Source organism: Chiloscyllium plagiosum, unplaced genomic scaffold (assembly GCF_037043375.1).
Source record: "Chiloscyllium plagiosum isolate Xiang-an unplaced genomic scaffold, Cpla_swu_hap1 HiC_scaffold_27, whole genome shotgun sequence".
In the NCBI taxonomy this organism is placed as follows: Eukaryota; Metazoa; Chordata; class Chondrichthyes; order Orectolobiformes; family Hemiscylliidae; genus Chiloscyllium; species Chiloscyllium plagiosum.
This window is the reverse complement of record NW_028270165.1, coordinates 61,197,179-61,269,267: the sequence shown is the minus strand read 5'-3', so window position 1 is coordinate 61,269,267 and position 72,089 is coordinate 61,197,179. Positions and strand designations below refer to the sequence as shown.

The 72,089-nt window shown below is 46.1% G+C and overlaps 1 long non-coding RNA gene across 1 annotated transcript; it reads left to right on the top strand.

Annotated features, from left to right (window-relative positions):
* Nucleotides 1-36,976: 36,976 nt before the first annotated feature.
* Nucleotides 36,977-45,405, top strand: LOC148144381 (uncharacterized). The gene is made up of 3 exons (XR_015751757.1): nt 36,977-37,109; nt 44,568-44,672; nt 45,343-45,405. It is a non-coding gene; the product is annotated as an uncharacterized LOC148144381 (long non-coding RNA).
* Nucleotides 45,406-72,089: the final 26,684 nt, after the last annotated feature.

The following is a 72,089-nucleotide window of genomic DNA, read 5'->3' as shown; positions in this document are numbered from 1 at the left end:
CTTCTTAGGCTCAACCATCTTCATCAATGACCGTCCTCCATCATAAGGTCAGAGGTGGAGATATTCGCCAATAATTGCACAATGTTCAGCACGATTCACAACTCCTCACAAACTGAAGCAGTTCAGTTTGAAATGCAACAAGATCTTAACAATATCCAATGGGCTCAGGAGTGGCAAGTAACATGTATGCCATGCCAATGCCAAACAATGACTCATCCCCAAAAGAGAGAATCTGACAACTGCCCCGTGATATTCAACAGTGTTACTGTCACTAAACACCCCACTATCAACATCCTTGGGGTTTACCATTGACCAGAAACTCAACTAGACTAATCACAGACACAATGACAACAAGAGCAGGCAACAGGTCAGGCATACCGTGACTCCCCAAACCCTGCCCATCTTCTACAAATCACAAGTCTGCAGTGTAATAGAATACTCTCCCACCAGCTTGGATGGGTGCAGCTTCAACAAAATTCAAAAAGCTTGATACCATCCAGGACAAATGCTTGATTGGCACCATCTCCACATACATCCACTCCCTCTGCCCCACTGTTCAGAAGCAGGAGTGTGTACGATCTACAAGACACAACACTGAAATTCACCAAAGATCCTTAGAAAATGCCTTCCAAACCAACAACCACTTCCTCTAGAACGACCAGGGCAACAGATACTTGGGAACACAACCTCTTGCAAGTACCCCTCCAAGCCACTCACCATCTTGACTTGGAAATATATTGCTGCTCCTTCAGTGTTTCTGGGTCTAAATCCTGGAATACCCTCCGTAAGGACATTATGGGTCACCGTACAGCGTGTGGACCTCAGCAGTTGAAGAAGGCAGGTCACCATCACCTTCTCAAGCGGAACTAAATGCTGGCCAGCCAGCAATGCTCATGTACCACGAGTAACTTTTAATAAATGATTGAAACGGAGGATTGGAAACTGCAAACTAAAATAAACAACCTTCAGGTGGAGCAGACGTCGGGCTTTGAGGAGATAAGCGATCCCCCACATGTCCCTCCTCTTAGTTCAAGTATCTGTAATAAGATTAACATTAGAACAACAGCAAGATTCAAAAACCCAAATGGACAGGGTCAACTCCTTTTGTTGGGATTCCAGGAATCTCTCCTCCTCTTCCCCACTTTTGATTGGTGCGGTCAATCAATTTACAATGGTGCAGTTGGATCCAAGCTGAGCGCCCAGTGACTGGGACCGCCATAGGGGTGGGAGGTAAAACCTGGAAGGGGCCATCCCAACGAGGTTGGAGACCTTTGCCAGTCCAGTTCTCGACAAGCACCAACGAACCAGGCTCTACCCGTGACGAGGCTGAAAGGGAGGGAACATCGCTGTAGGCCGCACGCTCCTGGGAGTGAAAGGCACGCATAACATTAGTTAGAGAAAGAACATAACCAATCATTGCTTCGGTCATGTGGTGGACGTGGACTGAGAAGGGAGTCGAATCGTTCCAAGGTGTACGGAGGCGGTGACCAGAGAGACACTCAGCTGGAGTCAGTCGTGTCTTGCCTGCAGATATGGATCGCATCTGGAATAAGGCCACAGGGATTAGCATAACCAGAACCAGCACAGATACAGACCCTTCGGTCCAACTCATCCATGCCGAACAGATATTCCAATCCAATCTAATTCCCCCTGGCAGCACCCAGGCCATATCCCTCCAAAACCTTCCTATTCATATACCCAACCAAATGCCTCTTAAACATTGCAATTGTACCCACCTCCACCACTTCCTCTGGCAGTTCATTCCATACATGCACAACCCTCTGCAGGTCCCTTTAAAATCTTTCCCTTCTCACCTTAAACCGATGCCTTCTAGTTTTCGACTCCCCCACCCTAGGGGGGAAAAGACCTAGGCTATTTGCCCTATCTATGCCCCTCATGATTTTATAACCCTCTCTACGGTCAACCCTCAGGCTCAGATGCTCCAGGGGTAAAATAAATGCCCCCGCCCCTCTCTGTCTGTGTAACTGGTTAAAGCTCCTTCCCATTGTCAGTTCACTGGGACACATACACTCATTCTGTGTTACCAGTTAAAGCTCAGTTCACTGTTAGTTCCTCTTTGAAGCAGGTCGAATGGATTTCTCTTTCCAGATTCAACCTCCCAATGATATTGAGTGACCCTGTCAGATCTTGTTATGGAATTTCTTCCAAGATTTCTGTCTGCAGATCATCCCCTTCTGATACCCTGTTAGCAAGTTGAAATAAATCATCACTGTCTCTACCGAGTAGAAACTCTGATTATATTGAATGTGTCTGTGTTTTTAAAGTACTAACCCAGGAACATACAAATGGTATTTTTGATTTAAAATACATAGGAGACATGAGGAAGGAGATGTCAGGACCTGGCACTCTCTGAACCCTAACAGGATGTTCCAAGTGGGAGTGCAAACATTTCAAAATGAAGTGGATGGCCATAGAGCTGTACAGCACAGAAACAATCCATCTCGTCCATGCTGACTAGATATCTGAAATTAATCTATCTTATTTACCAGTACTTGGCCGATATCCCTTTAAACCCTACCTATTCACATACCCATCCAGCTGCCTTCCTCATTCCCCGTTTTACTTGTACTGATACCTTTGGGGATCTCTGAACTTGGACAGTAAGTTCCCTTTTTTCCTCAGAACTCTGTAGGGGTCTATTATTTATTGCTTACTTCCTTCTCTATTAAAATGTTGTCCCTCCAGTTTGCGGTTTGATTCGTTGTGGCAATAGAGGAGGCCAAAGATGGTAATGTCAGAAAGGGGTGGCAAGGAGAATTGAAATGGGTGGTGACTGGGAACGCTGGTCGGCTCTGTGGACCCAGATATGATGCTCAGTGAACCATTCCCCAAGTTTGCGCTCGCTGTCCCTGATATAGAGAAGACCACAACTGGCAAACACATGGCAAATGCAGTACCACAATATGAAGTTATAGCCTTTGCTATGGGAAACAAAAAGTAGAAAGGAAGTGCATTGTTTAAATGGAGATGTAATTGGATGTGGAGGAAGTGAGAACTGCAGATGCTGGAGATCAGGGTCAAAAAGTGTGGGACTGGAAGAGCAGTAGGTTAGGCAGCATCTGAGGAGCAGGACAGTTGGCTTTTTGGGCACGAGCCCTTCATCAGGAATGATGTGTGGATGGACAAAGGAGCCCCAGCGTCCTCCTACACCAGTCACTGCCAGTTGTCAGACAGATGCAGCAGCAGCAATCAGCAAGGCAAGTGGTATATGAGCAAGATGAATTGAGTTCAGAAGTGGGGATGCCTTTCTGCAATTAGGGGGTCATTGAATATATTCAAGGCTGAGTTCATCTGATTTTTGAACAACAAAGAAATGAATGTTTGTGGGGGAAGGCAAGAACATGATTTTAAGACCAGTACAGAACAGTTCCAGAGTCATACAGCACAGAAACAGACCCTTAAGTCCAACTAGTCATAGAGATATACAGCATGGAAACAGACCCTTCGGTCCAACTTGTCCATGCCGACCAGATATCCCATCGCAATCTAGTCCCATCTGCCAGCACCTAGCCCATATCCCTCCAAACTCTTCCCATTCATATATACCCATCCAGATGCCTTTTAAATGTTGCAATTGTACCAGCCTCCACCACTTTCTTCTGCAGCTCATTCTATACATTTACTACCCTCTGTGTGAAAAGGTTGCCCCTCAGATCTCTTTTGTTTCTTTCCCCCCTCACCTTAAACCTCTGCCCTCTTGTTCTGGACCTCCCCTTCCCCCCACCGCAGGGAAAAAAATTTGCCTATTTATCCTATCCATGCCCTTCATGATTTTATAAACCTTTAAAAGGTCACCCTTTAGCCTCCAACGCTCCAGGGAAAACAGCCCTAGCCTCCCTTTAGCTCAAATCCTCCAACCCTGGCAATATCCTTGTAAATGTTTCTGAGCCCTTTCAAGTTTCACAACATCTTACTGATAGGAAGGAAACCAGAATTGTGCACAATGTTCCAAATGTGGCCTAACCAAAGTCCTGTACTGCGACAACATAACTTCCCAATTCCTATACTCAGAGGATTGGGAAAGTTTTCAAAACTGACAAAAGACAACCGGGAAAGAATGGAGGGAAAAACCAAACCTTTGAAGGTCAGCTTGGAGGCATCAAGGTCTCAGGACAGGGGGGTGGGGATGACCCCAGCTATGGGCCACATGTGAGCAAACGGTTCCAGATTGATTTACGATATCTGGTCGGTACAGATGAGTTGGACCGAAGGGTCTGTTTCTGTACTGTATACCTCTGTGACTCTGGCTTTCCACTAATGTTTGCCGTGTCAGTATATTCAATTTCTCTCTGGTGTCAGTGTTAAGACCTTGATGTCTCATTTTGCTTCCCCTTCCCAGGGATGTTAACTATTTTGTGTCTGGTTGTTCCTCAAGAAGCTGCGTGGAAAGTTCACCCTGAATTGACACACATTGTATTTGCTTCCCAAAATCAGACCTGCTCACTCTCAGCAGGATCCCAATGTTGTGAAAGATATTAACTTTCAGGTGGTGGTATCAAAATTCAGAGTGATGTCAGTCTTGATGTTTTTGCTTTTTCTGCCCCTGTCAGATCCTGAATCAGCGCCTGCAGGGGAATTAGTTAGAGCGGAGTGAGAACAGAGGGGGAGAGAGCGTGGGATGGTGCTTTCAATTTTGTGGAATAATAAAAGAAAAGAATATTCCACAGAAAGTAGAATTGCTTGTTCAGAATTTCTACCCTGCACTGACAGTGATGGCTTTTGTAATCTCTTTTTACAGCGTATTTGAAGATCTGATGGCGGAAGTTTCTCAATCAACAGATGAAGGGCTTATGCCCAAAACATTGACCCCCCTGCTCCTCGGATGCTGTCTGACATCCCTGTGCTTTTCCAGTGCCACATTTTTCGACTGACTCTCCAGCATTTGCGATCCTCATTTCGCCGTCAATGTCTGACAGTCACTCAGTCCACCAGGACCGCAACGATTTTCGACTGATTTCTCTGAGAGGGATTAAAGCTTTTTGGTTCCTGACTGAGTGAGTATGTTTTCAGCATCACTGGGACTGGACAAGAGACCCCACTGTTGCAGCGCACTGTGCGTGGAGCGTGTAGCAGCTATACGACCTGGAAAGAGGAATTTACGATAGGAAGGGGCTGGAAGTTCGATTGTGTGTGGCTGAAGCTTCATCCATGGAGAAACCTGAGGAATCCCGCCCCGTGGAGAAACCGTGGAAGTTGATACGAAAGTCGGAGGAGTATGATACGAAAGTCGGAGGAGTTGTTGACAGTGAGGAAGGATGTGGCAGGTTACAGCAGGATATAGAGAAGCTGCAGAGCTGGGCAGAAAGGTGGCAAATGGAATTCAATGTAGCTAAGTGTGAGGTGATTCACTTTGGGAAGAATAACAAAAAGATGGGGTACTGGGCTAATGGTCGGATACTTGGTAGTGTGGATGAGCAGAGGGATCTTGGTGTCCATGTACACAGATCTCTGAAAGTTGCCACCCAGGTAAATAGTGCGGTGAGGAAGGCATATGGCGTACTGGTTTTTATTGGTAGAGGAATTGAGTTCCGGAGTCCTGAGGTCATGTTGCAGATGTATAAGACTCTGGTGCGGCCGCATCTGGAGTATTGTGTGCAGTTTTGGTCGCCATACTATAGGAAGGATGTGGAGGCACTGGAACGGGTGCAGAGGAGGTTTACCAGGATGTTGCCTGGTATGGAAGGAAGATTGTATGAGGAAAGACTGAGACACTTGGGGCTGTTTTCATTCGAGAAAAGAAGGTTTAGGGGTGACTTGATTGAGGTGTACAAGATGATTAGGGGGTTAGATAGGGTTGACAGTGTGAACCTTTTCCCGCGTATGGAGTCGGGTATTACAAGGGGGCATAGCTTTAAATTAAGGGGGGGTAGATATAGGACTGAAGTTAGGGGTAGGTTCTTCACTCAGCGAGTCGTAAGTTCATGGAATGCCCTGCCAGTAGCAGTGGTGGACTCTCCCTCTTTATGGGCATTTAAGCGGGCATTGGATAGGTATATGGAGGATAGTGGGTTAGTATAGGTTAGGTGGGCTTGGATCGGCGCAACATCGAGGGCCAAAGGGCCTGTACTGCGCTGTATTCTTCTATGTTCTATGTTCTATGTTCTAAGTGTGGCGACTGTGGGAAAGGCTTCCGTTTCCCGTCTGCCCTGGAGACTCATCGGCGCAGTCACACCGGGGAGAGGCCATTCCCCTGCACCGACTGCGGGAAGGCCTTCAGACATTACTCCCACCTGCTGGCCCACCAGCGGGACCACACTGGGGAAAGGCCCTTCAGCTGCCCAGACTGTGGGAAGGGCTTCATGTTTTTCTCTGCCCTGTTGGCCCACCGGCGGGTCCACACGGGGGAGAGGCCGTTCATCTGCCCTGAGTGCGGGAAGGCCTTCAGCACTTCCTCCACACTGCTGATCCACCAGCGCATCCACACGAGGGAGAGGCCATTCACCTGCTCTCAGTGCGGGAAGGGCTTCATCTGCTCCTCCCACCTGCGGAGCCACGAGCGGGTCCACACGGGGGAGAGGCCCTTCAGCTGCCCCGAGTGCGGGAAGGCCTTCAGCACATCTTTCACCCTGTTGGCCCACCAGCGGGTCCACACGGGGGAGAGGCCCTTCAGCTGCCCCGAGTGTGGGAAGGCCTTCAGCACATCTTTCACCCTGCTGAGGCACCAGCGGATCCACACCGGGGAGAGGCCGTTCACCTGCTCTCAGTGCGGGAAGGGCTTCGCCCGCTCCTCCCACCTGCGGAAGCACCAGCGAGTTCACGTGCCATCGCAGGGGGATTGAAGGAGTGACGGTCAAGTGCCATTATCGATTGGACTATCAATCCGGTTCCGGGGACTCCCGGGTTTGAATCCCACCACGACAGATGGCAGAGGGAGTGGGTGGTGCGGGGGAGAAAGCCCCCATCTGATTCACTCTCTCCCTTGTTAGGAAAGGGAACCGCCATTGTGGGAGAGTATTCATTCAGTCGTTCCATCTGCATCCTTCACTCGGTCCGGCCTACACATGACTCCAGACCCACAGCAGTCTGGTTGACTCTACACTGCCCTCTCCCCACTGGCAAATGAGCAGGGAGAAACTTACCAGGATACAGGGTATGGGTTGAAATTGCTGAGTGAGGCAATACTTCCTCCGGATTACGGCTGTAACAAGGATCCAATTACAACCTGGTGCTGCCCAATAGTAAAGACAGTGGGGTGTGTGTGGGCTTTGATCTTGAGCTGTTTAAAAAGCAGCTATTTTGTCTATGCCTTTTTGCAGGGGGGAATCTGAAGATGTAACTAAGTTGAGTCACAATAAAGGTTACCTGAACTTACCACCGGGCTCAGACTCTCATTGAAAGCTTTGAGCTCCAAGAGATTTTTAGTTTAAAGCTGCTCCTTCATTTCAGCCTCCTGCACTGAGTTTCCAATGTCATGTATCAGATGGAGCAGTGAATGAGAAGCTAGTATCGTGAGAAATTGTAAATCTTTCAGGTACTGCGTTGTTTCATCAGCATTGTAAAGTTTACTGACAGCACCAGGAGGTGTGGGCTGTGTTCACTAGAAATGATGTGGAGGTGTCGGTATTAGTCTGGGTTGATAAAGTTAAAAAGAAATCACCCAATACCAGGTTATTGTCCAACAGGTTTATTTGGAAGCACTAGCTTTCTGAGTGCTGCTCCTTCATCGGGGAGCTGTGGAGCAGCATTGTCAGACACAGAATGTATATCAAAAGATCAGTATCATGCAACTGATGGAATATATTGAACAAGCCTAGATTGCTGTCAAGTCTTTCATCTCTTCGAATGGGTTTAGATTTTGGTTCATTAATGTGTAACTGCCAGAACATCTTTTAAGTCACATTCTTGAGATGACTTAAGGTTTTATAAAAAAGATGACATCTCAGCTCAGACAATGCATTTAAAGGTGTGAGAATTGAGTCTGAAAATGTGTTGCTGGAAAAGCACAGCAGGTCAGGCAGCATCCAAGGAGCAGGAGAATCGACATTTCGGGCATGAGCCCTTCTTCAGGAAAGGGCTGAAGAAGGGCTCATGCCCAAAACGTCGATTCTCCTGCTCTTTGGATGCTGCCTGACCTGCTGCGCTTTTCCAGCAACACCTTTTCAGCTCTGATCTCCAGCATCTCCAGTCCTCACTTTCTTCCTGAGAATTGAGTCTGACAGTTTTCCAATCGTGAGTCAGACTGGTTCTATTTCCAAATTCATAAAATATTACATGGATTGACTGCCTGGAAATTGTGTGTTTTTTTAGCAAAATTGAATACATCTGCAAATATAATTCTGCCAATACAAATTCACCCCATAGAATTGTGTGTGGGTGCATGTGAGTTTGTGCGTGAGAGTGTGTACATGCTTGGTAAAGTGTGAGTGTGATGGAGTATAAGCCTGAGAGAGTATTGGGGGGTATATGTGTGTGTGTGTGTGTCTGAGGGGGAGCATGTGTGAGAGAGGTATTAATACAAGCAAGGGGTTGCAGTTTGCTAAAACAAGAAAGGGCAGGACTTGTACTGATAATGGTAGGGCCCTGGGTCATGTTATAGAACAGACGGACATGCGGGGGGGGGGATGGTGTACAGGTACATAGTTCGTTAGAAGTTGCATCACTGGTAGACAGGGCAGTTAAGAAGGAATTTAGCAGCATAGCATTCATTGTTCACACCATTGAGTACAGGGGTTGGGACATCATGTTGAGGTTGTACAGGATGTTGGTGAGGCCACTTTCAGAGTACTGAGTACAGTTCTGGCGGCCCTGTAATAGGAAGAATACTATTAGAGAGGGTTTAATAAAGATTTACTTCGGAAGTATTCTTATCACAGAGGGTTCGGTAAAGATTTACCAGGAAGTTGCCAGGATTGGAGGTAAGCTGAATAGCAAAGGGCTCTAGCTGAGCATCGGGGAGATCAAAACTTGAGGGCATATTACTGAAGGTGAGGAGAGAGATTCAAAAGGAACCGGAGGGGCAACATTTTGAAAGAGGGTGGCTTTGTATGTGGAATGAACTTACTGACGATGTGGTAGTTGCTGGTACATTTACAACGTTTAAACAGCATTTGGATGGGTAGATGAATAGAAAGGTTTAGAGGGATATGGGCCAAATGCAGGCAAGTGGGACTGGTTTAGTTTGGAATCCTGGTCGGCATGGACGAATTGAACCGAAGTGTCTGTTTCTGTGCTGCATACGTTTACTGAAACCAGTAGAATTCTGAAAGGGGCTTGACAGGATAGATGTAGATAAAATGGATACTTTATGGGGAGGGTCATACAATCCCAACAATGTGGATGCAGGCCATTCAGCCCATCTATTCCTCTCTGGCCCTCTGAACCTTACTCCATTTTCCATGGCCAAGCCATCCTAACCTGTACATCCCTGGTCACTATGGGTAACTTTGCACGGCCAATCCTCCCTCACCTACACCCGAATCTTTAACTGACCTTCTCAAGAATGTAATTTAAATGCAGAGCTTTTCTAAGAAAAATGTCAGTCTGATTCAACATTGGGACACAGACAGAATTCACACCTATTGTCTCTACTTATAAATAGGGCAACGTCTCTTCGAAATGTAGATTCATTTAGATATAACTGCATCACTTTACATATTAAGATATCCCTTTGAATGTGCCACATCCCTTTGAAATGTAATCTCGTCCATCTACATCTCTTCATTTTAACGGTATTTCCGCAAATGTCCACGTCCCTTTAAAATGCAGATTGCCCCCTTTCGATATGACACCGTTCCGTTAGATGTTGGAATATGTGTTTAAATTGAGCCGTGAGCTTTCCCAATGTTGACAGGGCTCCTGGAAACGTGGCAGTGTCCCCCCTGCAGCAGCAGAGCGAGACAGGAGAGTTTGTTTTTGTGAATGAGCAGTTGTAGCGCGAGGTGGCTGTTGCTTGGTGACGGTGAGGCTCCCCCGGCCCCGCCCATCCCCCCGTGCAGACGTAACGTGGGGGCGAAGGCGGTTGGGAGGAGAAGTCGCTCGAGCGGGGAAGCGGCGGGAGGCGGCCGTTAGGAAAATGGCGCCGTGCGGCCCGGGGCAGACACCCATCACTGGGCACCGCCGCCTTCCTGGCGCAGCTGCTGTGACACGGCCACACCGGCCGGCTGTACAGCAGCCAGGAGCCGGTGAGCATTCTGGAGGCGGATGGGGTTAAGGGCCTGCTTGGGAACTCGTCGGCCGCCTGGGTGGTGGAGTTCTACTGGTCGTGGGACGGCCCCTGTGTCAACTATGGGGCCACCTGGAAGGTATTGGGCCCGGGAGGTGAAAGGTGAGGCAGGTTGGGGGGGACGGGGGGACGGAGGGGAAGGAATGTGGGGCCTGTCCTGTCCTGTCATAGTGACATTTTACACTCACTTTCCATCTGCTTTTACTGGCGCTTGTGCTGTTTACCCCTCACTGTGTGTTTAATCCTTGTGCTGTTTGCCCCCTCACTGTTTGTTTAATCCTTGTGCTGTTTGCCCCTCACTGTTTGTTTAATCCTTGTGCTGTTTCCCCCTCACTGTTTGTTTAATCCTTGTGCTGTTTCCCTCTCACTGTTTGTTTAATCCTTGTGCTGTTTTGCCCCTCACTGTTTGTTTAATCCTTGTGCTGTTTTGCCCCTCACTGTTTGTTTAATCCTTGTGCTGTTTTCCCCCTCGCTGTCTGTTTCATCCTTGTGCTGTTTACCCCTCGCTGTCTGTTTCATCCTTGTGCTGTTTACCCCTCGCTGTCTGTTTCATCCTTGTGCTGTTTACCCCTCGCTGTCTGTTTCATCCTTGTGCTGTTTACCCCTCGCTGTCTGTTTCATCCTTGTGCTGTTTACCCCTCGCTGTTTGTTTCATCCTTGTGCTGTTTACCCCTCGCTGTTTGTTTAATCCTTGTGCTGTTTACCCCTCGCTGTTTGTTTAATCCTTGTGCTGTTTGCCCTTTACTGTTACTTTTGCAATTGCTGGGGTTAGTGTGTAAATACTAGTGAAGGAGATTATACACCACCATGTATATGTTCCTCAGTCATTGAAGGGGCAGGACCTGTTGAGAATGGTTAGTAAAGCATGTTGTGCACTAAGCCTTGTTAACATGGATATAGTTTGTTATTTGGAAAAGTAGACTTTATTATTTAAAGTCACAGATGAACAGCACGGAAACAGACCCATTCCGTCCAACCTGTCCATGCCAACCAGATATCCTAAATTGATCTAGTCCCATTTGCCAACACTTGGCTCATATCCCTCTAAATCCTTCCTATTCATATACCCATCCAGATGTGTTTTAAGTGCTGTAATTATACCGGCTTTCACTACTTCCTCTGGCAGTTCATTCCATACGTGCACCACCCTCTGCATGGAAAAGTTGCAACTTAGATACCTTTAATATCGTTCTGCTCTCACCCTATAACTTATGCCCTCTTGTTGTGAACCTCAACCCGACACTGACGAAAAGACATTTAAAAAATAGTTGAGCAGCCAGACAAAATGCAAAAGCTATAAAATGTTGAACCACATGAGGAAAAAGAACTGTGGCTCTACTCTTTATTTCTCCCCTTGGCATTTGAACACTTAACATCTGTCAATAACACCAGCATCGCCACAGAGCATATTGTGTCTGCTCCTCGGTGTGAACAACAGCATGCATGCCCGCTGGTGTCCATGCTCCTCGCTGTTGGCAGAAAAGGCGACATCGCTTATCTCTGTTCCTAAAGGTCTTCCCTTTATTCTTAAAGCTATGCCTTCTGGTCCTAGTCTCTCCTACCAGTGGAAACATCTTCCCAATGTCATTGCACTACCCTGTCCGGTCATTTCTGCTGGTGGGTGAGACTACGCCTCAAGGTTAGATGGAGTAGCTTTCAGACAGAGATGCGGAGGAAATGCTTTTCCCCGAGGGCCATGAATCTATGGAACAGTCTAGATTAGAGTGGTACTGGAAAAGCACAGCAAGTCAGGCAGCATCCGAGGGGCAGGAAAATCAATGTTTTGGGCAAAAGGGTTTCCATCAAAATCTATGGAATACTCTGGCCAAGGAAGCAATAGAGGCAGCTTCATTAAGTATATTCAAGACACAGTTAGGTGGGTTTTTGCCTGGTAGGGGAATTAAGGGGTTCCTTGTGACTGCAGGGAGGAGGAGATGAGACGATGGACAGTTCAGCCGTGATCTTAATGATTGTGGAGCAGGCTCACTTGTGGCAACTGGAGTGAATCCAGGGAGGGAGCAGACTTTACGACCTCAGGTATGTGTCATGGTTACCCGGGTGAGGAGAGACATAAGGATAGGCTGGGACTGTTTTCCGTAGTGTGCCAGAGTCTGAGGAGTGACCATATACACTTTTATATCATCATGAGGGACATGAATAGGGTAAATAGACATGGTATTTTCCTTTGGATGGGGGAGCCCAGAACTAAACGGTAATAAGTTTAGGATCAAGAATGTGGTGTTGTAGCAAGTCAGGCAGCATCCGAGGAGCAGGAAAATCAATGTTTTGGGCAAAAGGGCTTCCATCAAAATCTATGGAATACTCTGGCCAAGGAAGCAATAGAGGCAGCTTCATTAAGTATATTCAAGACACAGTTAGGTGGGTTTTTGCCTGGTAGGGGAATTAAGGGGTTCCTTGTGACTGCAGGGATGAGGAGATGAGACGATGGACAGGTCAGCCGTGATCTTAATGATTGTGGAGCAGGCTCACTTGTGGCAACTGGAGTGAATCCAGGGAGGGAGCAGACTTTACGACCTCAGGTATGTGTCATGGTTACCCGGGTGAGGAGAGACATAAGGATAGGCTGGGACTGTTTTCCGTAGTGTGCCAGAGTCTGAGGAGTGACCATATACACTTTTATATCATCATGAGGGACATGAATAGGGTAAATAGACATGGTATTTTCCTTTGGATGGGGGAGCCCAGAACTAAACGGTAATAAGTTTAGGATCAAGAATGTGGTGTTGTAGCAAGTCAGGCAGCATCCGAGGAGCAGGAAAATCAACGTTTCGGGGAAAAGCCTTTCATCAGGAAAGTGTGTTTGTATGTGAGTTTGTGTATAAGACTGTGCATCAGTGAGTGTGTCTTTGCATGTGTGCATGCTTGATAAAGTGTGATTGTGATGGAGAATGAGCTTGCGAGAGGGTGAGTGTGTTGAGAGTATGGTGTATGTGTATGTCTGAGAGAGAGCGTGTGTATGAGAGAGGTATGGATATAAGTGAGGGTTTGCATTTTACTAAAATAAAGGAGGGCAGGACTTGTACAGGTAATATTAGGGCCTGGGTCGTGTTGTAGAACAGAGACCTGGGGGTGTTCGGGTTCATTGTTCTTGAAAGTTACATCACTGGTAGACGGGGGTGAAGAAGGTGTTTTGCACACTTGCCTTCATTGTTCACATGTTGAGTACAGGAGTTGGGATATCATGTTGGAGATGCACACAGAAAGTACTTTACTCAGAGGGTGATAGATGTCTGGAATGCATTGCCAGCAGAAGTAGGGGCAGGGACGGTAGATTCATTTAAGGTGCATCTGGGTGGAGGAAATCCAAAATGGCGGCGACCCAGCAAGTCTGAGTCTGTCGTGCTCTGCCCAAGACTCAGGCAAAGTAGGCTGCCTGCCTCCACCACACCTTCCAAATCATTTAAATAGGTTTTATTTAAATACAGCTAGTTATTTTGCACCAAACGTGAGCAGTTTAGTGCCCCGTTAAAATGACTAAAGGAAAGAATGCCCGCAGCTCGCAGCACATAGGAACCCCTCCCCAGCTGCAGCAGAGGAGTCCACAGCTGCCCCAGGGTACTTAACTATGGTAGCGAGCCTTGTTGCAGTGATTTATAAGCTTGAAGAGAAGATCGCCACCTTCATAGAAGAGTCCAGGAGCAGGTGGGAGCTGCTCTCGGTCGCGCTGCAGAAGCACGACCGAGATATTGAAAGAATCGAACATCGAGTCGGAGGGGCGGAGCTAAAGGCTGCGACCTCCGAGGCTGCTGCAGAATCAGCCGTGGGTCGGGTCTGGACTCTCGAACAGCGAGTCCGGGCCTTGGAAGATCACATTAACGACCTCAAAAATCAAGGTCGTCGAAAATATTTGTTTGCTGGGCCTTCCCGAATGGGAAGAGGAAGGCCAGTTTACGTTTCTGGAGCAGTGGCTTCCACAGTTATTGAATCTGGAGGCTGGATCAGGCCAGGTCTGGGTAGAATGGGCCCACCGGGTTGCAATACACAGGCCCAGCTTGGACCAGCGCCCCCACCCAGTCCTGTTCCGGCTGCAGTGCTTTTAAGAGAAGCAGATGCTCCTGGAAGCTTCCAGAAATCTTGGGAAAGATCCCCAAGCCATGATTTACAAAGGATCCAAGATTATGCTGATTGAGGACTTTTCCATATCTCTGGTCCAAAAGAGGAGGGCGTTTAAGGGATTTAAACATTCAGTACTCCCTGCGCTACCCAGCGACGTTACGTTTTAGCCACGAAGGTCAGTGTATGACTTCGGATCGCCGGAGAAGGCCACGGAATTTTTGGCCTCTTGGATAAATCGTAAGAGTTAACTCGTGTGGTGAATGATGTTGTTCTGCCCTCCCCCTTCTCTGGTTCACCCTTTTTTTTTCTCTTATTACTTTATTGCTTAATATTATTTCCGGGGAGTGGGGAGAGGGGGCTTATTTGTTCTCCACTCTGCGATTTTCCCCTTTTTGTGTGTGTGTGTATATATATATATATATAGGCTGGGTGGCCTAGTAGATTTAGGTGAGGAGGGGTCTCTGCTTTGTCTTATTTTTTCTGTTTCTTTTAAAGCTGGGTTGTTTTCCCCCTGTTATTTTGTATTATCATAATTAATTACTATCTGCTGAGACTGTAATTTTATAGTTTTATATGTTTTTACGTGGTATTAACATCACCAAATATATCTAAGTGTTGGTGTGGGCGGGTAGGGAGGGTACTCATTGTTAACTTTAGCTTGGGCATACACTTGAATTTTCTTCACTTTATTATGGGGTTCCTGGGTCGAGGGTGGGGCACTGGTTGGGAGAGGATATGGTGGGTTTTCGGAAAGGAAATGAGAGGGAAAATCTCCATTTAAATATGTTTTTGTTTTTTTTATTTAGAAATAGTTTTTTATTATGTTAGTGTGAGTATAATAAAGAATCTCTTTGTGAATTTTCTATGGTCTATGCTCGTGGTGTTTTGGATGGTGTTTCTCCTCCCGGGGGGTCTCGGACTTGCCTGGACGATTATGGTGAGTCATTCAATTAAATGGTGCATCTGGAATGTCAAGGGGAGTAATTCTCCAATCAAAAGGAAGAAAATATTATCAAACGTCAAAAAAGAAAGGGTTGATATAGCTCTCCTACAGGTGACCCATTTATTGGATAAAGAACACTTGAAATTACAACAGGGTGGATTTGATCAGGCCTTCTTTCCTTCCTTCAGCTCAAAAAGTAGGGGAGTAGTTCTTCTTATTTAAAAGAATCTCCCTTTCAAAATCCTAAGTCAGATAAAAGATGAATCTGGGCGATATATACTAATTAAAGCCCTTATAAATGGAGAGGAATATGGGATTTTAAAGCAGTATTGTCCCCTGGCGCATCCTTTCAAATTTATAAAGGAAGCCTTCTCCAAATTGATGGCACTCGGTGCTCGTCATACAATTATAGGGGGAGACTCTAATTGCATTATGGAGCCGGAAATAGGCAGCATACCCATGAGTACTGCGGGTGTATCCCCCAGATCTAGACAATTGGCGGATTTGAATCATGAAGTAGGATTAGTAGATGTGTGGAGGTGCCTCCACCCGCAAGGCAGAGATTTCTCTTTTTACTCTAATCCACATAAATGTCACACGAGAATTGACATGTTTTTTGCCCCCTCGAGTTTTTTAAATTCCATATCATCCTGTAAAATAGGTGATATGATAATTTCTGATCACGCTGTGGTGTATATGGAAATCAAGGCTAGGAACAATGAGGCATCCCCCTGACATTGGTGTATGGGTTCCTTCTTAACGAAGGATAGTAAATTTGCAAAATATTTTTCTCAAGAATTTAAAGCTTTCTTGGAAATTAATTCAGGTACGGCCAGTAACCCGTCAATGATGTGGGAGACTAATGAAGCTTATGCGCGAGGTCTGATCATTTCATACTTGGTGACCCAGAAAAAATTAAAGGGAAACCAACAGCGTCTACTTGAGGCTCGCTTAATAGCAGCTGAAACAGCATCCGCTGACAGACCTTCTATTGCCAAATTACAAAGGATTACGGCCCTGAGGACAGCTCTGAATACCGCCTTCTCCCTAACGGCAAAGAAGGAAATATTATTTGCGAAACAAAGATTATATGAATTTAGTGATAAACCTGGTAGATGCTTAGCATTTCTTGCAAGTAAAAAAAAGGGCCTCTCAAGCTATCACAGCTATCAGGGAAAATGCTGGTACTCTGACTCACGATCCTAAAAGGATCAACGCAATCTTCAGAAAGTTTTATTCTGATCGCAGGATTGTGAAGGTCGAGCCAGGAGGATGCAGTCCTTTTTTAAAAGCCTGGCATTTCCGGACTTAACCCCGAAACAGGTATCGGTCCTGAATGCTTCCCTAACAACCCAGGAAATACTTGATGCAATTAGGCAATTTCAGAGCGGTAAGGCACCTGGCCCAGAGGGCTTTCAGGTTGGATTTTACAAAGAGTTCACAGGAGTATTAGCTGGCCCACTTATGAACATGTAAAACTACAGAAATAGTCAGGGCTGCCTCCTGCCTTCACTGAATGAGGTGAATATCTCCCTTATTCTCAAAAAAGGAAAAGATCCAGAAGATTGTGCATGATACAGACCGATATCCTTGCTAACTGTAGATTTTAACATTCTCTCTAAAACATTAGCATTGAGGCTGGAGAGGGTACTGCCATATATCATAAAAGAGGAGCAGAATTGGTTTATTAAGGGCCATAGATCATTTAATGATATTAGAAGGGTCTTGAATGTGAATCAAGTCTGTCATCAGGAAAAAATACCAGGAATAGTAGTCTCTTTGGACGCGGAGAAGGCATTCAACAGGGTTGAATGGTCATACCTGTTCTATACATTAGAAAGGTTTGGTGTTGGAAACGTATTTGCCAAATGGGTCTCAACACTGTATAATGATCCCAAAGCAGTTGTGATCACCAATGGATGAGGCTCAGGTAGCTTCCGTGTGGGTAGGGGCTGCTGTCAAGGATGTCCTCTCTCACCGTTGCTATTCACGCTAATAATTGAGCCACTGGTGGAAGCGATACGGGCTGACTCTAATATAACGGCCCTGAGGGTTGGTACAGGTAAACATAAAATTACCCTATATGCAGATGATGATCTCCTTTTTCTTAGTAATCCTCTGATGTCCGTGCGTCCCTTAATCCAAATTATTAATACATTTAGTGCATTTTCAGGCTACAAAATTAATTTTTCAAAATCGGAGGCCACGCCTCACTAGTATGTCCCACTTATTGGACCGATCCCACTTCCCCTTTCGGTGGTCTCTGGAGGGTTTCCTATACTTAGGCATTTTTATCACCCCAGTATTTGGCCAGCTATACAAGGCCAATTTTGTGCATCTATTGGAAAGGGTAAGGCACGACCTTCACGCTGGGGAGACCTTCCAATTTCCTGGCTAGGTAGAATAGCCCTAATTAAAATGAATGTCTTGCCCCGTCTCTTATACCCTATGAGAATGCTTCCGGTGATGCTGCTGAGGCTGGCACTGTGCAAATTGTATGGTTGGCTGGGTTCGTTCATCTGGAATCCTAGACGGCCCCTCATTAAGTTAAGGAAGCTACGGCTTCCACAGGCAAGGGGGGCGGGCTGGATTTTCCAGACTTTAGGAAGTATCAGTTAATTTCTTGTTAAGCTGCATAGCCGATTGATTGCGGGTCAGACATGACCCAATCTGGATGGACATCAAGGTTTCTCAAGTACAGTGCTCTCTTATTAACCTCTTATTTTTAGATTAGATGAAAATCATTACGGACCACTGTAGAAACCCTATAGTACTAAACACAATTAAAGCTTGGAATATAATGCGGCAAAACGAGGGTAATTCACATAAAACGTCCCCCTATACGACGATAGTGGGGGCATGGGGTTTTCAACCGGGGCTTACAGATACCACATTCAAATCCTGGAGATCCAGGGGTATCCCCTGTTTAGGGGATCTGTTTGAGAAGGGGGTCCTGATGTCTTTTGAACAGCTGCATCAGAAATTTGGATTACCTAATGGAGACCTCTTTTGATACTTCGAAATACGAGATTACATACAGAAGACGACTACGTTATTAAATAGTCTCTATAAATCAGATAGAGAACGAAGAGTGTTGTGGCCAATGGGCGTACCCTCGGTCAGCACTCTTTATCATTTATTTATGAAGTGTCGGAAGATATGGACCGTCTGCTTAGAACATGGGATCAGGATTTGCGGCTGGAAATTTCTACAGAAATGTGGAATGACATCTGGGAAAATGCCAAAAAAATCTCCATTTGTAACAGAACTCAGGCCATTCAGTTAAAAATACTTCATAGAGCCCATATGGCACCGGAAAGATTGGCAACATTTCGGGCAGGAGTATCTCCAATGTGTCCCAAATGTAAAACAGAGGTGGGCACTCTTACACACCGCTTATGGACATGCCATAAGATCCACAAATACTGGACCGAAGTAGTAAACGCCCTGACAGACATCTTGGGAATGGAAATTACAATAGATCCAGTATCTCCTCTTCTGGGCTTCTCGAGCTTACCTTCTCTGGATGTGCACGGGAGGAAATTATTTTCCATTCTCTCCTTCTATGCAAGGAAAAATATCTTAGTAAACTGGGTGGCTGAGGGCCCTCTAGGACTTCAGAATTGGCACAGATTAATCATGGAATGTGTTGCCTTTGACTTCCTTATAAATATGGTGCACCAAAAAACTGAATTATTCTATAAAATATGGCAGCCCTTTTTGAATTACATCGATACAGATATTTCGGCCATTCTTTCAAGGGCTTTCATCTAGTTGAGGTAACAGTTCTGGCTGGTAAGGGGCCCTTTGGGAGCGGAATCCCACATGAATACGGGTTTTATTACAACTTGATGTGAACTCATTACGAGTGTGTACTTCACTACTTAATTACTATGTTATCCTGTTTTCTTTTGAATAATGTAAGATATTTGATCATACACTCTGGTTAGTTATAGGTTAGATCTGGTTTCCAGCATCTGCAGTTATTGTTTTTACCTTAGTTATAGGTTAGATTAGTAGCTAGATGAGTTTTGTCTTTTTCTTTTTCTTCTCTGTATCTCTTTTTGTTGGACAGGTTTTGGCTATTTATTTAAAATTTAATTGTATATTAATGTTTGTACTTGTCTTTTTTTAATTTGTAAACTTGTAAAAATGTTAAATTTTCAATAAAAATATCTATAAAAAGAAAAGGTACATCTGTACAGATGCATGAGTAGGGGGAGAGCAGAGGGATACAGATTCGGGAATTGCGTGATAGGTTTAGACAGGGGATTTGGATCGGCTTCGGCTTGAAAGCTGAAAGGTCTGTTCCTGGGTTGTAAATTTTCTTTGTTCTGTGTTGAGGTTGTACAGGATGTTGGTGAGGCCATTTTGTTTAGAGTACTGAGTACAGTTCTGGTCACCCTGTAATAGGAAGAATATTATTAGAGGGGGTTCGGTAAAGATTTACTCGGACGTTGCCAGGACTGGAGGGTTTGAGTTATCGGGAGAGGCTGGGACTTTTTCACTGGAACGGAGGAGGTTGAGGGATGATCTTATTGAGATTTGAAAAATCATGAGGGGTGAGGGTAAGGAGAAAAGCGAGGAACATGCGCGGTTATGTAGAGCCAGAGGTGGGAAGGTGAAACAAAATTGTGGCTCTACCTTTTTTTCCTCCTATTGACATTTGGCCAGTTGAATCTGGCAGTTACACGAGCATATCTACAGAGTCTACTGCACGTGCTCCTCGGTGTCAGCAAGCGCTGCGCATGTTCGTCGGTGTCTGCAAAAAACTGCACATGCTTCTATCTGTCTAAAACTGGTGCATGAATTTCTTTTGCCGTTCCCCTGCTCCTCTGATGCTGCCTGACCTGTTGTGCTTTTCCAGCACCACTCTAATCTTGACCCATGAGCTTCTGAAGCTGTTGCTGCTCCTCTCTCTCTCTCTCTCTCTGAATGAAGATTGAGATTCATCCAAGACTGTAATTTCCTTCCTCTGTCCAACAGCACACTCTTCTCTCACTGCCTTTTCTATTTCTTTTATTTTCATGCTGGGATCCAATTGTTGAATTGCAGCAACTGAGAAGAACGGGAGTGAATCCAGAAAGAGGACATACTCTGGAAAAACTGGTCCAGGTCTGTGCCTCAAACACCTGGCAAGTTCAGTACCAGAGGGTGAAGTTATAGTCTTTGCTGTGGAAACAACAAAGCAGAAATGAGATGTATTGTTTAAATGGTGATATATTGGGAAGTGGAGAAAGTGAGGACTGCAATGCTGGAAATCAGAGTCAAAATGTGTGGCGCTGGAAAAGCACAGCAGGTCAGACAGCATCCAAGGAGTAGGAAAGTTGACGTTTCGGGTAAGAGCCCTTCATCAGGAATGATGTGTGGATGGACAAAGGAGCCTCAGCGTCCTCCTACACCGGTCAATGCCAGTTGTCAGACAGGTGCAGCAAGCATTCAGCAAGGCAAGTGGTATATGAGCAAGAGGAATTGAGTTTAGAAGTGGGGATGTCTTCCTGCAGTTAGGGAGTCATTGAATATATTCAAGGCTGAGTTCATATCATTTTTGAACAACAGAGAAGTGGATGGTTATTGGGGAAGGCAAGAAAATAGTTTTAAGGCTAGTACAGAATAGTGACAGTCATACAGCATAGAAACACACCCTTCAGGTCAACTAATCCATGCTGACTATATTCACAAACTAATCCCATCTGCCTGTGTTTGGCCCATAGCCCTCCGAACCTTTCCTATTCACGTACTTATCAAAATGTATTTTAAACATTGTAACTGTACTTGCATCCACCACTTCCTCTAGATATTCATTCCACAAACAACCACACTCTTTCTTTTTCTTAAAAAAGTGCTCCTCATGTCTTTAGACTTGTTCTACTCTCACTTTAAACGTTTGCTCCCTAATCTTGAAATGACACCTGCCATTCACCTCACCTATACCCCTCATGATTTTTTAACCCTCTCTAAGGACACTTCTTAACCTCTGATGCTCCAGTGAAAAAAGTTCCAGCCTCTGCATCTCGATGTAGGGAGGTCCATATCCATTTGTGATCTGTTCAATGCTGGTGCAGGCTTAAAAGACCAAATGGCAGACTCCTGCTCCCAATTCTCAGTGTCCTGGACAGCAAGAGATAATAAGGCAAAGGAGTAGAAAGTAGGCTATTCAGCCCATCAGGTCTGTTCATACCATTCAATCGTGGCTGATCAGTTTCTGAGCGCCATTCTGCTGCTTTCTCCCTGTCACCTTCGATCCCCTCAATACTCAAGAACCTAGCTATCTCAGTCTAAATATCCTCAGTGACCTGGCCTCTGCAGTCTTCTGTGCCAATGAATTCCATAGATTCGCTACTCTCTGGCTGAAGTTTCTCCTTAGCTCCATTCTAAAAAGTCTTCCCTTTCCTCTAAAGCTGTGCCCTCAGGTCTTAGTTTCTCCTATCAAGGGGAACATCTTCCCAACATCCACTCTGTCCAGGCTGTTCAGTATTCTGTATGCTTCAATTAGATCTCCCCTGAGTATGGCCCTGTTAATCAGCATGAACCAGACCCTTCAGGATGAGGTACAGCAGGGATTAGGTTCAGCAAATTGGAAATGGAGGGAGAGTGTGTGGGATGGAGATCTTCAGCTTCTAAGGAATAAGAGAGGAAAGAGAGTTCACGATAAATTAGAATTGATTGGATGAGCTGATAGGCGAAGGAGGGGCAGATGGAGTTGAACTTGGAGAAATGTGATGTGTTGCATTTTGGTCAAGCAATGCAGGCAGGACTTAGATAGGGGGAGTGTTGCAGAAGAAAGAGATCTTGGAGTGCATGCTTATAGTTCCTTGTAAGTGGAGTCGCAGGTAGACAGGATAGTGAAAATGATGTTTGGAATGCTTTCCTCTATTGGTCAAAGTATTGAGTGAAGGAGTTGGGAGGACATATTGCAGCTGTACAGGACATTGGTTAGGCCACTTTTGGAATATTGTGTGTAATTCTGATCTCCATCCTATGGAAGGATGTTGTGAAACTTGAAAGGGTTTGGAAAAGGTTTATAAGGCTGATGTCAGAGTTGGAGGGTTTGAACGAGAGTCTGAATAGGCTGGGGCTGTTTTCCCTTCGTGTCGGAGGCTCAGGGGTGACATTATAGAAGTTTATAAGGGGCATGGATAGGGGTAAATAGCCAAGGTCTTTTCCTCCGGGTAGGGGAGTGCAAAATTAGAAGGCAGAGGTTTGAGCTCAGATGGCAAAGATTTAAAAGGGACCCGAGGGGCCACTTTTTCTCAGAGGGTTTTGCATTTATGGAACGAGCTGACAGGAAGTGGTGGAGGCTGGTACAATTACAACAATTAAGAAGCATCTGGATGGGTACATGAAGAGGAAGGTTTTTGAGGAATATGGGCCACATGCTGGCAAATGGAATACTTTGATTTTGGATACATGGTTGGCATAGACTAGTTGGGTGGAAGGATCTGTTTCTGTGGTGTATGACTCTTACTGTCTTCGGTGAAAGCAGAAGTGTGGTTGTGAAGACAGGTCTTTCAGAGCAGCTTTCAAAGATGTTTTGCCCTACTGGGACCGGAAGAAGTTACAACAAAATCTTTCATTTGTGAGACAGCAAGCAACTCCTGGATTTTGCTGGAAAGTGGGAATTCTTTGCACTGAGAGGATGAAGCCCTACCCTATCCAGTCATTTCTGCTGGTGGCTGAGACTAGGCCCCTAGCTTTGGGGGAGTAGGTTTAGGACAGAGATGAGGAGGAGGAAGTGAGGGCTGCTGGTTTTCCCAGAGAGTAGTGTATCCGCGGAATTCTCTGCTCGAGGAAGCAGGCTCCAATATGCCCCGCTCCTAATTCTTCAGCTTGACGTACCTGTGACTGTATACTTTGAAGAGTTTTCATTAACTGATGCAAATATTTCCCATTTGACCAACAATGCAGTGTCAGCTGTTTCAGTCATTGAGATGGTTTTGATTCATCTACTAAATACATCTACTCATATTAGACAATATTCATGACAATGTACGCGAGGTGATTCTATATACACAAGTTGTAAACCAGTAAAGGCTGACCAGGCAAGGAAGTGGTTAACAAACACAGGGCATCCCTTAGAGTATGCATCTTGTTTGTTTACAAATTAAATACGCTTCAGATCTTTTCCTAGCTGCTTTCCGAAAATCTGGGTGCCACAATAATGGACATCATCAACTGAAATAGGCAGCAGCAAAGAATGAACACAAACCAGTCCAGCAGGGGGCACCCATGTTTTGGTTTGAGTATTGAGGGAGTCCCCTATTTGAGGTCCCTGTGATATCAGTACTATACCCAGGCTAATGTGCATTGAAACCAGATTATGAAGTGTTAACTTTCCTGCAAACTTCTGCCTGTGTGTGTCTCTCTGTAACATTTTCTAATTTGCTTCATATCTCAGTTTGTCAGCTTTTGTTTATTCCTTCCTTCCTTCCAAGGCTAATGAGGCACTCACATTCCAGAACAGCCCAAGTTAGGGAGTTGAGCCTCATAAATCCTGGCTGTGACACGTTGCTGCTTAACCAAGTGTGCAAACTCTAAATACCTCTCAGCTGTTCCATTTGCAAATCAAACACTGTTTTCAACACAAGTTGTTTGTGTCTCTGCATGTGTCCATAACCCAGGGAAATACAACAGAGTCTTTAATGGTTGCCCAATGTGTCCTGTATGCCAAATTCATTCAAGTCTGGACATCCTGAAGTGAACAATTATACTTCAGATTTCTACTCGCCAATTAAAACTAATGTTGGGCACTCGAACAGATTGAGGGTATCTTGAAGCATGCCACGGACCTCAGTGTGGGTCCAGGGCTTATCAAATAGGGTTTCACCTCTCATAACCCTGCAGTACGCAAATTATTTATGACTAATTTTGTAAAGCACAAGTGTTCTCAGCAGTATTATGTCCAGATGCTAGGACCCTGTTTACTTCTCTCACTAGTATCTTGTGGCTGAGTAGGGAGAATTGTATCAATATTTCTATCGGCACTTTTGTCCCTGGCCAGCTTTCCTCTTTATTTTGGACACAACAAAAGCAGCAACCAGATATTTCATCTCTCAAAGGATATCGGCCGGTGACCTGGCAGGACCAGGGTATCTCCTGCCTGACTCGCCAACTGTGGGGGATGGAAATAAAGCCCCATGTCAGGAAAGAATTTGTTTATCAGAAGCAGTACAGCTGCAAGGCCAACCGTCTCCGCTGAGCCTGGGAAACACAAACTTTAACAAGCAGGCACTAAGCTGAGATTCAAAATGGTTTCCAGGCTTTAATATGTGACCAAATGGCTGACCCAAATCTAACAATTCTCCCACATCATCGAAGAGAATTAAAAAAGAAAAATGAAACAAAATTAGAAATAAATTGGCGACCGTGCTTAATGTTTGTTCATTACGAAGTAAACAAGAAATAGCAGTCTCCCAGGATTCGTATGGTGCCCTACTTGAGAAATTCTGTCCAACAAGTTTAATTGGAAGCAGTAGCTTTCGGAGTGCAGCTCCTTCAACAGGGGATTGTGGAATATAAAATTGTAAGACACAGAATTTATAGCAACAGTTTATAGTGTGATGTAACTGAAACTATATCTTGAAAAAGACCTGGATTGTTTAAGTCTCTCATCTATTTGAATGACCATGATAGTTTCAGTTCTTTCAAATGTAAATCACAAAACCTTTTAAAATAGTTAAATCCTCAAGTGAACTTTACCAATTGGTGTCACGTCAGCCCAGATAATGTATTGAAGGTGTGAGCTCCCCTGTGTGAGACTCTGTGCCACAATGGTTAAACTGATTTACAGAATCTTACATGGATTCATGCAGTTTTTGAGCAAAGTAAGACATAATTCTGCAAGTACGAATTCACCCAACAAACTTGTGCGTGTGTGTGTGTGTGGGGGATGTATATTTGCAGATACATTCTATGTGCATTTTTTTAAGGAAAAATCTGCAGGCAGTCAATACATGTAATAGTTTGTAAATTCGACTTTGGAAACAGAACCAGTCTGACTCAAGATTGGGATACAGGCAGACTCTGACCTCGCACCTTTAAGGCATTGTCTGGGCTGAGATGTGAGCTTTTGCTATAAAGCCTTGTTATCTCGAAGGTGACAACAAGAAGTTCTGGGATTTACATTGTAATGAGACCTACAACCTATTTGAAATAGTGGAAGACTTAACAATCCAGGTTTGTTCAATATACCATTTCAGTGGCAGGACGCTGGAATGTTTTGCTCTAAATTGTGTCTTAGGATCTTATCCTCCACAAACACCTGATGAAGAGGCAGAACTCCAAAAGTTACTGCTTCCAAAGAAGCTTGTTGGACTCCAGCCTGGAGTTTTGATTCTAGAATCTGGTTTCTAGTATCTGCAGTCCTTGTTTTTACCTAGTTGATTTTAACCCTACAGTGAATCCTCTTGCAAGGATGCCTGCATTGAAGAAGTTTTCTTCCTCTCTCTACAAGAATCTCAAGGAATCCCTCTCCCACTGCAACTCCCAGGTCATTTCCTCTGCCCTGAAGCTTTTCAACCATGTCCTGAAACAGACTCACTACCACAGCCACATTTGCTTCCTCATGACCTGCCTCCGTATCCAACTCATCCTACACTGATTCCGGACCACCTTTAAACCAGCAAAGTTCAGATCCGAACAGGCCACTCCACCCTCCTGTCTGACCTATCCCCTCCATCCCCACCCCCATTCACCTATTGTACTCAATGCTACTTTCTCCCCACCCCACCCTCCTCTCATTTATCTCTCCACCCTGCAGCCTGTATTCCTGATGAAGGGCTTTTGCCCGAAACGTCAATTTTCCTGCTCCTCGGATGCTGTCTGAACTGCTGTGCTTTTCCAGTATCACTCTAATCTAAAGTGGATTGGCCATGCTGAAATACCCATAGTGCCCAGGGATGTGCAGGTCGGGGTGAATTGGCTATGCAAAATTAGGCATAATGTGCAGGTAAGGTGCATTACTCAGGGTTAAATGTAGGGGATTCGGTGTAGGTGGGTGACCCTTGAGAGGTTCGGTGAGGCCGAGTGGCCTGCTTCCACACTGTGGGGATTCTCTGAAGGGAGGGGTTTTTTGGAAAGTGTTTTCTCGTCCGCGTCTGCTGCAGGCGCAGCGCATGCGCGGTGCGTCGTCTCGCGGTTGGCCATGCCCCGCCCCCTCAACCGTCACTTTTTACGGCCCGCCCCTAGTTCCTTTGTGACGTCACAAGGCGGAAGTGGCTCTGTCAGTTTCAAAGTGAATCTCCCGCCCTCTGGGCAACTCTTCATCCTGGGAGGGAGACAGAGATGGGAGGAGGGGAAATTGTTCACTTGTAGCATTGGAGTGAATGCAGGGAGAGAGCAGACTCTGCAAACTCAGGTATGTGTCGTAGTTAGCCAGGTGAGGAGGAACTGAAGGATAGAGATTGGGAAGGGGGAGGGCTGGATATCTTTTCTGTTTTTATTTTTAAAATGCACCCGATTCCGACCATTAACTGCCACAGGTACAAGTACAGCACATGCAATATTCCTCATTGCAGCTTCAAGCCGGTTTTGCATCCTCTGTTCTTCCTCCACTTTGGCTCCAGCACATTCAGCTTCTTTCCCTCATTCACATTCCTCCGCCCCCGCCCTGATGTTCCAAGCTGATCCTCAAAAGTTCGGTTTGTCCCTCCATTCTTTCCCGGTGGCGTCCATTACTCTTGTCTATTTCTGCCTTATCCGGCCTTGTGCGTGAACAAAGTGTTAGCGTATATCCTCTTTCACTGCCAGCTACAGTTTGCGAAAGCAACTTTTCCTCCCATTTTTCGCCGACACTGAGCCTTCTGATCTCCTTGATTGTGTTTTTTTTTGTTTTTGCAGAAGCAGGAAACAGATGCTTATAACCGTTTGTACGAGCATATCTAGCTTAACCTACACCCCCTCCCCTCACAGCATCTTATCTGTTTGTCTGTAACATCTACCATTGTTTGCAGGCACATTTCATGTATGCACATTTTAGCTAATACAAAAGCAATTATATATTTCCTTCACATAGCTTTCATTCTTGTTAACTCCACTCTTGGCTGAACAATTATACCCTGGCGTTAGTTCATTTACCTTGCAGAAGCAATTATGATTGCAGAAGTAACACTGCTTTACCTATATCCCACAGGGGTGACCCTACAACTTTGTATAAATAATGTGGGGCATGGTGAGGATAAATAGACAAGATCTTTGATCTGGGATTGCTCATAGGTTCAGGGTGAGATTTAAAAGAAACCTAAGGGGAAACTCCTATATACAGAGGGTGGTGTGTGTAAAGAATGAGCTGCCAGAGGAAGTGGTGACTGCTGGTACAATTATAACCTTTAAAAGGTATCTGGATGGGTATATATTGGGAAGCATTTAGAGGGACATGGGCCAAGTGCTGGCAAATGGGACTAGATTGATTTAGGATATCTGGTCAGCATGGACTGAAGGGACTGTTTCTGTGCTGTACATCTGTGATTCTGGCTTGCTACAAATGTTTGTTACGTCTGTATGTTCAGTTTTTCTCTGGTGTTGGTGTTAACGCCTTGGTGTCTTATTTTGCTCCCCACATCCTGGGGACATTAACCATTTCCTAGATGGTTGTTCTGATTTGGACTGCTGTCTGGATCGGATTTCTGGGATTGGTCAATAAACACACCTGGAAGTGACTTTGTCAATCACAAGCAATAGTTTATTCTTTGATATGGTCGGTAGATTCTGATCAGCCCAGAAGGATTAGATTCACAACAATGTGGAAACAGGCCCTTTGGCCAACCAGTCCACACCGATCCTCTGAAGAGTAGCCCACCCAGACCCATCTTCCTCTGACTAATGCACCTAACATTATGGGCAGTTTAGCATGGCCAATTCACCAAACTGCACATCTTTGGATTGTGGGAGGAAACCCACGCAGACATGGGGAGAATGTGCAAACTCCACACAGCCAGCCCCCGGAGGCAGGAATCGAACCTGGGACCCCTGGTGCTGTGAGGCAGCAGTGCTAACCACTGGGCCATCGATGAGTACTCCTAGAGTGCCAAAAGAATCCGCCAACTTTTACAGAATTTGTATAGAACATTATGTACATTGTTTAGAGTCAGACATTGAGCAAGATCACATAGTAACAACCAATCAGATCGCGCGAGGTCCTCATGCATTTTTGACTTAGCCTAGGGTGGCATGGTGGCTCAGTGGTTAACACTGGTGCCTCACAACACCAGGGTCCCAGGTTCGATTCCAGCCTTGGTGACCGTCTGTGTGGAGTTTGCACATTTTCCCCGTGTCTGCGTGGGTTTCCTCCGGGTGCTCCGGTTTCCTCCCAGAGTCCAAAGATGTGCAGGTCAGGTGGATTGGCCATGCTAAATTGCCCATGGTGTTCGGTGCATTAGTCAGAGGGAAAATGGTTCTGGGTGGGTTACTCTTTGGAGGGTCAGTGTGGACTGGTTGGGTCGAAGGGCCTGTTTCCAAACTGTAGGGAATATAATCTAATCTATCATAATTTCTTGAAGACAACCTGTTCTTGGAATCGAATTTGTCCTGCCTGGTGGTTACGATTAAACCGTTACTTCTGCGATTGATGGTTAGGTTCACATTTGTTACTTCTGCATTTGCAGTTTTTTTTTCACTGGATTTATATCAGTCTGTGGTTTCTTGTTTGTTCTGAGTCATGAGTATCTGCCTGACTCAGTCCCACCGAGTTAGCCAAGCAGAAGCCATTTTGTCCTACCTCCCATGTTAAAGTGGAGATTTGAGGTGGCCCAGGGAATCCTTTGAGAACTCAGACCTGTAAAGCCCCTCTCTTGGTTTGTCCTGGAGATCATACTCTTTGGAAGCCTGGAATAAAAACCTTTCATCATAAAGTCCCAAAATGCAATTCAATTCAATCCATAGCAGATAAGCACTAAGAGTTAATTCTCTACGGTATTCAACAGCCTCTCTCTCGTGTCCTTTTGAACTCTCAAGACAGCAAAGATTTATTTTGTGAATGCCCCGCTTGCAAGGGGGCGTAAGAATCCATTATAATGGACAAGATCCACCCATTAATTACAAAGCTATGGATAGTACCGAGTCTTGTTTCAGGGTCAGATTCAAAGACTATCATTAGTTTCACAAGTGAACGGCTGTGAATGTTATCACTTGGTGTCCTGTTCACACAGATTCACCGATGCTGAGGCGAACGTTCTTAATTGCCTCACAGCATCCTGTTATCACTTGGTGAGCCCAGGTGTCCCTATCTTTAAGTTCTCTCCTCTTTCTGAGCCTTCCTGCCTGTTTATTTTCTAGTGCAGTAAATGTATTCAATAATTCAGCATTACATTTTAATCTGAATGTTTAAAGGCAAGTTTTAAGGCTAGAGACTTTCTCACCCAGATGCCCACACCCTCATTCCTCCCTTTGATTGCACCGCGATCACTGAAAGAGAAGGCTAATCCAAACGAATGCCCTTCAAGGTGGTCCAGCCATCAACATCCTGTAGAGCAACACCACCATCTTCGCAGCTCATCTGGTCATATTTATCATCGCCATCGACACGTGTGGGTGAGCCATCAGATCGCAAAAGGAGCATCTTCTGGGGCAAATCTATATCACGAAGGGACCTCATAAGCCGAGCAATTAAATACCTAACAATACCAATACTGACAAACAGACATAGCTAAATTGATAAGCCAATTGTACCATCAGCCAGATCTGCAGTTTTCCCAACTGGTCCCTTCAGTCATTCTGTCAAGGAATGCCTGGATCTCTTCTTGTATCTTAGTTAATATTGCCAGTGAGATCGGGAATGCCCACAGTGCATTTATCTTGGACAATGGTGCAGACCTCACCCTCCTGGGGGAGTATATCGTCTAAGGCATACCGATTCTGCACAGAGTAAAGACAGGTCTGATAATCCCGGTTTACTCTGTTTCAGAGCCTCTTTAGTCTTATTTCCTCGAATGGTCAGGCTGGAAAAGAGGGAATTGCGGTTCTGTTGACTTGTCACTCCTGCCGATTCTTCCAACCTCAGGGTATTCTGGATTCCCCAGCCTATCGGGTGTCCTGTATTGTCACCCAGTCCCTTAGGATCCTTCCAGTTGGAGCAAGGTTGGCTGAGACCGACCGCTGCATCCTCCGCAGATGGAGGTTCCATCGACTTGTCCACTGGCCAGGACAAGGTACTCTTGTGGGAACAAGGGTTCCGATTGTGACCTTATGAGGGACATCTTTGCCATCCAGGACAAGGAAATTGGTAGCTTTATCTTAGCTAAAGAAATAATAGTCTGGTTTGGTTTATATTCGGGAGAGTTTGTCAAAATCGGTTACTGAAATGTTATAGCAGGAAGTCTGGTCAGGTCTACAGGAGTAAAGGGTCGACGTTTTGCAAGAGGAGTCGCTTGAGCGCTGTAAAAAATGGGCCAAGTGACTCGAGCACTCGCACTGTATAGGAGACAATGGCCTTCAGAATGCTGTTCCCATTGGGCTCTCGCTTAGCTCTATTGTACATGGTCTTGGTGACCGTATCAGATTCTGAAAAGAGAAAAGGCCTATAAATGCGCAAGGAAAGGGTTCCGTTCCAGGTCCATGTGCAGCATAAGGCCTACTGTACGCCAGCCAGCGTTACACCGGCTGTTTGTATACACAGACCGGAGTTATTGGAAAGTGATATTTCTCTTCACAGGGTCGGCAGTCGGAATTCTGACGAATAGAATGGAATCGGGGACTGGGGACGGGGCACGTAAGTCATCTCCCGATAGAGAGGAGTAACATACTACTGCCTCTGGGGTAAAGAGCGTTCTGTGGGCCTGTATAAATAAGTTGTTTGTGGATTGAGGAGTTTCCCCTATCAGGCTTCCCCTTTTTCTCGAGTAAGCCTATCCTGCAAAAAGGGATGGTGTTCCTGGGCGTCCATAAAATATTTACCATAATAACGGGGTTGATCATTTTTATCCTCACTAGGCTTGCGTCTGCAGGTAAAATCAAAAAAACATGGTAACGACATGGTAACTCCCACTGATTTCTACTGTCCAGATGGACCATCTGGTCTTTCTGATGTAAGAGTCCATTGCAATAATCAATCTTCATCACGTTCCACACGTCAAAGGCGTCTGGTCCGGTGCACTGGACGACATCTCCTCAGCATGGGTGGTGGATAATCTCTAATCATTCCTGGTCGCATCCATAATTAGTGGCTTTCCCCATCAGGATGTTGTACGTGATCAGAAAGGTGAGGAGATAAGCGATCCCCCACATGTCCCTCCTCTTAGTTCAAGTATCTGTAATAAGATCAACATGAGAACAACAGCAAGATTCAAAAACCCAACTGGACAGGGTCCACTCCTTTTGTTGGGATTCCAGGATTCTCTCCTCCTCTTTCCCCCCCCCCACACCCACACTTTTGATTAGTGCGGCCAATCAATTTACAATGGTGCAGTTGGACCCAAGCTGAGCGCCCAGCGACTGTGACCGCCGTAGGGGTGGGAAGTAAAACCTGGAAGGGGCCATCCCAACGAGGTTGGAGATCTTTGCCAGTCCAGTTCTTGACGAGCACCAACGAACCAGGCTCTACCCGTGACGAGGCTGAAAGGGAGGGAACATCGCTGTAGGCCGCACGCTCCTGGGAGTGAAAGGCACGCGTAACACTAGTTAGAGCAAGAACATAACTAATAATTGCTTCGGTCATGTGGTGGAAGTGGACTCAGAAGGGAGCCAAATCGTTCCAAGGGGTACGGAGAGGGTGACCAGAGAGAATCTCAGCTGGAGACAGTCGTGTCTTGCCGGGAGACATGGATCGCATCTGGAATAAGGCCACAGGGATTAGCATAACCAGGAGAGGCCAGACTCTGCCACTAATTTGGCAAGTTTAGTCTTGAGTCTGGTTAAAACATTCAACAAGGCCGACCGCCTGAGGATGATAAGCACCATGCAGTTACCGACAAATACAAAGCTGGGAACAGAGTTCTCCGTTAATATTACCGACAAAGTGTGGTCCATTGTCCGAGCTAATGCACGCAGGTATACTGAAGCAGGGAATTATTTCCTTAAACAAAATCTTCACCACAGTCCCAGCAGTAGCATTAGGAGGAGGATAGGCTTCAATCCACTTACAAAAGACATCAGCAATAAGCAAAACACATTTCTAGCAACTCCACTCATTTCTCCAACTCAATGAAGTCCAGTTGAAGTGTCTCCAAGGGACCCTCCAGCAAGGGAGTTCTCGGAGTTAGAATGGAGCGAGAACAGAGTGGGGGTGGGAAGAGTGGGATGATGCTTTCAATTTTGTGGAACAACAAAAGAATATTCCACAGAAAGTAGAATTACTTCTTCTCAGTTTCTACCCTGCACTGATAGTGATGACTTTTGTAATCTCTTTTTTTGCAGAGTATTTGAAGATCTGAAGACTGAAGTTTCAAAATCAACAGATGAAGGGCTTATGCCCGAAACATTGACTCTCCTGCTCCTCGGATGCTGCCTGACTCCCCTGTGCTTTTACAGCGCCACACTTTTTGACTCACTCTCCAGCGTCTGCAGTCCTTACTTTGATGTCAATGTCTGACAGTCATTCAATCCATCGAGACAGCAACTATTTTTGACTGTGATTTCTGTGAGAGGGATCAACGCTTTTTGGTTCCTGTTTGAGGATGTTTTCAGCATCAGTTGGGACAGGACGAGAGACCCCACTGTTGCAGCGCACTGTGTGTGGAGCCTGAAACAGTTATACGGCCTGGAAAGGGGATTTCACGGCAGGGAGGGGCTCCCCACGCGTTTGTGTGCAGCTGACGCTGTGGCCATGGAGAAACCCGAGGAATCCCTCCCTGTGGAGAAACTGTGGAAGTGTGGCGACTGTGGGAAAGGCTTCCGTTTCCCGTCTGCCCTGGAGACTCATCGGCACTGTCACACCGGGTTGAGGCCATTCCCCTGCACCGACTGCGGGAAAGCCTTCAGACATTCCTCCCACCTGCTGAGGCACCAGCGGGTCCACACGGGGGAGAGGCCCTTCAGCTGCCGTGAGTTCGGGAAAGCCTTCAGCAATTCTTCCACCCTGCTGACCCACCAGCGGGTCCACACGGGCGAGAGACCCTTCAGCTGCCGCGAGTGTGGGAAGGCCTTCAGCAATTCCTCCTCCCTGCTGACCCACCAGCGGGTCCACACGGGGGAGAGACCCTTCAGCTGCCCCGAGTGCGGGAAGGCCTTCAGCACATCCTACACCCTGCTGAGGCACCAGCGGATCCACACGGGGGAGAGGCCGTTCACCTGATCTCAGTGCGGGAGGGCTTCAGGTATTCCTCCCACCTGCACAAGCACCAGCGGGTCCACACGGGGAAAGGCCCTTCAGCTGCCCCGAGTGCAGGAAGGCCTTCAGCAATTCTTGCAAACTGCTGACCCACCAGCATGTCCACACAGGGGAGAGGCCGTTCACTTGCACTCAGTGCGGGAAGGGCTTCACCTACTCCTCCAACCTGCGGAAACACCAGCGAGTTCACGTGCCATCGCAGGGGGATTGAAGGAGTGACGGCCGAGTGCCATTATCGATTGGACTATCAACCCGGTTCCGGGGACTCCCGGTTTCGAATCCCGCCACGACAGATGACAGAATTGGTATTCGGTCAGAAATGTGGAGTTCGGAATCTAATGATGAGACTGTTTCAGGGAGGGGGTGGTACGGGGGAGAAAGCCCCCATCTGATTCACTCTATCCCTTGTTCGAGAATGGAACCGCCATTGTGGGAAAGGATTCACTCAGTCGTTCCAGCTGCATCCTTTACCAGGACTGGCCTACACGTGACCCCAGACCCACAACAGTCTGGTTGACTCTCCACTGCCCTTCCCCCACTGGCAAATGAGTGGGGAGAAACTTACCAGGATACAGGGTATGGGTTGAATTGCTGAGTGAGGCAATACTTCCTCCGGGTTACGGCTGTGCCAAGGATCTAATTACAACCTGGTGCTGCCCAATAGTAAAGACAGTGGGGTTTGTGTGGGCTTTAATCTTGAGCTGTTTAAAAAGCAGCTACTTTGTCTATACCTTTTTGCAGGGGGGAAATCTGAAGCTGTAACAAAGTTGGGTCACAATAAAGGTTACCTGAACTTTGCGCCAGGCTCAGACTCCCAATGAAAGCTTTGAGCTCCAAGAGGTTTTTTGTTTAAAGCTGCTCTTCTCTTTCAGCCTCCTGCATTGAGTTTCCAATGTCGTGTATCAGATGGAGCAGCTAGTGTCATTAGAAATTGTAAATCTTTCAGGTACTGTGTTGTTTCATCAGTATTGTAAAGTTTACTGGCAGCACCAGGAGGTGTGGGCTGTGTTCACTAGAAATGATGTGGAGGTGTCGGTATTAAACTAGGTTGATAAAGTTAAAAAGAAATCACCCAATACCAGGTTATTGTCCAACAGGTTTATTTGGAAGCACTCGCTTTGAGTGCTGCTCCTTCATCGGGTAGCTGTGGAGCAGCATCGTAAGACACAGAACGTATATCAAAAGGTCAGTATCATGCAACTGATGGAATATATTGAACAAGTCTAGATTGCTGTCAAGTCTTTCATCTCTTCGAATGGGTGTAGTGTTTGGTTCATTAATGTGTAACTGCCAGAACATCTTTTAAGTCACATTCTTGAGATGACTTAAGGTTTTATAAAAAAGATAACATCTCAGCTCAGACAATGCATTAAAGGTGTGAGATTTGAGTCTGTCAGTATTTCAATCTTGAATCAGACTGGTTCTATTTCCAAAGGAGGAATTCATAAAATATTACATGGATTGACTGCCTGGAAATTGTATGCTTTTTGAGCAAAATTGAATGTATCTGCAAATATAATTCTGCCAATACAAATTCACTCCAAAGAATTGTGGGTGCGTGCATGTGAGTTTGTGCGTGAGAGTGTGTACATGCTTGGTAAAGTGTGAGTGCGATGGAGTATAAGCCTGTGAGAGCATTGGGGAGGGAAATGTTTGTGTGTGTCTGAGGGGGAGCATGTGTGTGAGAGGTATTAATACAAGCAAGGGGTTGCATTTTGCTAAAACAAGGAAGGGCAGCACTTGTCCAGATAATGGTAAGGCCCTGGGTCATGTTATAGAACAGGCAGACATGGGGAGGGGGAGGGTGTTCAGGTACATAGTTCTTTGGAAGTTGCATCACAGGTAGACAGGGCGGTTAAGAAGGCATTTAGCAGCATAGCATTCATTGTTCACACCATTGAGTACAGGGGTTGGGACATCATGTTGAGGTTGTACAGGGTGTTGGTGAGGCCACTTTCAGAGTACTGAGTACCGTTCTGGTGGCCCTGTAATAGGAAGAAGATGGAAATGTGTTGCTGGAAAAGCGCAGCAGGTCAGGCAGCATCTAGGGAACAGGAGAATCGACGTTTCGGGCATTAGCCCTTCTTCCTGAAGAAGGGCTTTTGCCCGAAACGTCGATTCTCCTGTTCCCTAGATGCTGCCTGACCTGCTGCGCTTTTCCAGCAACACATTTCCATCTCCGATCTCCAGCATCTGCAGACCTCACTTTCTCCTGTAATCGGAAGAATACTATTAGAGAGGGTTTGGTAAAGATTTACCAGGATGTTGCCAGGACTGGAAGGGGGTTTGAGTTATAAGGAGAGACTGGGACTTTATTCATTCGAGTGCAGGAGATTGATAAAAGCATGAGGAATGGAGGTAAGGTGAATAGCAAAGGGCTCTTGCTTAGCGTCGGGGAGCTCAAAACTTGGGGGCATATTGCTTGGAGTAGAAAGATTTAAAAGGAACCTGAGGAGCAACATTTTGAAAGAGGGTGGCTTTGTATGTGGAATGAATTTGCTGAGGATGTGGTAGATGCAGGTACAGTTACAACATTGAAACAGCATTTGGATGGGTACATGAATATAAAGGTTGCGAGGGATTATGGGCCAAATGCAGGCAAGTGGGACTGGTTTAGTTTGGAATCCTGGTCGGCATGGATGAAATGGACCGAAGGGTCTGTTTCTGTGCTGCATATCTTTATTGAAACCAGTAGAATTCTGAAAGGGGCTTGACAGGATAGATGCAGATATAATGCCCCTTTGTGGGGAGGGTCATCGAATTCCGACAATGTGGAAGCAGGTCATTCAGCCCATCTCTTCCTCTCTGGCCCTCCTGAACAGTATCCTACTCATACCCAAACCCTTACTCCGTATTTCCCATGGCCAAGCCACCGTAACCTGTACATCCCTGGTCACTATGGGTAACTTAGCACGGCCAATTCTCCCGAACCTACACCCGAATCTATAAATTACCTTCTCAAGAATGTAATTTAAATGCAGAGCTTTTCTAAGAAAAATGTCAGTCTGACTCAACTTTTGGACACAGACAGAATTCACACCTATTGTCTCTACTTATAAATAGGGCAACGTCTCTTCGAAATGTAGATTCATTTAGATATAACTGCGTCACTTTACACATGAAGATATCCCTTTGAATGTGCCACATCCCTTTGAAATATAATCTTGTCCATTTAAACCTCTTTATTTGCAGAAATACCCATTAAAATGTCTACGTCCCTTTAAAATGCAGATTGCCCCTTTAGATATGAAGCCGTTCCGTTAGATGTCGGAATATCTGTTTAAATTGAGCCGTGAGCGTTCCCAATGTAGACAGGGCTCCTGGAAACGTGGCAGTGTCCCCCCTGCAGCTGCAGAGCGAGACAGGAGAGTTTGTTTTTGTGAATGAGCAGTTGTAGCGCGAGGTGGCTGTTGCTTGGTGACGGTGAGGCTCCCCCGGCCCCGCCCATCCCCTCGTGCAGACGTCGCGCGGGGGCGAAGGCGGTTGGGAGGAGAAGTCGCTCGAGCGGGGAAGCGGCGGGAGGGCGGCCGTTAGGAAAATGGCGCCGTGCGGCCCGGGGCAGACACCCGTCACTGGGCACCGCCGCCTTCCTGGTGCAGCTGCTGTGTCACGGCCACACCGGCCGGTTGTACAGCAGGCAGGAGCCGGTGAGCATTCTGGAGGCGGATGGGGTTAAGGGCCTGCTTGGGAACTCGTCGGCCGCCTGGGTGGTGGAGTTCTCCTGGTCGTGGGGCGGCCCCTGTGTCAACTATGGGGCCGCCTGGAAGGTACTGGGCCCGGGAGGTGAAAGGTGAGGCAGGTTGTGGGGGGACGGAGGGGAAGGAATGTGGGGCCTGTCCTGTCATAGTGACATTTTACACACACTTTCCATCTGCTTTTACTGGCGCTTGTGCTGTTTCCCCCTCACTGTGTGTTTAATCCTTGTGCTGTTTGCCCCTCACTGTTTGTTTAATGCTTGTGCTGTTTCCCCCTCTCTGTTTGTTTAATCCTTGTGCTGTTTCCCCCTCACTGTTTGTTTAATCCTTGTGCTGTTTGCTCTTTGCTATTACTTGTGCAATTGTTGAGGGTAGTGTGTAAATACTAGTGAAGGAGATTATACACCAGCATGTATATGTTCCTCAGTCATTGAAGGGGCAGGACCTGTTGAGAATGGTTAGTAAAGCATGTTGTGCACTAAGCCTTGTTAACATGGATATAGTTTGTTATTTGGAAAAATCGACTTTATTATTTAAAGTCACAGATGTACAGCACGGAAACAGATCCGTTTGATCCAACCTGTCCATGCCAACCAGATATCCTAAATTGATCTAGTCCCATTTGCCAACACTTGGCTCATATCCCACTAATCCCTTCCTATTCATATACCCATCCAGATGTGTTTTAAGTGCTGTAATTATACCGGCTTCCACTACTTCCTCTGGCAGTTCATTCCATACGTGCACCACCCTCTGCACGGAAACGATGCCCCTGAGGTACCTTTGTGGTCTCACCCTAAACCTATGCCCTCTAGTTGTGAATCTCACCCCAACACTGAGGAAAAGACATAAAAACATTGAGCAGCCAGACAAATGCAAAAGCAATCAAATATTGAGCCACATGGAAAAAAAAAATATGGCTCTACCCTTTTTGTTCTCCCATAGGAATTTGGACACTTAAAATCTGTCAATGACACCAGTATTGCTACAGTGCATATTGTGTACACACCTCAGTGTCAACAAGCAGGGCACATGTTTGCCGGTGTCACCAAAACATTGGGCATGTTCTCGCTGTTGGCAGAAAAGGGGCGAGACCTACGTTTGATGGAGAAATAAGGAGCACTGGAGGACCGGAGGGAGAATTGTCCTCCTGCCATTCGGAACCCCCCTATTGGTGAATGTGAAAGTTGGACCATGAGGTTCTGAAGCTCCTGCTCATCCTCTCTCTGAATGAAGATTGAGCTTCACCTCAGACTGCAACTTCTTTCCTCTGTCCAACATCTGAGAGTACGGCACTCTCTTTTCTCACCCCCATTTCCATTTATGTTTCATTCTGAGGTTCAGTTGTTGACTTGGAGCAACTGAAAGGAATGGGAGTGAATCCAGCGAGGGGACAGGCTCTGGGAAAGTTAGTCCAGGCTTGTTCTCAACTGGCAAAATAGACAGGCAGGAGACTGAAAGAACGCAGCAAGCCAGGCAGTATCAGGAGGTGGAGAAGTCGAGGTATCTGGTGTAACCCTTGTTCAGGACTGGGGGTGGGTATAGGGAGAGCTGTGGAACAAGGGTGTGCTGGGGGCAGGGTATTGAAGTGGGGATAGGTGGAGACAGGTAGAGGGTACAATAGACAATAGGTGCAGGAGTAGGCTATTCTGCCCTTTGAGCCAGCACCACCATTCATTGTGATAATGGCTGATCATCCTCAATCAATATCCTGTTCCTGCCTTATCCCCATAACCTGGACTGGTGAATCGGAGGAAGGAATCTAGTTGGCAGGGAAGAATGGAAGGGGCTGGGAAGTGACTTGGGGGATGGGATGGGAGATTATTTGAAATTGGAGAACTCAGTGTTGAGTCCTCCGGGCTGTTGACTGCTCAGACAGAAGATGAGGTTTTGTTCCTCCAATTTGTGGTTTGGTTTGTTGTGGAAGGGGAGTGGGAAGGGACATTAAAATGGGTGGAGATTGGGAAGTCCGCTCAGCCTCTGCGGACCCGGCTGTGATGCTCAGCAAACCGTTCCCCAAGTTTACGCTCGGTCTCCCCGATGTAGAGAAGACCACAATTGGCAAAGCACAGCAGGTCAAGCAGCATCCGAGAAGTAGGACGTCGAAGTTTTGGGCACAAGCCCTTCATCAGAAATGATGCGTTGATGTTCAGAGGGGCATCAGTGTCCTTCTGTGCCAGTTGTCAGACAGGTGCAGCAGGCAAGAAGCAAGGCAAGTGGTGTATCAGCAAGAGGAATTAAGTTCAGAAGTGGGGATGTCTTCCTGCAGTTAAGGGGTCATTGAATATATTCAAGGCTGAGTTCATCTGATTTTTATGTGAATGTTTATGGGGAAGGCAAGAAAATGGTTTTAAGACTAGTATTGGACCAAGTTACAGAGCCATACAGCACAGAAACAGACCCTTCAGTCCAACTAGTCCATGCTGACTATATTCTCAAACTAAACCAGTCCCACCTGCCAGTGTTTTGGCCCATATCCCTCCAAACCTTTCCTATTCATGAACTTATCCAAATGTCTTTTAATCGTCGTTACTGTACCTGCATCCACCACTTCCTTGAGACATTTAGTCCGCATGTGAACCACTCTGCATAAAACAAATTGTGCCCTTCAAGTCTTTTTAAAATCTCTTTCTCCTGTCACAATCAAAATTTGCTCCCTAATCTTGAAACCCCAACCTTAGTGGAAGGACACCCGTTGTTCACCTCATCTCTCCCCTCATGATTTTATAAATCTTGATAAGGTCACATCTCCTTCTCCTATGCGCCAGTGAAAAAGTCCCAGCCCATCCACCTAGATGCAGGTAGATCCATATCCAGTCATGATCGGTTCAATGCTGGTCCCAATTCTCTCTGTGTCCAGGACAGCAAGAGACCACAAGACATAGGAGCAGAAATTCGGCCATCAGGTCTGCTCATTCCATTCAATCGTGGCTGATAAGTTTCTCAGTTACATTCTTCCGCTATAAGCAAAGTGAAAATGGAGGGAGAGAGTGTGGGATGGAGATTTTCAGTTTCCGGGGAATAAAATAGGAAAGAGTTCACTATAAATTGGAATTTATGGGATCGGCTGATGAACCGAGGAGTGTCAGTTGGAGTTTAATTTAGAGAAATCAGAGATTTGCATTTTGGTCAAGCGATCCAGGCAGGACTTGACACAGTTAAGGGGAGTGTTGCAGAATAAAGAGACCTTGGAGTGCTGGAGTCTCAGGTGGACAGAGTAGTGAAGGCGGCGTTTGGTTTGCTTCCCTTCATTGCTCATAGCATTGAGTATAGGAGTTGTGAGATCATGTTATACACACTTCCCACTCGAACGTGTTATCTAACTGCTTAACTGTTTTTAGTGAATATAATCCACACCTCCCGCCGCTGCCATAACGTGGTTTGTTTGGAAGCCCTAGCTTTCGGAGTGATTAGATTTATTTTAGATTTTATTACTTAGTGTGGAAACAGGCCCTTCAGCCCAAACCGACCCTTCGAAGAGCAACCCACCCAGACCCATTCCCCAACATTTACCCCTTCACCTAACACTACAGGCAAATTAGCGTGGCCACTTCACCTAACCTGCACATCTTTGGACTGTGGGAGGAAACCCACGCATACACTGGGAGAATGTGCAAACTCCACACTGACAGTTGCCCGAGGTGGGAATTGAACCCGGATCTCTGAAGTGCTGCTGCTGCTGCTTCAGGTGGTTGTGGGGAATAAGATCATGATTAGACTATTTATAGCCAACAGAGTACAGTTCATGGACATTAAACAATTTAGATTAAATCTTTCATCTTTTAGAATGGGGTTATATTCTTTGGTATGTTAATCCCAGAACCTGTTTTCAGTAACTTTCTCAAGAATGTAATTGAAATGCAGAGCTTTTCTATCAAAAATGTCAGGCTGACTCTACATTGGGACCCAGACAGAATTCACACCTACTGGTGGGTAGGCTGGGACTTTTTTCACTGGAGCACAGGAGGTTGAAAGGTGAAGGTATCGGGTGCTTCATTAGCAAGTTTGCAGATGGCACTCAGATTGATGGAATATCAGATAGTGAAGGGGGCTGTCAGACGATACAGCAGAATGTAGATTGGAGAGTTGGGAAGAGAAATGGCAGATGGAGTTCAATCCAGACAAATGCGAGGTGATGCATTTTGGAAGATGCAATTCAAGAGCGAGCTATACAGTAAATGGAAAGGACCGAGGGGAAATTGATGTGCAGAGAGATCTGGGTGTTCAGGTCTATTGTTCTCTGAAGGTGGCAACGCATGTCAGTAGAGTGGTCAAGGCAGTATACAACACGCGTTCCATCATCGGACGGATTGAGAAAAAGAGCTGGCAGGTCATGTTAAAGTTTTTTAAGATTTTGGTTTGGCGCATTTGGAATACTGCGTACAATTCCGGTCGCCAGATTTCCAAAAGGATGTGGATACTTTTGGAGAGAGTGCAGACGAGGTTCACCAGGGTGTTGCCTGTTATGAAGAGCGCGAGCTATAAGGAGAGATTGAGTAGATTAGGATTATTTTCATTGGAAATAAGGAGGTTGGGGGGGGGGGGGGGGTCCTGATTGAGGCCTAAAAACCATGAGGGGTGTAAACAGGGGTGGATAGTAAGAATTATTTTCCCAGAGGGGAAGACTTCATTACTCAGGGTCACAAGTTCAAAGTGAGAGGGGAAAGGTTTGAGGGAGATATACATGGAAAGTTCTTTACACAGAGGGTGGTGGGCGCCTCGAATGCATCGCCAGTCGAGGCAGTAGGGGTGGGATCGATAGCGTCATTTAAGATGTATCTAGACAGAGACATGAATGGGCAAGGAGCAGAGGGATACAGATCCTTAGAAAATAGGCAGCAGGTTTAGATAGAGTATCTCGATCAGCATAGCCTTGGAGGGCTGAAGGGCCTGTTCCTGTGCTGTAAGGTTCGTTGCTCTCTTCATAGAGGTTTACAAAACCATGAGGGGCGTAGATAAGGTGATTGGCATGTGTCGTTTCAAGATTAGGCTGCAAATTAAGGGGAGAGGAGAAAGATTTAAAAAACACATGAGGAGCACCTTTTTTTTTTAAACAGTGGTTTGTGTGGAATGAATGTCCAGAGGAAATGGTGGATGCGGGTTGAGTAACAACGTTTAAAAGACATTTGGATAAGTACATGAATAGGAAAGGTTCAGAGGTATATGGGCCAAACACAGGCAGGTGGGACTAGTTTAGTTTGTGAATATAGTCAGCATGGACTAGTTGGGCTAAAGGGTCTGTTCTGTGCTGTATGACTCTAACTGTTCTGTACTGGTCTTAAAACCATTTTACTTGCCTTTCCCCCATGAACATCCACTTCATGGTTGTTCCAAAATCAGATGAACTCAGCCTTGAATATATTCAATGACCCCCTAACTGCAGGAAGACATCCCTACTTCTGAAATCAATTCCTCTTGCTAATATACCTCTTGCCTTGCTGATTGTTTGCTGCATCCGTCTGACAACTGGCAGTGACTGGTGTGGAAGGACGCTGAGGCCACTTTTTACATCCACACATCATTCCTGAGGAAGGGCTCGTGCCTGAAACGTCGATTCTCCTGCTCCTCGGATGCTGTCTGACCTCCTGTGCTTTTCCAGTGCCACACTTTTCGACTCTCATCTCCAGCATCTGCAGTCCTCACTTTCTCCACATCCCGATATGTCACCATTTAAACAACGTACCTCTTTTTGGCAGTTATTTTTGCATAACCGAGGTTATAACTTCACACTGTGGGACTGCATTTGCTGTGCGTTTGCCAATTGCGACACAGACCTGGACCAACGTTTCCCGACTCTATCCCCTCCCTGGATTCACTCGCTTTCTTTTCAGTTGCTGCAAGTCAACAATTTAACCCCAGAATGAAAAAATGAAATGGTAAAGACAGTGCCGTACTCTCAGATGGCGGATAGAGGAAGGAAGTTGAGGTGAAGCTCGTTCTTCATTTGGAGAGGAGGAGCAGCAGCAGCTTCTGAACCTGATGGTCCATCTTCCGCATTCAGACAATTGGGGAGTTCTGATTGGCAGGAGGACCAGGCTCCTTGTCTGGCTTCTCATTGGTCCATCTGAAGAAGGGTTTGCACTGTTTCTGCAGGCAGACAGAGCATGCGCGGCTTTTGCTGAACCAGCATAGAGTCAGAAGTGTACAGCATGGAAACAGACCCTTCGGTCCAACCCGTCCATGCCGACCAGATATCTCAACCCAATCTAGTCCCGCCCCTCAACACCTGGCCCACATCCCTCCAAACCTTTCCTATTCATATACCCATTCAAATGCCTCTTAAATGTTGCATTCGTATCAGCCTCCACCACTTCCTCTGGCAGCTCATTGCATACACGTACCACCCTCTGTGTGAAAAAATTGCCCCGTAGGTCTCTTTTATATCTTTCCCCTCTCACCCTAAACCTATGCCCTCTAGTTCTGGTCTCCCCAACCCAAGGGAAAAAACGTTGTCTATTTATCTTGTCCATGCCCCTCATAATTTTGTAAACCTTTTATAAGGTCACCCCTCAGCCTCTGACACTCCAGGGAAAACAGCCCCAGCCTGTTCAGCCTCTCCCTCTAACTGTACCTCTTATGCTCGCATCCAAATCATTTATGTAAATGACAAAAAGTAGAGGACTGAGCACCGACCCTTGTGGCACTCCACTATGCGCAGACCTCCAGTCTGAAAAACAACCCTCCACCACCACCCTCTGTCTTCTACCTTTGAGCCAGTTCTGTATCCAAATGGCTAGTTCTCTCTGTATTCCTTGAGATCTCACCTTGCTAATCAGTTTCCAATGGGGAACCTTGTCAAACGCCTTACTGAAGTCCATATCGATCACATACTGCTCTGCCTTCCTCAATCCTCTTTGTTACTTCCTCAAAAATCTCAATCAAGTTTGTGAGACATGATTTCCCACACAAAAAACCATGTTGACTATCCCTAATCAGTCCTTGACTTTTCAAATACATGTACATCCTGTCCCTCAGGATTCCCTCCAACAATGTGCCCACCACTGACGTCAGGCTCACTGGTCTAAAGTTCCCTGGCTTGTCCTTACCACCCTTCTTAAACAGTGGCACCACATTAGCCAACCTCCAGTCTTCTGGCACCTCACCTGACATGCGCAGTATGCTGTATGGAGATGCTATTCCTGATGGATTTAAAGTGTCCAAATGCCACAATTTCTACCCCCCCCCCACCCCCCCAGTCACTTGACATAACCGTGCAGGGTCCTCGCTATTTTTGATGCTCATGTTACCTGGAACCCTCATGATTATATCAATCTCAATGAGGTCACCCCTCAAACTCCTGTGCTCCAGTGAAGAGTCTCAGCCTCTCCTTATAACTCAAACCCTCCAGTCCTGGCAACATCCTGGTAAATCTTTACTGAACCCTCTGTAATAGTATTCTTCCTATTACAGGGCCACCAGAAGCGTTCTCAGTACTCTACAAGTGGCTTCACCAACATACTGTACAACTTCTAAATGATGTCCCAACTCCTTTATTCAATGGTGTGAACAAATAAGGTAAGTGGGCTGAATACCTTGTGAAGCACCCTTCCAACCAGTGATGCAACTTTCAATGAAGTATGTACCTGAACCCCTCCCCTCACCCCCACCCCCCTCCCCCCAATATCCCTCTGGACAAGTCCTGCCCTTATTTTAGGAAAATGCAACCCCTCACTTTTATCTATACCTCTCTCATATGTACGCTCTCTCTCAGATGTACACACACCCTCTCACAGGCTTCTCCTCCATCACACTCCCTTTCCAAAGCATGTGCACACACACACACGCGCACACACATATAACAATGGGGTGCATTTGCAGAATAATATTTACAGATATATTCAATTTTGCACAAAAAGCGCACAACATGCAGGTAGTCAGTCCATTTAATATTTTATAAATTCCTAGTTTGGAAATAGAACCAGTCTGATTTAAGATTGGGATACTGACACACCTTTCATGCATTGTCTGGGCTGAGCTGTCACCTGTTTCTAAAAAAAACCTTAAGTGATCTTGAGAATACGACTTAATAATAGTTCTGCAATGTACACATTAATGAAATAAAATCTGCAACCCATTCTAAAAGATGAAAAACTTAACAGCAATCTACATTTGTCAATATATCATATCAGTTGCATGACACTGATCTTTTGCTCTTAACTCTGTGTCTTATGATCCTGCTCCACAGCTACCCGATGAAGGAGCAGCACTCCGAAAGCTAGTGCTTCCAAATAAACCTGTTGGACTATAACCCGGTGTTGTGATTTTTAAACCTTGTCCCACCTAGTCCAACAGCAGCACCTCCACCTCCTTTCTAATGAACACAACCGATACTTCCCAGTGCTGCCAGTAAACTGCCGATGAAACGATGCAGTGCCTGCACTCCCGAAAAATTTAAACGTCTAACGAAACCAGCTACTCAGTCACTGCTCCATCTGATATAGAACATTGGAAACTTAGTACAGGAGGCTGCAAGAAATGAGCAGCTTTAAAACAAAAACCGCTTGGAGCTCTAAGCTTTCAATGAGAGTCTGAGTCCGGCAGAACGTTCAGGTAACCTTTATTGTGTCCCAACATTGTTACAGCTTCAGATGCCCCCCAGCAAAAAGGCAGGGAAAGAGTAGCTGTTTGTTAGACAGCTCAACAACAGGGGGAGGAGCAAGGGGCAGAGCAAGGTCAACAGCAGGCCCCTGCACTACACCTGCGTTACCTTGCACAGTTTACAAAAATCCCTTCCCGTTCAGCCACTCGGCCCAAAGACTACACACCGATCCTCCGAAGGGTAACCCACCCACACAATTCCCCTACCCCTATTGCTCAACATTTACCCCTGACGAATGCACCTAACCTGCACATCCCTGTGCACGATATCCCAACCTAATCTCGTCCTACCTGCCAGCATGGGGCCCATATCTCTCCAGTTGCCTTTTAAGTGTTGTAATTGTACCAGCCTCCACCACTTCCTCTGGCAGCTTATTCCATACACGTACCACCCTCTAAATTAAAAGGTTGCCTCTTGGGTCTCTTTCATATCTTTCCCCTCTCACTGTAAACCTATGCCCTCTAGTTCAGGACTCTTCCACCCCAGGGAAAAGACTTTGTCTATCTATCCTATCCAAGATCCTCATGATTTCATAAACCTCTATAAGGTCAGCCCCCAGCCTCTGACGCTCCAGGGAAAACAGCCCCAGCCTGTTCTGTCTCTCCCTATAGCTCAAATCTTCCAGTCTTGGCAACATCCTTGTAAATCTTTTCTGAACCCTTAAGTTTCACAACATCTTTCTGATAGGAAGGAAATCAGAATTGCACACAATATTCCAACTGTACAGCAGTAACATGACCTCCCAACTCCTGTACTCAATATTCTGACCAAATAAAGGAAAGCATGCAAAACACCATCTTCACAATCCTATCAACATGCGACTCCACTTTCAAGGAGCTATGAACTTGCACTCCAAGGTCTCTTTGTTCAGCAACACCCCCTAGGACCTTTCCATTAAGTGTATAAGTCCTGCTAAGATTTGCTTTCCCAAAATGCAGCACCTCACATTTATCTAAATTAAATTCCATTTGCCACTTCTCAGCCCATTGGCCCATCTGATCAAGATCCCATTGTAATCTGAGGTAACCTCCTTCGCTGTCCACTACACCTCCAATTTTGGTGTCATCAACAAACTTACTTACTATACCACTTATGCTCACATCCAAAAGGTAGTGGGCCCATTATCTAATTTCAAAGTGGAATTGACAATATATTACATGTATTGACTGCCTGCAGATTGTGCAGTCTTTCAGCAAAGTAGAATGTTTAGGGTGCAGGTTTGCTCGCTGAGCTGTAGGTTTGATATCCAGACGTTTCATTACCTTAGTGGTGACTTCCAAGTGACGTGAAGCTGTTGTCTCCTACTTTCTATTTATATGTTTGTCCTGGATGGGGTTCCTAGGATTTGTGGTGATATCCAAGTTATGAAGAGAGATACATATTTTGTTTAACCAAATACAATGGCAGTGCAGAGGATTTCAGAAAAGTGCAATAAATATTTACTTTTTACCACTTATTCAACTAATTTAAGAATTTCAAATTGAATCTGAGCTAACTTGAGTGCAAATGGCAACATTCGTTTGTTAATAGACTCACCATAAATTATGAAAGATCACTTTTATCAAAGTCACAATGATTAATCCCAAATGGAGCAATTAAGTGCAAAGTTACTTTCAACCATTTAATAAAACACTGCAAATTTTATTTCATATGAAAATACATTCATTTTATAATTTGGATAAGATCTTCACAAAGGAAATATACTAAACAAAATAGCTTTCCTGGGTATCAATATTGACAACAGTTATGCAGCTATTATTTGGCAATTGACATAATTGAAATAATTTCAGAATAAATGAGCTGCTTTATTATTATATATTGAGATATTGCATATCTTGGCTCTCACCCAAGTATTCTCCGAAGAAAAACATGCATCTGGATGGGGACATGAATAGGAAGAATTCAGAGGGATATGGGCCAAATGCTGGCAAATGGGTCACTAGATTAATTTAGGATATCTGGTTGGCCTGGACTGAAGGGTTTGTTTCTGTGTGTTCATTACAGACGCCCCTCTTCTGGGATCCCCATACCAGCTGTTATTTTCATGAAATAATCTGACAATTGTTGACTTCCATCAACCTATTCCATCCAGAGAAATTTCCTCTCTCTGCAAAATGTGGTTCACGTTGGCAAATTCAATCCTCCTCCGGTCCTCAGGAACACAATCTATAATGCGCAACGTTCTCAATACCTGTTTAACGTTCAGTGGGGAAACTATTTTCAGTCCAACAGGTAAACAGAATTCCTCCGAAATGTTTTTGGCAAATGCACTGCTCCCATGATAGCTCATGGGCCCACAGTTCAAAGCATTCAACAGCTTTTTTTTTTCATTTCCCCACCTTCCCAGGATGCAGAATTTCTCCCACCAGAAATTGTTTGCCCTGAAAAAAATCCAGCAGGAACATGATTATGGAGCTATCAGTAAAAACGCTTCATTTGGCTCAACCAAGGTTGGAAATGGAAGAACATCTCTGTTCAAAGTTACTGTTCCTTTGTCCTTTCAAAATTCCTTGAATTTAAGGTGTTCCATTGTAGCATTTAATTATAATCCATTAAAAGCAGTATCCAGTCTCATCTGAGTGAGGAACCGACTCAACAAGCGAAATAACCTTTCTGTCTGCTCTTTAGATGTGACAACCTCTCCCTCTCTGTTGATGCAACAGGTTTACCAGAGCTGGAAGTACCACTTTCGGAATATAATTGCTGATTGACAGTTTACTTGAACTGCTTAACATAAGGATTTAAAAGCTGCTAGCCCGATCTCGCACAAAGCACAAAAACAAACTGTTCACCCGTGCCTGCACAGAGGAGAAATTTCACTTGGAATAGATCACAAAATAAGAACTGTTACCAGTCCCACAACTCATGTGTTTCCCATGGACAAAGTTAAACATCACACAACACCAGGTTATAATCCAGCAGGTTTGTTTGGAAGCACTAGCTTTCGGAGCGCCGCTCCTTCATCAGGTAGTTGTGGAGAATGAGATCATGATCACAATTTATATCCAAAGGAGTCTAGGGTCATGGAAATGTGACACATCAAACAATTTTAGATTAAATCCTTTATCTTTTAGAATAAGTTTCTGCTCTTTGGTTTGTTAATCCCAGAACTTCTTTTTTGTTACCTTCTCAAGAATGTCATTCAAATGCAGAGATTTTCTAACAATAAGTGTGAATTCTGTCTGCGCCCGAATGTTGTGTCAGACTAACATTTTTCTTAGAGAAAAGCTCTACATTTAAATTACATTTTTGAGAAGGTAATTTATAGATTAGGGTGTAGAGGTTAGGGTGGATTGGATGTCCTAAATTACCCATAGTGACCAGGGATGTGAAACTTAGGGTGGATTGGCCATGGGAAATACGGAGTAAAGGGGTGGGTGTGTGTGGGATGCTGTTCAGAGGGCCAGTGTGGAATAGATGGGCTGAATGGCCTGTTTCCACATTGTTGGGATTCTATGACTCCCACCACAAAGGAGCATTTTATCTGCATCTATCCTGTCAAGCCCCTTTCAGAATTCTACTGGTTTCAATAAGATCACTTCTGGTTCAGAGAGGTAGACAGCACAGAAATAGACCCTTTGGTTCAACTCATCCATGGCGACCAGGGTTCCCAAACTAAACTAGCCTCACTTGCCTGCGATTGGCCCAAATCCCTCTAAACCTTTCTATTCATGTACCCATCCAAATGTCGTTTAGACTTTGTAAACGTACCTGCATTGACCACATCCTCAGCAAGTTCATTCCACGTGTAAACCGCCCTCTGTCAAAACGTTGCCCCTCTGGTTCCTTTTAAATCTCTCTCCTCTCACTTTAAAGAAATATGCCCCCTATCTTTAGCTCCCCAATGCTAAGGAAGAGCCATTTGCTATTCACCTTACCTCCACTCCTCATGATTTTATCAATCTCAATAATGTCACCCCCACAACCTCCTGTGCTCCAGTGAAAAAAGTCCCAGCCTCTCATTATAACACAAACCCTCCAGTCCTGGCAACATCCTGGTAAATCTTTACCGAACCCTCTCTCATACACACGTGCTCTCTCAGACATGCACACATACACCCCTAACACACTCACAGGCATATACTCCATCACACTCTTATGTGCACTCATGCATAAACTCGCATATCACTTTTTGGGCAAATTTGTATTGGCAGAATTATGTTTGCAGATACATTCAATTTTGCTCAAAAAGTGCACAGTCTGCAGGCAGTCAATCCATGTAATATTTTATACATTCCTACTTTGGAAATAGAACCAGTCTGATTCAAAATTGGGACATTGACAGACTCGAACCTCACACCTTTATCGGGGCTGACTGGGCTGAGTTGTTACTTTTTTTAAAAAAAACTTAAGTCATCTTGAGAATGTGAATCAAAAGATGTTCTGGGATTGACATATTAATGAACTGAAACCTGCAACGCATTGTAAAAGGTGAAAGACTTAACAGCAATCTTGGTTTGTTCAATATATCCTATCAGTTGCATGACACTGTGATCTTTTGCTATAAAATCTGTGTCTTATGATCCTGCTCCACAGCTACCCGATGAAGCAGCAGTGCTCAAAAAGCTCACACTTCCAAATAAACCTGTTGGACTATAACCTGGTGTGTGATTTTTAACTTCATCCAGGCGAGTCCACCACTGGCTCCTCCACATCATTTCTAGTGAGCACAGCCCACACCTCCCAATGCTGCCAGTAAACTTTACAACGCCGCTGAAATGACACACTATGCACTCCTGAAAAATTCACAATTTCTAACGAAACTGGCTGCTCATTCACTGATCCATCTGATACGCCACATTGGAAGCTTAGTGCAGGAAGCTGAAAGAAATGAGCAGCTTTAAAACAAAAACCTTGGAGCTCAAAGCTTTCAATGAGAGTCTGAGCCGGGTGTAATTTCAGGTAACTTTTATTGAGATCCAACTTTGTTACAGCTTCAAACCCCCTCAGCAAAAAGGCAGAGAAAAAGTAGCTGCTTTTTAAACAGTTCAAGGTCAAAACGCACACGCTACCCCCCCCCCCCCCCCCCCCCCCACCACCACCCCCACCTCCACCTCACTTCTTTACTATTGGTCACCACCAAGTTGTCCCTTTGTAATCGGATCCTTGGTACAGCCTTAACCTAGAGGAAGTGTTGTCTCACTCGGCAATTTCAACCCATACCCTGTATCGCACCATCTGTTGCAGTGGGATTCAAACCCGGGGTCGCTGGAACTGGGTTGGTAGTCCAGTCGATACTGGCACTCAGCCATCGTGCCTTCAATCCCCCTGCAATGGTACATGAACTCCCTGGTGCCTCTGGAGGTTTGTAGAGCTGGTGAAGCCCTTCCCGCACAGGGGGAAGCTGAAGGGCCTCTCTCCTGTGTGGATCCACTGGAGGGTCAGCAGGTTGGAGGTCTGGGTAAATCTCTTCCCGCACCCGGGGCAACTGAGGGGCCTCTCCCCCGTGTGGACCCGTTGGTGCCTCAGCAGGATGGAGGAATCGCTGAAGGCCTTCCTGCACACTCGGGGCAGCTGAAGGGCGTCTCCCCAGTGTGGATCCACTGGTGGGTTAGCAGGGTGGAGGAAGTGCTGAAGCCCTTCCCGCAGACGGGACAGGGGAACGGGCTCTCCCTAATGTGGCTTCGCCGATGAGTCTCCAGGACAGACGGAACACAGAAGCTTTTCCTGCAGTCGCCACACTTCCACTGTTTCTCCACGGGACTGGATTCCTCGGGTTTCTCCATGGCCGAAGCTTCAGTTACACACAAATGCGTGTGGACCCCCTCCCCACCGTAAATTCCTCTTCCCAGGCCGTATAACTGTTTCAGGCTTAACACTCAGTGCGCTGCAACAGTCGGGTCTCTCATCCAGTCCCACTGATGCTGAAAACGTACTCAAACAGGAACCAAAACGCTTTGCCCCTTCTCACAGAATCATAGTTGAAAATCATTGCGGTCCCGATGGATTGAGTGACTGTCAGACATTGATGTCAAAGTGAGGACTGCAGACGCTGGAGAGTCAGTGTCGAAAAGTGTGCCGCTGGAAAAGCACAACAGGTCAGGCAGCATCTGAGGAGCAGGAGAGTCAATGTTTCGGGCATAAGCCCTTCATCTGTTGATTTTGAAGCTTCAGTCTTCAGATCTTCAAATACACTGTTAAAAACAGATTACAAAAGTCATCACAATCAGTGCAGGGAAGAAATTCAGAACAAGCAATTCTATTTTGTGGAATATTCTTTTCCTTTGGTTTTCCACAAAATTGAAAGCACTCCCACACCGTCTTCCCCCTCTGTTCACACTCTGCTCTATCTAATTCTCCTGAAGGTGCTGATTCAGGATCTTACAGGGGCAGAAAAAGCAAAAATGTCAAGACTGACATCTCTCTGAATTTTGGATACCTCCACCTGAAAGTTAATATCTTTCACAACACTGGGATTCTGCTGAGAGTGAGCAGGTCTGATTTTGGGAAGCAAAAAAAAAGTGTCAATTCAGGGTGAACCTGCAACGCAGCTTCTCGAGGAAGGACCAGACACAAAATGGTTAACGACCCCGGAAGGTGGGAGTAAAATGAGACATCAAGGCATCAACACCGACACACTTCAGTCAAACTCTTCTGCTCCCAGTCAGGGCAAAACATGCTCTGAAAGTCCAGCCTTCACAGCCACACTTCTGCTTCCACTGAAGACAATTAGAGTCACACAGCACGGAAACTGACCCTTTGGCCCAACCTACCCAGATATCCTAAATTAATCTAGTCACGTTTGCCATCACTTGGCCCCTATATGGGCCGGGTGCTGGCAGCTGAGACTAAATTGGGTTGGCTATCTTGTCAGCAAGGACGGAGTGGACCGAAGGGTCTGTTTCTGTGCTGTACATCTCTATGACTTCAGTCGCATTTGCGATCACTTGGCCCTGACCCAACTGAACCCTTCATATTCATATGCCCATCCAGGAGCCTTTTAACTTGTCATCGTACCAGCACCCACCACTTCCTCTGGCAGCTCACGCCATCGCTCAAGCGACTCCATGTTGAAAGCGTCTGATCTGGTGCACCAAATGACACCAGGATAATCTCAGATCATTCCAGATTGCATTGATACTCAGTCAGTGGCTTTCCCAATCAGGATGTTGTACGTGATCAAACAGGTCCATGGGTAGGCGATCCCCCACCTCTTCGTTCAAGTATCTCTATGAGAACTCCCTTGCTGGAGGGTCCCTTGGAGACACTTCAACTGGACTTCATTGAGTTGGAGAAATGAGTTGAGTTGCTATAAATGTGTTTTGCTTATTGCTGATGTCTTTTGTAAGTGGATTGAAGTTTACCCTCCTCCTAATGCTACTGCTGAGACTGTGGTGAAGATTTTGTTAAAGGAAATAATTCCCTGCTTCAGTACACCTGCCTGCATTTTCTCGGACAATGGACCACACTTTGTCAGTAATATTAACGGAGAACTCTGTTCCCAGCTTTGTATTTGTCGGCAACTGCATGGTGCTTATCAAGCTCAGGCGGTCGGCCTTGTTGAATGTTTTAACCAGATGCAAGACTAAACTTGCCCTCTCCCGGTTATGCTAATCCCTGTGGCCTTATTCCAGATGCGATCCATGTCTGTGGGCAAGACAGGACTGTCTCCAGCTGAGAGTTTCTCTGGTCACTGCCTCCGTACCCCTTGGAACGATTCGGCTCCCTTCTGAGTCCACTTCCATCACATGACCAAAGCAATCATTAGTTATGTTTTGCTCTAACCAATGTTATGCGTGCCTTTCACTCCCAGGAGCGTGCGGCCTACAGCGATGTTCCCTCCCTTTCAGCCTCGTCACGGGTAGAGCCTGGTTCGTTGGTGCTCGTCAAGAACTGGACTGGCAAAGGTCTCCAACCTCGTTGGGATGGCCCCTTCCAGGTTTTACTTCCCACCCCTACGGCGGTCCCAGTTGCTGGGCGCTCAGCTTGGGTCCAACTGCACCATTGTAAATTGATTGACCGCACCAATCAAAAGGGGGGAAGAGGAGGAGAGAATCCTGGAATCTCAACAAAAGGAGTGGAGCTGTCCAGTTGGGTTTTGAATCTTGCTGTTGTTCTAATGTTAATCTTATTACAGATACTTGAACTAAGAGGAGGGACATGTGGGGAATTGCTTATCTCCTCACCTTTCTGACCACGTACAACATCCTGATGGGGAAAGCCACTAACTATGGATGCGACCAGGAATGAACAGAGATTATCCACCACCCATGCTGAGGAGATGTCGTCCAGTGCACCGGACCAGACGCCTTTGACGTGTGCAACGTGATGAAGATTGATTATTGCAATGGACTCTTACATCAGAAAGACCAGATGGTCCATCTGGACAGTAGAAATCAGTGAGAGTTATCATGTCGTTACCATGTTTTTTTGATTTTACCTGCAGACGCAAGCCGAGTGAAGATAAAAATGATCAACCCTGTTATTATGGTAAATATGCCCAGGAACATCATCCCTTTTTGCAGGACGGGCCGACTCGAGAAAAGGGAAGCCTGATAGGGGAAACTCCTCAATCCACAAACAACTTATTTATACAGGCCCACAGAACGCTCTTCACCCCAGAGGCAGTAGTATGTTACTCCTCTCTATCGGGAGATGACTTACTTGCCCCGTCTCCAGTCCCCGATTCCAATCTATTCATCAGACTTCCTACTGTCGACCCCGTGAAGAGAAATATCACTTTCCAGTACCTCGGGTCTGTGTATACAAACAGCTGGTGTAACACTGGCTGGGGTACAGCAGGTCTTATGCGGCACATGGACCTGGAACGGAACCCTTCGCTTGCGCATTTATAGGCCTTTTCTCTTTTCAGAATCTGATACTGTCACCAAGACCATGTACAATAGAGCTAAGGGAGAGTCCAATGTGAACAGCATTCTGAGGACCATTGTCTCCCATACAGTGCGAGTGCTCGAATCCCTTGACCCATTTTTACAGCGCTCAAGTGACTCCTCTCTGCCACCGTGGGCGGCACGGTGGCACAGCAGTTAGCACTGCTGCCTCACAGCGCCAGAGACCCGAGTTCAATTCCCGCCTCAGGCGACTCACTGTGTGGAGTTTGCACATTCTCCCCGTGTCTGCGTGGGTTTCCTCCGGGTGCTCCGGTTTCCTCCCACAGTCCAACGATGTGCAGGTCAGGTGAATTGGCCATGGTAAATTGCCCATAGTGTTAGGTAAGGGGTAGATGTGTAGAGGTATGGGTGGGTTGCACTTCGGCGGGGCAGTGTGGACTGATAGGGGAAACTCCTCAATCCACAAGCAACGTATTTATACAGGCCCACAGAACGCTATTCACCCCAGAGGCAGGAGTATGTTACTCCTCTCTATCGGGAGATGACTTACTTGCCTGTCCCCAGTCTCCGATTCCAATCTATTCATCACTGTTTCCACACTGGAAGTAATCTAATCTAAAACGTCAACCCTTTACTCCTGTAAATCTGACCAGATTGCCAGTGAGATGGGCATTCCCGATCTCACTGGCAATATTACTAAGATTCAAGCAGAGATCCAGAATGACTGAAGGGACCAGTTGGGGAAACTGCAGATCAGGCTGATGTTACAATTGGCTTATCAATTTAGCTATGTCTTTTTGTCGGTATTGGTATTTTTAGGTATTTAATTGCTAGGCTTATGAGGTCCCTTAGTGATATAGATTTGCCCCAGAAGATGCTCCTTTTGCGATCTGATGGCTCACCCACACGTGTCGATGGCGATGATAAATATGACCAGATGAGCTGCGAAGATGGTGGTGTTGCTCTACAGGATGTTGATGGTTGGACCACCTTGAAGGGCATTCGTTTGGATTAGCCTTCTCTTTCAGTGATCGCGGTGCAATCAAAGGGAGGAATGAGGGTGTGGGCATCTGGGTGAGAAAGTCTATAGCCTTAAAACTTGCCTTTAAACATTCAGATTAAAATGTAATGCTGAATTATTGAATACATTTACTGCACGAGAAAATAAACCGGCAGGTAGGCTCAGAAAGAGGAGAGAACTTAAAGATAGGGACACCTGGGCTCACCAAGTGATAACAGGATGCTGTGAGGCAATTAAGAACGTTTGCCTCAGCATCGGTGAATCTGTGTGACCAGGACACCAAGTGATAACATTCACAGCCGTTCCCTTGTGAGACCATTTTAGTGCTGAGGCTGTTGAATCCCGTAGAAAATTAACTCTTTGTGCTTACCTGCTATGGATTGACATGAATTGCATTTTGGGACTTTATGATGATATTGAGTAGGTTTCAGGTTTCAGTTCATCAATATATAAATTCCAGTACTTTAGATCAGATTCCCTACAGTGTGGAAACAGGCCCTTCGGGCCAACAAGTCCACACCGACCCGCTGAAGAGCAAAACACCCAGCCCCATTCCCCGTCACCAAACACTACGGAGCAATTTAGCTAGGCCAATTCACCTTAACCCGCACGCGTTTGGACTGTGGGAGGAAACTCACGCAGGCGCGGCGGGGGGGGGGGGGGGGGGGGGGGGGAAGGGAATTGAACCTGGGGCTCTGGCGCTGTGAGGCAGCAATGCTAACCACACAAAAAAATGAGGAATAGGGATGCAAGGCAGGATTTCAGGGAGCTAGGGTGGAAGCTGAGGGCTAGAACAAACAGAGTGGTTATCACTGGTTTGTTGCCTCCTTTCCCAGGTATCTGACCCTTGTCTTTCGTGTCCTCCCCTACCCTTGCTGTTATCCCTTGACCCCAGTCTCCTTTTTGTTATTTCGTCTACTGCCTCCACCATCATTTTGGCTTTCTGTTTCTGCTTCTCGTCTTCCCTTTTCACATACACTTTCTGTGCCTCACGTAACAGCTCTTCCATCTGTCTTTCACTCCATCCATCTAATTTCTGTAATTTCTTTTGTATGTCTGGCCATGATTTCGTGACAAACTGGATCTTTAAGAGTCCCTGTGCTAAATGATTATCGAGATCCATTCCCAAACACTTCCTTGTGGCCTCCTTGAGCCTTTTAAGAAATGCAGAAGTGGTTCCATCCTTCTCTTGTCGTACTTCAAAGGCCTTCACAAAGTTTTATGATCTTGAGTGCCGCCTCTTTAATTCCTAATTTTCCCATTTCTCATAGATCCCGCATTGACTCCCTATCTTCTCTGTCATTATTTTCCAACTGAGGGTCAACATTTGGAAATTTCTGATCTGCTGGGGCCCCTTCTTCCCCAACTGGGTGCCTCTTTTCCCATTCCTATAAAGCTGCTCTCCTAATCATACCTCGTTCTTCCCCTGAAAATAACGTTCCTAAAATTGCCATTAGTTCTCCCCAGGTATATAAATTAGGCCCTAGGAATTGCTCTAATTCTTTGGCTCGTCCAACCGGATCCTCTATTAAACTTTTCATTTCCTTTGTAAAGACCCTAACTTCACTGCTCGTTAAGGGAGCGTTTACATATCCGATTGTACCTTCCCCAATCAGAACCTCTCATAAGGGACATAATTTTACATTTTCCATTATCTCTGCCCCTCCTTTACGTGTGGTGGCTCGAGTGACTCTGCCCCCCCCCCAGGTTCTGCATCTTTTAGTTCAGAGTCCATTCCCATTTCTGTGTCTGGACTCAGTTCTACTTCGGGAGCTGGAGGCTCGTTCCGGGGAGTAGTATATGGGGGCGGCAAACACGTTAAGGGATCCCATTGTGGCTTCCCTTGTTCATTCTTTTTCTGTTCTTTCCCTGATTCCTCCGTATTCATGGGACATAATTTTACTCCCGCGCTCCCTATCCAACAAACCGCATAACCGGACTCTTTTTGACTGTACGCTTCTTTCCGATTAACATATATATTAAGATCTTGACACAGCTAATCCTCATCGGACCATATTTGGGCCAAAAAATACCAGGTGCCTTAATACTTTCTCTCGTCCAGACAAAACAACAATAGTTTACCATTGTAGCCTTATGTTTCCCCCGCGTCCGGGAGTTATGTTCCCAATTTCCCAACATTCTCCCCAAAGGACTGTCAGGTGAAATATATTCCCCTTTAACATTATTTACAGATCGATCGTTACCCAGGCAACTTCCCGTGCCTCCCATTGTTGCTAATTTAATTAATCTTAACGAGATCCGGTGTCACCTTCTTCCACACCCGCTTCAGGGTCCTGACTCGACACCTTACTCGTCCAATTAATCTGACCAACTATATGCTTTTTGAGACTTCAACTGTTCTCCATAAATCACTTTTATGTAAGGATAAAAGAGATTAGTTAGAAACTGATAGTAAGGCAGTAATGACCTGTAAAAAGAACAGGAGTTAACACTTTATTTCATAATCTGTAAAATCCTTAACCTTAAAAGAAATCATGTTAAAATTTCCATAGTAGAAATCAGATTCAAAACAGTCCCGGATCTCAAGCTCCAGGGAACAAAGCAGAAACATTCAATCACCATCAAACAAATGTGCATACAAACCAAATCACAACGGGTTAAACTTTCTAGTTGCTGTGCAGCTCTTTCTCTCTCTCTCTCACACACACACACACACACAGACACAGACACTGTGTCTCACAGACACTTTGAGCTTTCCTCAACGACTCCTCTCGCTTTTGAATATTCATCCGGACGTCTGGTCATAAGTTAGTTATGAAGGACATCCTCAGTAGCCCTTCAACTACTAGCCCTTCTGACACTGGCTGTTTTCCATTGACATATGCTTAATTTTATATATCACCAATTCCCCATACTTTTATATGTCCCGACCACCAAGACAAGACATAAAAGGTCTCTCTTCTGACCTTGGTTTGTGCACAGAGTTACCTGGTCATTTCGGTGCGCCCCGTCACGCAGCAATTCTTGCAGCAAATACCGCTGCCCCCGGTCACCCGGATATATCCTTTAAGACCTTTCCCGACCTGTGTCCTGCGCACAAGAGCTGCCCGACCTAACCCGCCTTGTTTCCAGGGTCTCCCAGTCCGGATCGTACTCGCCCAAACCGCGAACGACAAGCAAGGGAGTCGGAGATCACCGAAATCGGCGAGGTGCACCTCCCCGGTCATCCCAAGCGTGTCGAGCGGTCTGAGTCCTGGATCCCGGAACGAGGCCCCCAATTGTGAGAAACAGAAATCACTCACAAATCAATCAGCCTGAGACAAAGCCTTGGAAACAAGAACAATTTATTACAGTCTTCTAAGTACTGGACGCTTCTGCAATCAAGCCGAAATGCGCGCCAAAACAGAGCCTGTTCGCTTTCTTATTCAGTTTACAAGTTGCGGAATCACTTTACTTCAGCTTTATTGTGAAATACCCCTGCTGCTTCTTTTTGTGGTCAACTATAACACTTTAAAGATATTCCCTAGCTTAAAACTATTTACTTTAAAAGACCCTCCATATTCATTAAAGTCGTAGCCTTATGTTTGCTACATGCTCCAAGAATTCCGCTTCCCTTCCCCCTACTACATCCCCTCACCCATCCGCAAAAACAACATTTGTAATCTCCCACAGAAAGAGGGATAGGGATGTAAGGCAGGATTTCAGGGAGCTCGGGTGGAAGCTGAGGGCTAGAACAAACAGAGTGGTTATCTCTGGTTTGTTACCCATGCCACGTGATAGCAAGGCAAGGAATAGGGAGAGATATCAGCTGAACACCTGGCTGCAAGGATGGTGCAGGAGGGAGGGTGTCAGGTTTTTGGATAATTGGGGCTCATTCTGGGGAAGGTGGGACTTGTACAAACAGGACAGTCTTCACTTGAACCAGAGGGGTATTAATATCCTGGGTGGGAAATTTGCTGGTGCTCTTCGGGTGGGTTGGAACTAGCTCAGCAGGGGGATGGGAACCGGGGGGTGTAGCTGCAATGCACAGGAGGATGAGAGTAGGAAGGACAGGGACAGGATTTCAGGGTCACAGGAATGTGCTGGCAGACAGTGAAGTGATTTGAAGTGTGTCTACTTCAACGCCAGAGTTTCCGCAATAAGGACGGTGAGCTTGCAGCACGGATAGGTACCTGGGACTTGGATGTTGTGGCCATTTCGGAGACATGGAGAGAGCAGGGTGAGGAATGGATGTTGCAGGTTCCAGGGTTTTGATCTTTCATTAAGAACAGGCAAGGCGGTAAAAGAGGGAGAGGCGTGGCCTTGTTAGTCAAGGATAGTATAACGGTGGCTGACAGAACTTTTGATGAGGACTCGTCTACTCAGGTAATGTGGGCTGAGGTTAGAAACAGGAGAGGAGAGGTCACACTGCTTGCAGTTTTTTTATAGGCCTCCGCAGAGTTCCAGGGAGGTGGAAGAGGGAATTAGCAAAATTATTCTGGGTAGGAGTGAAAGGAACAGGGTGGTCAGTATGGTGGACTTTAATTTCCCCAACATTGACTGGAATAGCTTTCATTCTAGTACGTCGTATGGATCTGTTTTTGTCCAGTGTGTGCAGGAGGGGTTTCTGACACAGTATGTCGAAGGACCGACAGGGAGGAGGTCACTCTGGATCTGGTGATTGGTAATGAACCAGGCCAGGTGCTTGATTTAGTGGAAGGTGAGCACTTTGGAGAGAGTGACCATAATTCAGTTAGGTTTCATTTAGCAATGTAAAGGGATAGGAACATGCCACAGGTCAAGAGTTATCGATGGGACAAGGGCAATTATAATGCAATTAGGCAAGACTTAGGATGCATAGAATAGGGTAGCAAAATGCAGGGGATGGGAACAATTGAAATGTGGAGCTGGTTTAAGGAACAGATATAGTGTGTCCTTGATAGGTATGTCCCTGTCAGGAAGGGAGGAAGTGATAAGGTAAGGGGACCGGGGTTTACAACAGAAATTGCATCTCTTGATACAAAGAAGAAGGAGACTTATGTGTTGATGAGGCAAGATGGTTCAGATGAGGCGATGGAGAGTTACAGATCAGCTAGGAAGGATTTAAAGAGAGAGTTAAGAGCAAAGAGAGGACATGAACAGTCTTTAACAAATAGAATAAAGGAGAATCCTAAAGCTTTCTATAGGTATGTGAGGAATAAAAGGATGATTAGGGTAGGAATAGGGCTAATCAAAGACAGAAGTGGGAAGTTGAGTGTGGGCCCTGTGGAGATTGGAGAGGTGTTAATGAATATCTCTCATCAGTCTTCACTCAGGAAAAGGAGAATATTGTCGAGGAGAAAAATGAGGTACGAGATATTAGACTCGAAAGGATCAAGGTTAGTTGCACACAGGTGTTATCAATTCTAGAAGGAGTGAAAGTAGACAAGTGCCCTGGGCCCGATGGGATTTATCCAAGGATTCTCTGGGAAGCGAGGGAGGAGATAGCAGAGCCTTTGGCTTTGATATTTGAGTTGTCATTGTCGACAGGTTTAGTACCAGAGTGGAGGATTGCAAATGTTGTGCCCTTGTTCAAGAAGGGCAGCAGAGATGACCCAGGTAATTATAGACCAGTGAGCCTTACTTCTGTTGAAGGAAAGCTTTTGGAAAGGAATATTAGAGATAGGATTTATAATCATTCAGCAAGCAACAATTTGATTTCAGATAGTCAACATGGTTTCATCAAGGGCAGATCGTGTCTCACAAACCTTATTGAGTTTTTTGAGAAGGTGACCAAGCATGTAGATGAGGATAGGGCAGTTGACGTGGTGTACATGGACCTCAGTAAAGTTTCCACATGGTAGGCTGTTGGAGAAAATGCAGAGGCATGGGATTGAGGGTGATTTAGCAGTTTGGATTAGAAACTGGCATTCTGAAAGAAGGCAGCGAGTGGTGGTTTATGGAAAATATTCAGCTTGGAGTCCGGTTACTAGTGGTGTGCCACAAGGATCTGTTTTGGGACTACTGCGGTTTGACATTTTTAAAATTACTTAGGTGCAGGCATAGGTGGATGGATTAGCAGAATTGGGCTGAGAGGTGGCAAATGGAGTTCAATGCAGCTAAATGTGAGGTGATTCACTTTGGGAAGAATAACAGGAAGGCAGTGATCTTGGAGTCCATGTGCATAGATCCCTGAAAGTTGCCACTCAGGTGGATAGTGCTGTGAAGAGGCCATACAGTGTGTTAGGTTTCGTTCGTAGAGGGATTGAGTTCCAGGGAACCGCAATATCATGCTGCAACTATACGAAACACTGGTGCGGCCACACTTGGAATATTGTGTATAGTTCTGGTCCCCATATTTCAGGAAGGATGTGGGAAGCATTGGAAACGGTGCAGAAGAGATTTACCAGGTTGTTGCCTGGTCTGGAGGGAGGGTCTTATGAGGAAAGGCTCAGAGACTTGGGTCTGTTCTAATTGCAAAGAAGAAGGCTAAGGGGGGATTTGATAGAGACATATAAGATGATCAGAGGATTAGATAGGGTAGACAGTGAAAGACTCTTTCCTAGGATGGTGACGTCAGCTTGTACGAGGGGGGCATAACTACCAATTGAGGGGTGATAGATTTAAGACAGATGTCAGAAGGAAGGTCTTTATTCAGAGAGTGGGAAGGGCATGGAATGCCCTACCTGCTAAGGTAGTCAACTCAGCCACATTATGGAGATTTAAACAATCCTTAGATAAGCGCATGGATGATTTGGGGATAGTGTAGGGGAACGAGCTGAGAATAGTTCACAGGTCGGCGCAGCATCGAGGGCCGAAGGGGCTGTTCTGCGCTGTATTGTTCTATGTTTTTTGTTCCAAGTTCTAAACTTAGTGCAGGAGGCTGAAAGAAATGAGCAGCTTTAAAACAAAAACCTCTTGGAGCTCAAAGCTTTCAATGAGAGTCTGAGCCCGGTGGTAAGTTCAGGTAACCTTTATTGTAACCCAACTTTGTTACAGCTTCAGATCCCCCAGCAAAAAGGCAGAGAAAAAGCAGTTGCTTTTTGAACAGCTCAAGGTGAAAGCGCACACACTACACCTCCCCTGTCCCACCCCCCTCACTGTCTTTACTATTGGCCAGCACCAAGTTGTCCCTTTGTAATTGGATCCTTGGTAAAACCGTAACCCAGAGGAAGTATTGCCTCACTCAGCAATTTCAATCCATACCCTGTCTCCAAGTAAGTTTCTCCCCGCTCATTTGCCAGGAAGGGGCAGTGTAGAGTCAACCAGACTGCTGTGGGTCTGGAGTCACGTGTAGGCCAGACTGGGTAAATCCTTTCCCACAATGCCGGTTCCCTTCCCTAACAAGGGAGAGAGTGAATCAGATGGGGGCTTTCTCCCCCCCACCTCCCCCTCCCTGAAACGGTCTCATAGTTAGATTCCGAACTCCACATTTCTGACCGAATGCCAATTCTGCCATCTGTTGTGGTGGGATTCGAACCCGGGAGTCCCCGGAACCGGGTTGATAGTCCAATCGATAATGGCACTCGGCCGTCACTCCTTCAATCACCCTGCGATGGCACGTGAACTCGCTGGTGCTCCTGCAGGTGGGAGGAGCAGGGGAAGCCCTTCCCGCACTGAGAGCAGGTGAACGGCCTTTCCCCCGTGTGGACCCGCCTGTGCCTCAGCAGGGTGGAGGCCTGGGGAAAGGCATTCCCGCACTCCGGGCAGCTGAACGGCCTCTCCCCTGTGTGGACCCGCTGGTGCCTCGTCAGGGAGGAGACGTGGGTAAAGGCCTTCCCACACTCGGGGCAGCTGAAGGGCCTCTCCCCCGTGTGGGTCCGTTGGTGCCTCAGCAGGTTGGAGACTTGGGTAAAGGCCTTCCCGCACTCGGGGCAGCTGAAGGGCCTCTCCCCTGTGTGGATCCGCTGGTGGGTCAGCAGGGAGGAGGACGTGCTGAAGGTCTTCCCGCACTCCGGGCAGCTGAAGTGCCTTTCCCCCGTGTGGACATGCTGGTGGCTCCTCAGATTGGAGGAGCAAGTGAAGCCTTTCCCGCACTGAGAGCAGGTGAACGGCTTCTCCCCGGTGTGGACATGCTGGTGGGTCAGCAGGGTGGAGGAACTGCTGAAGGCCTTCCCACACTCAGGACAGCTGAAGAGCCTCTCCCCCATGTGGATCTGCCGGTGCCTCATCAGGGAGGAGGGCCCGGGTAAAGGCCTTTTCGCACTCAGGGCAGCTGAAGGGCCTCTCTCCCGTGTGGACCCGCAGGTGGGTCTGGAGGTTGGAGTAATTGCTGAAGGTCTTCCCGCACTCAGAGCAGCTGAAGGGCCTCTCTCCTGTGTGGACCCGCCGGTGGGCCAACAGGCCAGAGAAAAACATGAAGACCTTCCCACAATCTGGGCAGCTGAAGGGCCTCTCCCCCGTGTGGTCCCGCTGGTGGGCCAGCAGGTGGGAGGAATGTCTGAAGGCCTTCCCACAGACAGGGCAGGGGAATGGCCTCTCCCCGGTGTGACTGCGCCGATGAGTCTCCAGGGCAGACGGGAAACGGAAGCCTTTCCCATAGTCGCCACACTTCCACGGTTTCTCCACGGGGCAGGATTCCTCGGGTTTCTCCATGGATGAAGCTTCAGCAGCACACAATCGAATTTCCAGCCCTTTCCTGTCGTGAATTCCTCTTTCCAGGTCGTATAGCTGCTACACGCTCCACAATTAGTGCTCTGCAACAGTAGGGTCTCTCGTCCAGTCCCACTGATGCTGAAAACATACTCAGTCAGTCAGGAACCAAAAAGCTTTGATCCCTCTCACAGAAATCAGTCGAAAATCGTTGCGGTCCTGGTGGACTGAGTGACTGTCAGACATTGACAGCGAAGTGAGGATCACAAATGCTAGAGAGTCAGTCGAAAAATGTGGCACTGGAAAAGCACAGATTTGTCAGACAGCATCTGAGGAGCAGGAGGGTCAAGGTTTTGGGCATAAGTTGATTGAGAAACTTCCGCCATCAGATTTTCAAATACGCTGTAAAAAGAGATTACAAAAGTCATCACTGCCAGTGCAGGGTAGAAATTCTCAAAAAGGAATTCTACTTTCTGCAGAATATTCTTTTATTTTATTATTTCACAAAATTGAAAGCACAATCCCACTCTCTCTCCCCCTCTGTTCTCACTCCGCTCTAACCAATTCCCCGGAAGGTGCTGATTCAGGATCTTACAGGGGCAGAAAAACAAAAACATCAAGACTGACATCTCTCTGAATTTTGGAGACCTCCACCTGAAAGTTAATATCTTTCACAACACTGGGATCGTGCTGAGAGTGAGTAGGTCTGATTTTGGGAAGCAAATACATTGTGTGTCAATTCAGGATGAACCAGCCACGCAGCTTCTTTCGGAACAACCAGAAATAAAATGGTTAACATCCCTGGGAAGGGGAAGCAAAATGAGACATCAAGGTCTTAACACTGACACCAGAGAGAAATTGAATATACTGACATGGCAAACATTAGTGGAAAGCCAGAATCATAGAGGTATACAGTACAGAACAGACCCTTCGGTCCAACTCGTCTGTACCGACCAGATATCGTAAATCAATCTGGAACCGTTTGCTCACACGTGGCCCATAGCTGGGGTCATCCCCACCCCCCTGTCCTGAGACCTTTATGCCTCCAAACTGACCTTCAAAGGTTCGGTTTTTCCCTCCATTCTTTCCCGGTTGTCTTTTGTAAGTTTTGAAAACTTTCCCAATCCTCTGAGTATAGGATTTGGGAAGTTGTATTGTAGCAGTACAGGACATTGGTTAGGCCACATTTGAAACATTGTGCACAATCCTGGTTTCCTTCCTATCAGTAAGATGTTGGCGAAACTTCAAAGGGCTCAGAAACATTTACAAGGATATTGCCAGGGTTGGAAGATTTGAGCTAAAGGGAGGCCAGGGCTGTTTTCTCTGGAGCATTGGAGGCTAAGGGGTGACCTTATAGAGGTTTATAAAATCATGAAGGGCATGGATAGGATAAATAGGCAAAATCTTTTCCCTGTGGTGGGGAGAAGGGGAGGTCCAGAACAAGAGGGCATAGGTTTAAGGTGAGGGGGGAAAGAAACAAAAGAGATCTGAGGTGCAACCTTTTCACACAGAGGGTAGTAAATGTATAGAATGAGCTGCAGGAGGAAGTGGTGGAGGCTGGTACAATTGCAACATTTAAAAGGCATCTGGATGGGTATATGAATGGGAAGAGTTTGGAGGGATATGGGCTAGGTGCTGGCAGATGGGACTAGATTGCGATGGGATATCTGGTCGGCATGGACACGTTGGACCGAAGGGTCTGTTTCCATGCTGTATATCTCTATGACTAGTTGGACTAAAGGGTCTGTTTCTGTGCTGTATGACTCTGGAACTGTTCTGTACTGGTCTTAAAACCATGTTCTTGCCTTCCCCCACAAACATTCACTTCTTTGTTGTTCAAAAATCAGATGAACTCAGCCTTGAATATATTCAATGACCCCCTAACTGCAGGAAGACACCCCGACTTCTGAACTCAATTCCTCTTGCTAATATACTACTTGCCTTCCTGATTGCTTGCTGCACATGTCTGACAACTGGCAGCGACTGGTGTAGAAGGACGCTGAGGCTCCTTTGTCCATCCACACATCACTCCTGATGAAGGGCTCGTGCCCAAAAAGCCAACTGTCCTGCTCCTCGGATGCTGCCTAACCTACCGTGCTCTTCCAGTCCCACACTGTTTGACCCTGATCTCCAGCATCTGCAGTTCTCACTTTCTCCACATCCAATTACATCTCCATTTAAACAATACACTTCCTTTCTACTTTTTTTCCACAGCAAAGGCTATAACTTCATATTGTGGTACTGCATTTGCCATGTGTTTGCCAGTTGTGGTCTTCTCTATATCGGGAAGAGCGAGCGCAAACTTGGGGAATGGTTCACTGAGCATCATATCTGGGTCCACAGAGCCGACTAGCGTTTCCAGTCACCACCCATTTCAATTCCCCTTCCCACCCCCTTTCTGACATGACCATCTTTGGCCCCCTCTATTGCCACAACGAATCAAACCGCAAATTGGAGGGACAACACCTCATCTTAATAGAGAAGGAAGTAAGCTATATATAATAGATCCCTACAGAGTGCTGAGGAAAAAAGGGACCTTACTGTCCAAGTTCAGAGATCCCCAAAGGTATCAGTACAAGTAAAACGGGGAATGAGGAAGGCAGATCGATGGGTATGTGAATAGGTGGGGTTTAGAGGGATATGGGCCAAGTGCTGGTAAATAAGATAGATTAATTTCAGATATCTAGTCAGCATGGATGAGATGGACTGTTTCCGTGCTGTACAGCTCTATGGCCATCCACTTCATTTTGAAATGTTTGCACTACCACTTGGAACATCCTGTTAGGGTTCAGAGTGTGCCAGATCCTGACATCTCCTTCCTCATGTCTCCTATGTATTTTAAATCAAAAATACCATTTGTATGTTCCTGGGTTAGTACTTTAAACACACAGACACATACAATATAATCAGAGTTTCTACTCGGTAGAGACAGTGCTGATTTGTTTCAACTTTGCTAACAGGGTATCAGAAGGGGAGGATCTGCAGACAGAAATCTTGGAAGAAATTCCATAACAAGACCTGACATGGTCACTCAATATCACTGGGGGGTTGAATCTGGAAAGAGAAATCCATTCGACTTGCTTCAAAAAGGTACTGGACATTAATGTGAGCAGAGAAGTACTCAGAGAGGAACCACCAGTGAACTGAGCTTTTACTGGTTACACAGAATGAGTGTATGTGTCCCAGTGAACTGACAATGGGAAAGAGCTTTAACCAGTTACACAGACAGAGGGGGGCTGGGGCATTTATTTTACCCCTGGAGCATCAGAGCCTGAGGGTTGACTGTAGAGAGGTTTATAAAATCATGAGGGGCATAGATAGGGCAAATAGCCTAGGTCTTTTCCCCCCAGGGTGGGAGAGTCGAAAACTAGAAGGCATAGGTTTAGGGTGAGAAGGGAAAGATTTGAAAGGGACCTAAGGGACAACTTTTCATGCAGAGGGTTGTGCATGTATGGAATGAACTGCCAGAGGAAGTGGTGGAGGTGGGTACAATTGCAATGTTTAAGAGGCATTTGGTTGGGTATATGAATAGGAAGGGTTTGGAGGGATATGGCCTGGGTGCTGCCAGGGGGAATTAGATTGGGTTGGAATATCTGGTCGGCATGGATGAGTTGGACCGAAGGGTCTGTTTCCGTGCTGTACACCTTTATGACTATGATGAGCATTCGGAGCGTGGCTCCTTCATCAGGTGATTGTGGAGTATAAAATCATAAGACAGAAAATGGTTGGAAAATCATTACAGTGCACAAAAATGATATATTGAAAAACCCTGGATTGTTAAGTTTTTCATTTTTTAGTATGAGCTGCTCATATCATTCATTTGAAAATTGCGGAATTTCCTGAACGACATCTTCTTGAGATAATAAGGTTTTATCACAAAATGTGACATCTCAGTTCTGACAATGCATTAAAGGTGTGAATTCAGAGTCTGTCTGTATCCCAATCTTGAGTCAGACTGGTTCTATTTCCAAAGTGGAATTTACAAAATATTACATGGATTGAACAGCCTGTATATTGTGCATTTTTGAGAAAAATAGAATGTCTCTGCAAATATAATTCTGCAAATACAAATTCATCCCCATAGATGTATGTGTGTGTGAATGAGACAGAGAAAAGTCTATTTTGTGTTGTATATCCCTATGTCTACTTGATAACAGATGCTTTATTTCTGTTGGTGTAAATATTGTTGTAAATCATAGCGGGGTATGAATAGTTAGATGTTAGGGAGAGAGAATGCCTCAAGAGGGGCACTATAAGAATCCTGGGAGAGCCCTATTTCTGGTTTACCTCCTCATGAACAAACATTAAGCATGAGCATTTATTTATTTCAAATTTTGTTCTGTTTCTCTTGTTTGATTCCCAGCTAGGACTACACTCTGTGTCTGGATGGTTGACAGGTAGAGAGATTGTGGCTTGAGTCTTGAATAACTGAATGTTTTATTGTTCCAGAAGGTGTGGGGGTGGGGATCAAGGCTTCAGCAGAAATCCAGCAGAGCAGAGAACAGACCAATATCTTACTCTGTGGGAAACTGAAATCCGAGCTGATCGTGGCTGATATATCCATTGGCTCAGCTCTTCCTCCCTGCATTATCCCAACTACCCTTAACTCCCTGACCATGAAAACCCATCCAATTGTGTCTTGAATATACTTAATGAAGATGCCTCTACTGCTTCCTTGGGCAGAGAATTCCAAAGATTGACTACTCTCCAGGAAAAGCAGTTCCTCATCAATCCTTAATGGCACAGTGGCACAGTGAGTAGCACTGCTGCCTCACAGCGCCAGAGACCCGGGTTCAATTCCTGCCTCGGGCAACTGTCTGTGTGGGTTTCCTCCGGGTGCTCTGGTTTCCTCCCACAGTCACAAAGAGGTGTGGGTTAGGTGAATTGGCCATGCTAAATTGCCTGTAGTGTCAGGTTAAGGGGTAAATGTAGGGGAATAGGTCTGGGTAGGTTGTTCTTCAGGGGGTTGGGGAGGTCTTGTTGGGGGTGAAGGGCCTGTTCCCACATTAAGTAATCTAATATAATTTAAAATCTACTCCCCTTAACTTGAGGCCTGGTCTCATCCACCAGCAGAAATGACTGGATAGGATAGGGGTAAAAACAATGACTGCAGATGCTGGAAACCAGATTCTGGATTAGTGGTGCTGGAAGAGCACAGCAGTTCAGGCAGCATCCAAGGAGCTTTGAAATTGACATTTCGGCCAAAAGCCCTTCATCAGGAATAAAGGCAGAGAGCCTGAAGCTTGGAGAGATAAGCTAGAGGAGAGTGGGGGTGGGGAGAAAGTTGCATAGAGTACAATAGGTGAGTGGGGGAGGGGATGAAGGTGATAGGTCAGGGAGGAGAGGGTGGAGTTGATAGGTGGAAAAGGAGATAGGCAGGTAGGACAAGTCCGGACAAGTCATGGGGACAATGCTGAGTTGGAAGTTTGGAACTAGGGTGAGGTGGGGGAAGGGGAAATGAGGAAACTATTGAAGTCCACATTGATGCCTGGGCTGAGTTCGCCTGATTTTTGAACAACAAAGTGTGGATATTTATGTTGTGTGGTTGAGGTGTTTTTTTTGAGTACTTTGTGTGTTGGATGCACGTTTAAAATGGAAGGCAAGACAATGGTTTTAAGACCACGACAGAACAGTTACGTTAGACAGCACCGAAACGGACCCTTCAGCCCAACTATTCCATGCTGACTATGTTCTCAAACTAAACTAGTGCCACTTGCCAGTGTTTGACCCACATCCCTCCGCACCGTGCCTACTCAGGTACTTATCCAAATGTCTGTTAAACGTTGCATCTGTACGTGCATCCACCACTACCTCTGGACATTCATTCCATACATGAACCACTCTCTGTTTATGAAAACCTTTTCCCGAATCGGTCCACGCCGTGCATTCATTAGCAGCAACCGAAAGGAAAGGGAAGTCAAAGATTGAATCCAAGAATGAAAAAAAAGGAAAAGGAGTTGAGAAGAGAGTGCCGTACTCACAGATGGTTGACAGAGTAGGGAGGTTGCAGTCTGGAACAAACTCACTCTTCATTCAGAGACAGAGCAGCAGCAGCTTCCGAAACTCGTGTTCCAACTTCTGCAGTCAGACAATAGGAAGGCACTGATTAGCAGGAGGACCACTCACCTTCCGGTCCTCCAAGACTCCTGATTGGCCCACCAAAAGAAAGTCGCGTCGTGTGCTTTGCGTGCAGTGAGGAGCATGCGCAGTTTCATCCTTGTACCGACGAGCATGCGCAGTATGCTCTCTGGCGATGCTGCTGTCACTGACAGGATTTCAGTATCTGAATGCCAAGAGAAGTTAAAAAGGGGAGAGCCCCCCTTTCTTCCCCCTGTGATATTTACCTTTCCTACACGCCCCATGACTTTATAAATAGAAATAAGGTCACCCGACAACTTGTGGTCGTCAATGGGGCGACCAGAAGTGTACTCAGTCCTCTCCACGTGGTCTCACCAATATCCTGCACAACCACAACGTGATTTCCCAACTCCTACACTGAACGGTGTGAACAATGAAGGAAAGTGTGCTAAACGCCTCTTTCACCACCCTGTCTACCAATGATGCAACTTTCAAATAACTATGTCCCCGGTTTGGAGATGCCGGTGTTGGACTGGGGTGTACGAAGTTAAAATTCACACCACACCAGATGATACTGCAACAAGCTCATTTGCAAGCATGAGCTTTTGGAGCATTGCTCCTTCATCAGGTGGTTGTGTCTTATGATCCTGCTCCATAAACACCCCATGAAGGAGCAGCGCTCCAAAATCTCATGCTTCCAAATAAACCAGTTGGACGATAACCTGGTGTTGAGAAATGTTTAAGTTTAGGTACCAGAACCCCTCCCCCACCATGTATCTCTGTTCTCCAATATAAAGCAGGGCCCTACCATTAACTGGACAGGTTCTGCCCTTCCTTGTTTTAGCAAAATGCAACGTCTTCCCTTCATCTGTCATGCTCTCTTGGACACTCTCACACACACCCTAACACTCACACCGTCTCACAAGCTTTTACTCCATCAAACACACACTTCATTAGCATGCATGCACAAACTCGCATGCACGCACACTCTCGTGCACACACAGTCTCACATAAGTCAATGGGGTGAATTTCTATTTGCAAAATTATATTTGCAGATATATTCAATTTTGCTCAAAAACCACACAAACTGCATGTAATATTTTATAATCCATGTAATATTTTATAAATTCCCACTTTGGTTAATAGAACCAATCTGATTCAAGATTGGGATACAGACTCGAATCTCACACCTTTTATGCAGTATCTCAGCTGAGATGTCACCTATTTTTATAAAACTTTAAACCATCTCGACAAGGTGAATTAAAAGTAATTCTGGGGTTTACATATTAATGAACTGAAACCTGCAACCAATGGTAAAAGATGAAAGACTAATCCGCAATCTAGATTTATTCAATATCTTATCAGTTGCATGACACTGTCAGCTTTTGCTATAAATTCTGTGTCTTATGATTCTGCTCCACAGCTACCTGATGAAGGAGCAGCGCTCCAAAAGCCAGTGCTTCCAAATAAACCAGAAGGACGATAACCTGGTGTTGTGTGATTTTTAACTTTATCCACCCCAGTCCAACACCGGCACCTCCACATCGTTTCCAGTGGACACAGCCCACACCTCCCAGTGCTGCCAAGAAACTGTACAATGACAATGGGATGATATATTACCTGCACCCCTGAAAAATTCACAATTTCTAACAATACTGGCCACTCATTCACTGCTGTAACTGATACACAGGGGGTGGTGGGGAGGGGAGGGGGTGGGGGTGGGGGGTGGGGGGGTGGGGAGGGGGTGGAGGGGGTGGGGGGGTGGGGAGGGGGTGGGGAATGGGGAGGGGGTGGGGGGGTGGTGGGGGGGTGGGGAGGGCGTGGGGTGGTGGGGAGGGGAGGGGGTGGGGGGTGTGGGGAGGGGGGGGAGGGGGTGACATTCCACACGTTTATTCTATCCATAATCCTCATGATTTTATAAACAGACAAGG